Here is a 72,089-nt window from a genome sequence, read left to right on the forward strand (position 1 = left end):
ATCATCCTCATTCGGCCGCCGAACATCTCACCAAGGCACAGTTACCATCGCAGATCTGAATCATGGATGAGGTAAATAGATTTGATTTTTCTTTACTGACATCTTTTATGAAAGAATTTGCCATAGGACTAGTTCAACAGGTTCAAGCATCCCAGCCACCAAGGCCATGTAGGATCTGTGGATATGTGGGACACCCAACTGATCAATGTCCTACACTTTATCAGTATGACCAACCAGTGCATGCATTTGAAAGATTCAATAGTCAGCCTAAACATGCATATGGAGGATTCTATGAACAGATAAGACATGATCCATACTATAACACATACAATCCAGGTTGGGGAGACTATCCAGACTTCAGTTATGCAGAGGCTAACAACTACCAGGATTATCAAGGATATCAAGCCCAACCAGCACCTCCAAATTCCACCCAGCACTTTGAAAAGATGATGGAGTCCATGGTAAGTGCTTTACAAAACCTCGAACAGCGGATTGCCACCGTAGAAAATGCAAACATGTTAAGAAGGGAGGAAGAGTTTCAAGATGATGAGGAAGATGATGAAAGTTCGCAAGTTCAAGAACAAGCTACTGAAGAGAAACAACCAGAAAATTGTTTGTCCAAACAAACTGGTCAAACAAAACCTGTTGTTGATTTAGATATCATTGATTATTTGAGCAAAGATGTTTTTTATATGAATCAAGATGATATTCTGAACAATAATCTTTGTAGGGAAGAGAGCCAGAAAGAGCTAGAACTGAAAGAAACTGACTGTTGCATCCAACAGGTGGACTGCAAACATGCGTAGAACAAAGGAGAGCCAATCGCACCTCTTCAAATCAGCCTTCTACAGACTGAAACCACCACCTTTTGACCGCCGAACTCCACCACCTTTCGGCCGCCGAACCTCTCACCACAGCTTCCATCGCATGAAACCCCTTCCAGTCATCCCTTTCAGGTAAATCTTGCGCAGAAGGAGCAATCTGAAACTCCTTTCAGCCTTCCAACGCAAACAGCCCTTGCTCACAAGAAACAAGTGGAAGTTCAAGAGCCCAAACCAAAGGACCATGCAGATCAATGCTTGCCCAAACCTCTGGATAAGGTAGAGTTTGTTTTGCCATATTTTAGTACTAAATTGCAGCTAGCTATGGAGAAATATCAATTGAAGTTGGAAGTGCTCAAAAATGCAAACATAAGGGTTAGAGGCACACCTCATCTGAAAGAAGAGAAGCTAATCATGTTACTTCATGAGTACATGGAGAAAATAGGATGGGCTATGACAAAATCAAAAGGAGTGCTACACTTTTCACTCAATGCAGTTGGGACCCTTTTCCCTTCTCTAATTACTTGAGCCTTGATCAAGTGGATCGCACCATGCACACCACACCCAGGGGAGTACTCAGTTTCTTTTGCATTTTAACATTTCCTATACATTGAGGACAATGCATGATTTAGGTGTGGGGGTCCATATTTCTGAATTTTTAATTTTTGCTTTGATTTTCAGTTTGAATTTTTATTTTCATTTTCAGTGTGATTTTTTTTCAAATTTTTCATTTTGCTTTCAATAACACACACAACCACAGTCTTCTTCCTTTTTGTGTTCCGATTTGCTTCACTCAAACTGATAGACTATGTTGATGAGCTTTTCTTTCCATGACCCCATTGATGTGATAACTCTTTAAACTTATGTTGAATCAATTGCAGTGAGTTATATTCATGTTTGAGAATTGCCTTTTGAATTGAATCTTTGAGTTTGCCATGGTGAAAAATATATTGATGACACTCATTAGAGAGAATAAATTGAAAATTTTGTGAATGAACTTAACTTGACTTGATTTAGCAATTGGTGTTGATTTGCTCAAATCATTGAGAGAAAGAAAATTCAACAAAGGCAAAGACCTCATGAGCACAAATTTAAAATTGTTCCAATGGTTGAAAGACTATGAACAGAGCTAGTAGCCACTTGGACAGGTGACTAACTGAGTAACTGGGGGTGGGTATCACCAATATGTACCTTCACGTCAAAAGGTTGGTGACTTTTTCAAGCAAGATCTAAGTGCAAAAGACTGAATAAAGTACTTCAAGGTAAGGGCAAGTCAATCCGAAAGCTAAAAAGAGTCTTATCTAAACAAATAATATGTACATGTATGATCTCTCTCTTGAGTAAAACAAATCCTAGCCATGGTAAGTAAAGGGAGACAAGGAAAGAAGGTGAGTAATCTTCATGCATATATTCTTCACTGCAATGATTCAAAATAGGTGTCTTGAGTAAGAGCTTAAGTGGTCATAAGGATCTAGAGCAAAGAAGGCTTATTTGAATATGTTTATTTGCTTGAGGACAAGCAAAAGGCAAGGTGTGGGGGTATTTGATAGAGCATATTTTAGTTCACTTTCTCATTATCTTATTAATGTTTATTTACATCTTTTCCGCCTAATTTTGTGGTTTTAATCATATTTTGCAGATATTAGATGTAAAGAGACATTCTGGAGAAAATGCTCTTAAAAGTGCCAAAAAAGGAAAGTTTTTAAATATGGAAAGTGCCAAAAAGGAAAGTTTTCAAATATGGAAAGTTTTCAAATATGGAAAGTGCTAAATAAGGAAAGTTTTCTGATAAGGAAAGCGCAATCAACAGATTATTTGAAATTCAAATTGCAGATTCTTCTTTCCTTATTCAGAAGGTGAAGCCAATTATGGAAAGTGTCAAATAAGGAAAGTTTTCAGAAAAGGAAAGTCCTCAAATAAGGGAAGTACAGAAGCAAAAGCAAATAAGGAAAGCTCAGTCAGAAGATTATTTGAAATTCAAATCACAGATCTTTCTTTCCTCATTCAAAGATATGCACACACTGCAGCAGTCAAATCTTCCTATTTAGGCAGCAAAATTTCAAGGAGATGCACTTGCCTCTTCTTCATTCAGCATTCAAAATTCAAACGAAGGCCCCACCTAAAAAGGAAAACCTGGACAGATTTCTTTCCACTTCTGCACATTAATGACTGCACGCTCTCCTTCCTCTTCTGCAGTCTATGCGCACGCCACTTGCCTTCTGAAGGCCAAGGCGCGCATCCTTCCTCTTCTAAAAGCCTTGGAACGTGTCTCTTTCCTTCTGAAGTTCCAGCCACGTCTCTTTCCCTTTCTGAAGCCTTGATACACGCCACTTTCTCTCCTGAAAGCCTTAGTCGCGCCTCTTTCCTCTTCTGAAGACAAGCCGTGCGCCCATTCCTCTTCTGAAGCACCAAACGTGATTCTTTCCTTTTCAGATGCAACTTGGGCAGCAAGCACCTCTTGGGCAGCCTCTTGGGCAGTAATGGGACCTAGGGCAACACTTTCAACTATAAAAAGACACATAACGAGCCTCCCCACAACTTTTACACACCTCCTTGGAGACACCTACGGGATTCACATCTCTTCTTCTACCTTTCTTCTTTTCTTTTATTTTTTTATTTTTGTTTCAGCCATGAGAGGCTGAAACCTTTTATTCTGGTTGAAGATTAGATGATACTTTAGTTGTTATATGGATTGGGAGACTTGATCAAACATTGTTTAACTTTTGGTTGTTCAATATTTATGCAATTTCATGCTTGATTTCAATATTGCTTGGTTGTTTAGATCTACGTTGATTCTTGATTGCAAGGTAATAATATATTAGTTTGGATTATTTAAGTCCGTAATTGCTTGGATTATTCAAACATAAGAACACTTGGTGTAAAAACTAAGGAAATTATATGATCTAACGACATCTCATGCGTTTGAGTAGTTAGGATTGAATCTCTCTATCTCTTCATGCAATTAACAATTGTTTTGATGCCTAAGGTTCAAGGACGTTCATTGGCAATTTGTTAATTAGTAATTAATTAGAGGACGTTTCCTAATTGGTTTAATCATAAGGAGAGACATGGTGGTGAGAAGCGTCTTCTATCTCCATAACTAATCTATTGAATCAATCAAAAGAAACTAAGTGTCAATGATCAATCCCAACAACTGAAGTGGATCCAATTCTTTAACTAGAGTTTTCTTATTATTTATTTCTCTTTATTTTTATTATTTGCTTTATTTTTATTGCTTTCGGTTTTAGATTAATTAAATCAATCTCAAACCCCCCATTTTACTTTTACTGCAATTTATTTTTATTTTACTTTCAGTTTATCTCATTTCAGTTTTTTTGCTTTCCGTTTATTTCTCTTTCAGTTTTATCTCGTTTCAGTTTATTTTATTTTCAGTTTTATCTCATTTCAGTTTTATCTCATTTTAGTTTTATCTCGTTTCAGTTTTATCTTGTTTCAGTTTATCTCGTTTCAGTTTATCTCCGGTTTTCTTTTTTTTCAGTTTATTTTTATTTCAGTTTATTTTATTGGTCCTGATAAGGAAAATAGGTAAGTTCTTAATTTCCTGTGGATTCAATCCTTTCACCATTATCTGCAGTTGTAAATTGTTGATAACTAAAGAGGTTATTTTTTACCGGTTTTGACAACCGCGAGTCAGTAATATATAATATTTTTTTAATTCTTTACAAAAGCTAAACTAAACAGCCCATATCATTTGTTAATTAAACTTGAAAAATAAAATAGGTTCATATAAATTGTCTTATTTTATATGAAAACATATAAATTTTTTATGTAAGATATTTTTAATTGATGTTATTCTAAAATATTTTTTTTATCTTATTTCAAGTAATTTGTTAGTTATAAATTTTTTATTTTAGATTAATTTATTAATCATCAATATAAAAGCATAATTTCAAGTTATTTTAATAGTTTCTTTCTGAAAAATTATGGTATTTCAAAAAGTTGTATAAAATCATATACTAATATGGAAAAAAAAAATAATTTTAACTGATAGTGAGTGAAAAATAAAATAAAAGTATATGATTTATTATGTGAAAAATTATAATCCATATATTTACACAATAAAAATATTTTTGTATTTTTAAAAAATTTTTGATATCCATTTTATTTTCAGAAAATAAAAATATTAACAATAATATTTTATTTTTTTCAAATAAAAAACAAAAAAATAATTGGTTTTTTTAAATAAAAAATAAAAATTCATAACGAAAACGAACACCTAAAAGTTTCATAGAAAAGTGAGGAATGGCTAAATAGTGAATTCTGTTTTCTTTCGTCTGCCAATTAAAAAGATAAGGTTGGTTATAAATTATAAACCATTAAATAAAGCTTTACAATGGATTAGATACCCTATACCAAATAAACAAGATTTATTAAATAGATTATACAAAGCACAAATATTTTCTAAATTTGACATGAAGTCAGGATTTTGGCAAATACAAATAGCTGAACAAGACAAATATAAAACTGCCTTTACAGTACCATTCGGACAATATGAATGGAATATTATGCCCTTTGGCCTTAAAAATGCACCAAGCGAATTTCAAAAAATAATGAATGATATCTTCAACCCATATGAATTCATAATTACTTATATTGATGATGTTTTAATCTTTAGTCAACATATAGATCAACATATAAAACATTTAAATATTTTTTACAAAGCAGTAAAAAGAAATGGGTTAGTCTTATCCAAACCAAAAATGAAATTGTTTCAAATCAAAGTAAGATTTTTAGGTCATGAAATTCATCAAAATACTATAATACCAATTCAAAGAAGTATAGATTTTGCTGACAAATTTCCAGATGTAATTAAAGATAAAAATCAATTACAAAGATTTTTAGGCTCGTTAAATTACATTGCTGATTTCTTACCAAATTTAAGAATTTTATGTAAACCTCTATATAATAGATTAAAAAAGAATCCTAAACCATGGACAGAAGAACATACAAAATTAATACAAGAAATAAAAAAAACATGTAAAGACTTTACCATGTCTAAATATTTGTAATCCACATATTTCTAAAATTGTCGAAACAGATGCTTCCGACCAAGGTTATGGTGGAATATTAAAACAAAACATTAATAATAAAGATTATATTATTAGATACCATTCAGGAATTTGGAATTCTACCCAAGAAAAATATTCTACTATAAAAAAGGAAATCTTATCAATTGTTCTATGTGTAACAAAATTCCAAAGTGATCTTTTAAACCAAAAGTTTATTATTAGAGTTGACTGTAAAGCAGCCAAAGATGTTTTGACTAAAGATGTAAAAAATTTAGCTGCAAAACATATTTTCGCAAGATGGCAAGCGTTTCTATCCATATTCGAATTTACTATTGAGCATATAAAAGGAACTGATAATTCCATTGCTGATTTTCTAACAAGAGAATTCTTGCAGGGAAAATGACAGACAAAGGAAAGGAAGCAGAAAAGATCTCTTTGAGATCACAAAGTTCACAAACAAATTTAACAAAATTACAATTATTTACTCCAGGACATAGTTCTGTCCAAAATATCACGGGACAGTTATCTGGACCCAGACCATTGTATACAAATACTACTAGTATAATAAATAGACCCATTGGTCATATATCAAGTGCTTTGATCACACAACCACATTATGCAAGACCAAGATCTCCCAGACCTCATTTTACTTCCTTCAACAAGTTCAGCCCATTACAGCCAGTACCAATAACTCCATCCACATTTAAACAGGCCGTCACTAACACATCATCTCCAAGACACACAATACCTACAAGCCCATCTTCTTCAAGCCAAACTGATTTAGCCCAATATAAATATAAGCCCATTGAAGACCAGATTATTACCATAGAACCCGAATACTGGGCACAAAATCCTCATTTAAATGAATATCAACTTTGTGAAACCATTTTTCCCAAAACTCATTATTACATCCCTGACAATTTCCAAAAATCCCAAATCTATTATGAAGTCATTCTTACTCATACAAATTCTATCCTCATCCAAAACAATTTTGATCCTCATAACCATACCAAACTCAGATATTGCAAAGTAAGACTACTCAAGGTATGGACTCTTACTGAGTGGGGACAAGAGCCCCATAAAACAAAAGAATTTACTTATACCAATGGACAATTGAGACAAAATGCAAAATATAACTATTATGATTATCAATTTGCTTGGGAAAGAACATTTTTCAAGCAAAATGAACAATTATCCATATCTTTCTTCTTTTATATTTCTGACAATTTTACCTATCCCATCCCATTTTGGTTTCACCAATGGTGGAACAAATTTGGTATCCATGATGATATTATCCCAGATCAAATTAAACCTGCTAAAACCCAATTTTTTGATAAACAGCAATTACCAGAAACCATTATTTGCTCTCCCCAGTGGCTTATTTATTCTCATTACTTTCATATACCTTGGATTTTCATGACCGAATACCATATTAAAGACCAAATTATTGACAACTTCCAAATTCCCATGTTAGTCAGAAAATACAAAACTAAATGGTGGACTAAAACTAATCTCCAAGGTTGCGACCAAATAGCAGTAGACCAGTTCTTTGTAAACAATCCACAATATTGCAAAACACCTAGCCCAGCCGCTATTACTAAACAAGAAACCTTTTTAGCAAGAAAACAACAAATTATGGCACATATGGCTGCCTGTACCTCCGAACAAGAATATGAAAAATTACTTGAAGAAATAAAAGAAACAAGGAGTACTGCAGCATCACCATCACCAATTGACCTATCTGATGACAATGATGACTTTTTTACACAAGCAGAGATATAAGACACATTGTAACATTCATAAGTCGCTGATAAAAGCAAGTGGCGACAAAGCAAAAGCAGATACCCGACAAAGTGGCAGACAGAAGAAAGAGAAAAAGACAAAAGCATGAGGATGTCACAACACATGCAGCGAACAATTGGCCGACAAGATAAAATAATGGCCGACAAAGTTAAAAGTAAAAGTAAAAAGAAAAAGAAGAAAAAAACAAATGACTCAGCAGCAGACAAAAGAAAGTGGCGCACTCAGCAGCAGATAAAAGGAAGTGACGCACTAACCGACATTCTTCACAAATGAAGGAAAGACAACTCAGCACGCACTATCATGGACCGCTCAACCAAATTCAATAAACATTTGACATCCGCGGCTATAAAAAGGAACTCTCCAGACCAACGAAGACACACCGAAATTTGAAGCAAGAAACTTTCTCTCTTTCACATGTATTCCAGTTTATATTTCTCATGTAAGGATACCGAAGTTTATAACAACTCGGTAGTAGCAGTAGTACCAGTGATTGTATAATTAGTACAAAAGGTAGTACATTGTATTTTGTTTTTTTTAATACAATTATATTTTACCAACTGCTACTGTATAAGTCCGTGTTAACGGCAACTATTTCTCTCTCTCTCTTCGATCATCAATCTGAGTTATTTCTGGGAACCCCAGGATAACGTTGCAGGAACCCTGACCAATATAAGTATGCTCTGTGCTTGCAGTTCACACTGATCTGGCACATCAGAAACCTCATGGAATTGGAAATAGGAATATTTTATTGTACTATTTGTAACAAATTTTATATTTTGTACTACTGTTATGATTGTAAGGATTTTTATACAATAGATCTAGATGAATGTAATTGTAATGAATGTACAAATTATTACAATCTTAATATAAATTAAATTGTGTTGCTCATTTGATTACATTAAAAATCAACATGTATGTCATTATATTTTATGTAATTGAAACGGAACATGAATATATTATTCAATATTCTGTGTATGAAAGACTACCCTATTACAACAATTATTAAAATAATTATTATACCATGAGATTTATTAAGTTAGCATTAGAAAATTTAAGTTTGGTAGATTTAACAAATAAAAGAGAAGTAGAAGCATTCAAAAGGAATATAATTGAACAAGGAAGATTTATTAGCGATTACCATACTACCAACCATAATGAATATTGTGATTGTAGAGAAGTAGAACGAACATTAGAATTATTTAATTCTATGATTATGTATCTTGAAGTATTATTAAGCAATAATAATTTTTAAATGAATAATTTTATTTATTGGACATCAAGTTTTTATTCATATCTTTTTTATATATTATCTCTATTAATAATCATATTATATATTGTTATAAGTTATATTTATCGTGTCTATCAATTTATATTATCTAGAAATATTTAGTAGCATAGACAATCATAGAAAATCATAGAAAATCATACCTGGGAACGTAAAATGGTATCAGAGCCAGTGAAGGCTCTATGGATCTTAAACAATTCAAATTAAAGTTTTAGGGTTGGAACTGTGTCACGAAAACCTAAGTCAGGCAGAGAGTGATAAGACCTGCAGTGAGTAGAGAAGGAAGTGTATGTGAAGACCCTAGAAATTTAAAATGAATATGTTTAGGAGAAATCACGAAGACATTACAAATATAGAACACATAGAAACACCCCAGGCACCATCTCCTTTGCTACCAAAACCAAACACTGTATATTTATCCCAACGCTATAGTAATCCAAAACCATATGATCTAATAGATCCAGCTATAAAACCCATTAAGCAACCTTTCACAAAAAGGATACCTCCATCACAAAACCCTATAGAAATAGTAACAATAAATCCAAAAACAGAATTACAAGACATGTCAAAATTCTTACAAAACATTATAAAAGAACAAGGTACTTCCCCAAAACCTATAGGAGGCATTAAAATAAAAGAACCTACACAAAGTAAGATATCAAGTGAGAGTACTAGCAAAGATAAAAATAAAATAACAATTTTAACTGAATATAATGAAACCTCTTCATCAGAAGATGACACTATAGACAATCCATTGGAAGCATCAGACTCTGACCAAGAAGACAATATCCCTGTAAATACTATGGGAAAAAATTATGTCTGTAAAACCTCTGAAACATTTTAACATATTTTTTAAAATTAATATTTTATTAATAAAATTTACTTTATAATAAAACTAAAAAATAATTTTTTTATTTTTTTAACACTTAACAATTAAAATTAATAAAAAAATTAATTAATAAACTTAATTTTAAAAATATTTTAATATATATATTTTTTAAAATTTAAAAATCAATAGATTTTTTAATAACATAAAAACCAAATAATATTATTATTTTTTATTATAATACCATATATAATTAATTTATTAATAGAACTACCTATAAAATTATTTATATCCTCATTTTATTACTAAATATTAGTTTTTTTTAAAAGAAATTTATTATTTATTTTTATATGAAAATTTATGAATTTTATTTTTGTACAATCAGTTTTTAAAAATAATATTTAAAAAGTAAATAACGAAAATCAGAAAAAAAATTAATTATAAAAATAAAAAATAGAAATCTTACAAAGGTACCGAATACACACCGATATCCATTATGCAATTAAATTAAAAAGAAAAAAGAAAAAGGAAATCACTATTCTAACATGATATACAACAAACAACGCCTAAAGCAGATAAAATAGGGCACCATATTTAAAGAGACTTTTTTTCTTGACAGCAAACCACACATTTAAATAGGGTTCACAAGGGGGAAAAAAAAAAAAAAAACAAGTCGCGTCTAAACATGGAAAACTTAACATTGGGGAAAAAGTAAAGAAAAAAAAAAGAAAGAAAAACGAGCAGAGAAGGCATATTGCCTTGCCAGAAAAAGATAACCCCTTCATTTCATTTCCCACATCTCCCCTATACATTTGTGAACCATTGAACCCCAGTATAATGCAACCAATCCCGTCCATCCTATGATAAAGAGTATCCCATCAATTAAAAAACTAAAAGGGCATTCTACGAGCTTAATATCTACTACTGATAACCATTTCAGGAGATGTAACCACTGGCTATCTGGTTAATAACAACTTTTATCTCCTGATACTAGTTCATCCGAGCATTGGACTATCTTCTCAGACTAGAACGTAATGTAAAAGAGTTCTTGCAGAGCTTTTAACTATCTAGATGAATCTCCCTTTCTAAGAGGTGAGGTCAGAAATGATCTAACTTTTGGGAGACGTAGAAGTTAGTAAAAGTTTGAACCACCTAAGAGCTTAGACTGGAATCCATGTTAGTCATGGCAAGCAAAAACAGGCTTGCTCTTAACATTTGCAGATCAGAGAAGAGTTTGACAGGCAGTTCATTGTAAGCTAGTGGGCCTCCCAGTTGCAGGTATAGAGGCGGCTTGGGGGAAAGCATGATGGACCATCATATCTGATGCAGCAGTAGAAGATACACCGCCCTTCACAGTTTGCTCCAGAAGACGAACAAGTGACATAAATACTTCCATCCTTGTAACATCTCTGTTTGCCTGGGACAATATTTCAGACAACTTAATTGTAGACTATGAAATACAAGATAGCGAGGAAGTGCATTTTCTAATTGTTTTACTTGGAATACTTGCAGCAGAGTAGGCAAGCAACCAGCACACTATAATAAGATGAATGATATATGAGCATGAACATTAAAAAGTCACATTGAACAATAGTATGTGCAACACATATGACCTCTCGTCGTCAACAATTAGAGATAAGAGTCATAAAAAATAAGCCAAGCTGTACAACTACCATCCCACAGATGACCTATTAAGGCTCTGCAAATATATACAATTTTAGATAAAGATTGCGTTGCCTAATTTGGCCTTTCAGACAATGCAGGTCCGGAAGGAACGATTTGAAGTTGTGATGTTTAATTCATGATGCTTTTTTTTCTTAGATTGGTTAAAATTTCATTAGAATTCATTTTTTTCCTAAAAAATCAAAAGTTGGATTCATGAATAACGATTAAGAAAAAGATTCTTATCTCAATAAAGATTTAAATTGCCTACTAAAAGAAATAATTGCTCAACTGCATTGATAAATCTAATTAATTAAGGATTTGTTTAGTTTACTTATTAGATATAATTGATTGTTGTTATTGATAAATTAAAATTCATTTCAAAAAGAAAAAAAACTCATTTCAAAACTACAATATAATAATATTAATAATTAATATTATATAGATTCGGTAAATAATTAAAATAATCAAAATGCGAGTAAGAAAATAAAAGGTAAAAATTAATTGAATTACGTGCAAATAATTAGGTGATTTAAAATTCAAATAAATTAAATAAATTTTAAAATTAATTTATAAGATTAAATTCATAAAAATTTAAAGCAACTCCAACATCATTTCTTGTTTATTATATAAATCAATTAAAATGAAAAGAAAAATGACACAATTAAAAATTATTTCACTAGAAATAAAAATACATTAAAAAGATAATAATAATAATTAATTTAGATTTAATAACTAAAAAGCTAAATATTTAAAACAATTAAAAAGACAAAAAATAATTTTATAAAAAGAATAAGCTGAACTTGCCATAAAAAGCAGTTAGAAAATTTCTTGTGAAGATATTGCTTTGAGTTGTATATTGTATCACTTATTTATATACATATATAATGATAAGATAAAGTAATCAAAAGGTTTCAAAAATATAATTTATTTTAATAATCTTATAAAAATAATCTTATAATTGGCAATCTTTATATTTTTCTCTTCCCACTTTTTCCACTTTTATATATAATATAGATATAGATATTAATTATTAAGAATTAAAAAACTAATTAAAATTAAATTTAACAACACAAAAAATAACATAACAGCTTTATTCAAAATATTTTCACCGGCATCTAAAAGTGTTTTTTTTTTTTTTTTTTACAGATAAGCTTTTTGTTTTTGCACTCCAAGAAAAATACCAAACAGGCCTTAAATAGCTTTTCTGAAACGACTTTTTTCAACAGCAGATTTTTGGTCTCCCTACTACAATCCCAAATGAAGCCCTCAACATAACATAGAAAATAGTTCAAATAAAGGAATATCATTGACTGACAAAGAAAGCAAATCAAGGGAACAACATAGGAACCCTCGGCCTTTCCTCTAAGAGTGACCCTAAAAGTGAAGAGAAATTATTTATGCTCATTTAATACACCCTTACACGGCCAAGCATCAAATGTTCTATAGTAGAATAATATATATATTCTTATTATGTTATATAGTTTTAAGTTATAAACTATGAACTCTTAAATTATAAACAAGCTCAATATGCATGTGAACTCTCATTTAAAATTAATCAAATAAGTAAATAAATAAAAAAGGATAGCAAGTTATATTAAAAGGTCAAAATAATTAATATAAAATTGCAACTATAATAAGAGAAATAAAAAAGAAAAAAAATTAAAACAAAACAAAATAAAGAAAGGTATTGTGTTTGTAGAGGTGGATAGATTGGAAAGTTGATTTTCTCAATCAGGATGAGAGGAGAGAGAAAAGAATGGGTGATGGAAGAAATATAGCTAAGAAAAAGATTTTACATGCACTTTTCATAATTAAAGGGAATAAAATCTTAAATTTTGATAGTATAGTGTCTGACAATCCTTTAGAAAATAATAGACTAAATCGGTTGGAAACTCAAACGGTTCATATAGATTTAGCTAATGCACCGTCTATTATTGTGACTTAGTGTTCAAAGATAGATAAGGATGTTTCTTATTAACAAAGACCACATCTGAGTATGCCAAAGTTCACAAATCAAATTTCTTTCACGTGCAAATGGAAAACCAACACATACCCAAACTTTCATGAGTGCGTTAGTCAAAACTTCTATTAGGTGTCTTTTTCTTTTTCCGTTTATAATGGTTTTCAGAGGAGACAGAGGAAATCAAAAAGGAATATTTATTAACTGACTACTGATCCAGGTTACTTTGGCCTACGATCAAGACGACATATTTTTAAGAAAAATGAAACACCCTTCCTCACACATGCTACGGAACTTTTAAATGCATTGCTATTCGTATCAACAATATCAAATAATCAAAGAGCTCCAAAAAATGTTGGAATAAAATGCCCAATAGCAGATTGCTAGTTATTATTTCTATCATCTAATAGAGATCAAGAAAGATGAGAACTCAAAGTAATCCTTTGAAAAATCTTAATGATATAGATTTATGATATAGAAAATAAATATGGTTAACTAGACTGACGTAATCCTTGGATACTTGCTAGTGAATTCAAGGAATAGAATGTTTAACTTTGTATACTTCATTATACCCATTGTACGCTTAAATTCATTCCTTAGATAGCCGTAACACTAGCGAAAAGCTTAACCACCTCAGGTTTCAATGACAACATATAGTAGCATGTAGTTTCATTTAATTAATGAGCTAATTGATCAACTTAAGCTGCAGCTGGGAACAACAATCCAAAAGGATGACCAGCACGCCTGATATTCCAGTCATGAAGATTTCTGAGGATTAAAGTTTATAATTAATTGAAATATTTGAATTTAGAATATTACCTCTACTGTAAAACGTGCCCAGATCTTATCATTCCAAGCTTCCATCACGCCCTTCAAGATTGTCAACCCCAATCCCCTAATTAAGTCGGCTATTTCTAGAAAGAAACCCCTTTCTTCACATAGCATCTGTCAAAATGAACAATATTATTGAATAAAAATATGACAGAAAATTATTAAATTGAAGCTCCAACATCCAATTAAAATGGCTCTCGCTACCTCCACAAGCATCTGGCGAGGTGGGTTCAGATCCTCAACTATTATAGGACAGACCATTGATTGCGACCCAACTTCAAACGCCCAAGTTGCCCCTCCATCAAAATTTTCCTTTAAAAGGAGTCCACCTTCCTTGTTAATAATCTGCATATTCAGAAAATAAAAGAATTTCTTTAAAAAAAAAACTAAAAAATATTTTTCCTAATTGCACCAAGCACAAATATGCCAAAAACCAAGACACAAGATAAAATACTTGAATAACTTCCATAAAAAGACCAGTTCATATCAATAAATTTTATACGTAAATTCACAAGTCCCACATGCAATCCCCATGCGCCACCATTCCAAGTAAATTACCAAAACAGGAAAGCAGGTTTGCTCTGCCAACTGTAACAGATGTCAAGCAAATTTAGAGGACATACAGATTACTACATACTGCAAACATACCTTAGAATCCCCAGTTTGTTTTAGCTTGTCTGCATGCTTTGTCACACTTTGCAAGAATTGCATATGTTTGATGGTACGTTCAAGCAACGCATCTATGCTACACTGTTAAACCAAATAAACAAATTAAAAATTACATCGGAGCGAAATAAAGCAAAGTAATTCTAATATATATATATATATATATATATATATATATATATATATCCTACTTTTCCGCCATTTGGTACAATTTCCCGCAACTCTTTCACCCTATCTTGGATCATCTGACGATCTTTTGGCCTGGGCCTGGGATTCTCTCCAGGTTTAAGCCTTTTGCGATTTGGTTTGCTCGATTCGTCATTTTTCTTGGAATATGCAGTTGAAACACTATTATCTCGCCTATTATTGGGGCCAACCCATGAACTCAGTTGGGATCCATAAACAGAAGAAGTTTGAGAACAACTTCCAACATCATCCTTGCTACATCCAGATCTGAAAGAGCCAGATGCTATAGTCCCTGATTTTTCCAGAGACTTAGGCAGGTCAAATAACTCCTTTTGAATCTTTTCAGACATGTGAACAAGGCCATAGGTCAGAGAACCACTGGGAACAGAGGAGCTACTGATCTTTGTCAATGTTGTCTTGCAAGAGATATTTTCATCTGACCTCTGCTTGGCAGCAGAATGAGCCCTTGATACCACAGCATCTAAAAGATTATCAGTACCCATGCCAGAGAAAATACAACTATCTGATATTCCTTGATTAACTGAGAGAAGGCTAGAACTGGCTTCTCGCATGTTAATAAAAGTGGAAGCATCTTTGCCCAGATGTGAATTTGCACACTGCCCATCAGTCAGCAAATTGTCCCACTTGCTTTTTAGCAATCTGTTCTTAAAATCCACACCCAGAATATCATACAAGTCATCCCCAGATGCAGGTTGAGCACATGGATCCTCATACTTAATATCTGTACTATTTGTAATCTGACTTTCACTTGCATGCCTGAGGCAATCAGGAACAGAATTTGGCTGGGATGATGGGAGATAAAATGCTTGAAACAAATCATCTTCCATCTTTTCTTTCTTTGCAATTGATACATTTTTAGCATACTTCACATTTGAGGAAATGTACCTACGATGAGGACCTCCTGAAAGCATGCCCCTACCACTTAATTGATCTACCAGATGGGATGAAGGAATTTCCTCAGCTCTCGATGTATTAGAATTCTGAATCCCAATCCCTGCCAGCTGTGTGGAAGAATGATTAAAACCAGCTGATTTTTGTGGATTAGAAAGAACACGTTTGATTGAAGTGGTTGTTGTGTGGCTACTCACTCCATTGCGTAACTCTGTCCCATGTGCCAAGGAATCTCCATGAGAATCGAAGACTAGGGCTTCATTTGACCTCATATTAGGTGTGGCAAAGCTATCTAATGCATTTCTATTGTTACTAATAAGATTTTGAGGAATAGCATCTGACAAAACCTGATGTTCCAATAATGTCATAATGCTGCTATCGGTATGTGATTGACTGATAACAGATTGGGGACTGAATGCAGGCTTTGAATTAAGTGAAGCAACATGCTGGTTCAGCCATACATCAGGATTTGATCGAATCACTTCAGCTCCAACTCCATTCTCTAGTTGGCCTCTCAATGGATCATCTTGCTTAATAGTTGTCATTTTTTGTTCACAGGAGCCACCTCCAGATTTAGATGAATTACTGGTCAGATTCAGGGCACGAAATGTTGAGGCAGTAGATTGTAGATTATCTTGAACCTGTCTAATTTGCAAATGAGAAGGTTGAGCAATTATTGAGGATCGGGATGAGATATTTTGTTGATTGCAACTTCCAGTCAATAATGGAGTGGAGTTCTGCATCTTATTTCCAGACAAATGCATGGAATGTGAATCAGACATTCCAATAGAAACAGGCACCCCAATTCTTTCCGTAAATTCATTTATCATAAGGTTTTCAGACAGAAGAGCTCCAGGGACACATCCTATTTGCAGGATCAAACTCTTCACATTATTCACAAATCCCATATTCTCCATTATCTGAATCAACAAGGATGAATATAAATATATGGAACTTGGAAGTGCAAGAAAATTTGTTCCAGCTTCATGAACAAAGTAATCAGGCAAAAGAATATTGGAGATCAGGGCATTGCTATTTTACTAGCATTCGTTAAATAATAATAATAATAATTTGAAATCCTACTCAATAAAGAATCCTTGTCTAGATTTATAGCCAAGACTGATTGCACTGGCACACAGGTTTCAGGCCTTCTGCATGCTGAAATTATTGGAACCCTTGTCAACATTTATCTACATGGTATTGTATACAATCCATGAAATTAATTGGACAGCTCTGAAAGGTTCATGACCGCATGCAAGATTGTATAATAACTACAGATATACAACTCTTAGATCAGAAAATAAATTATTCGAGCATTCTCTTCAACAAATTGCAACATTAGTAACAATATGACACTTATTGGTTTAGCTAGCCCAAGAGATGAGTGCAATAACCCACTTAAAGATAAAATCGCCGATATTTGGGATGAAAAATGTGTTAGATTTCACTCTGCTTCTTATTCACATCTTGTTGGAAATGAAAACCAAACTCAATTAGGATTATAATTTATATTAGCATATAAATTAGAATTCATAATGGTTTTAATATTTGGTTTTCTACATATCTTAGATTCTACATTGGTGCGTTATACAGTTCCCATGCTTTCTGAGTGAGTGCATGATGAAATTTGAAGAAAAAAAGGGGAAAAAGAGAGGGAATAAGCTGATTTTAGTGCTGTACTATGTTAAGCTCCAGCAAGCTTGTTCAAAATCAAATTGAGGACAAGTTGAAAGAGGCAAAGAGCTGCAATAATAGTTGTGTGCGAGTTCTCAAACAAGAACCGTTTGATACAGAGTGCACGTGCGCTTACAAAGCCCTCAAAGATGACATCTTTATTGACTTTGGCTTTTGTGCCAAATTAGGCAAATGCTTGGCCAACTTCTTTGAATGTCCACTGTCCAAAATATTTAGGTAGTGCAATGTTTTATTTCTCACACGTGGCATCAGTGCAATTTTTGTTGCATACACATTTGTATCCAATATTATGTTATATTTGATTTTTTTTTCTTTTTTGCATGGGGAAAATGAACAAAAAATTCCACATGTCAGACTAATTGAATGAAAAGCACTTACAGTCAAGGAAGAACCAAATTGAACCACACCAAGAGGAGAAACAGGAATAACTGCAACTGTCTGCAAACCAAGTAAAAGTACTTCTTGAAAAAGCTAGTTAATCATAAAGGACAATGTAGAACACAATGGAAGCTATCAAACCTGCATGCCAGCTGAGAATTGGTGATGTATCTCAGTTAAAACCTAAAATCCACAAAAGTATAAGTTATACCATAGGCGACTATAAATCACAGAAAAACAAAAAGAATCATCGAGTATTCCATTAAGGCATCTGTATAATTCTACTGCCCATTTAGACCATTAGTAACCAATTCAAATTTATAGAGCAGCTCGGTACTTGTAACATTAAAAAAGGAGGAGAGGAGGCCCGAAAACAGAACAACCTTAGGGCTCCAAAGAATGATGCCACACGAAGCAGAAAAAGAAAAAGATTGGTTTATCTCCAATTATAACAATTTACAGTGGGCAAAACTGAGGGAAAATATACTAAAATGATCATAAAGTACACGATTGTGCACTATGTATAATGGACATTGAGCATACTATTGTGGAACTCTCTGATATTGGCACCCAAAGAAGGCAGTAGTCATTAATTATCATACCTCTGGTGGATAGGCATCTCCAATGTAATTATTTGCAAGGATCCACTCATGATTGCCAGTAAATGCAGCTCGCCCAACCATTCTGTTAATTTAAAAAAATCAGAGAAATTCATAGTTTTGAGTTCTAGAAGGGAGAAATTAAAATGTAAAATTAACAAGTGTAAAAGGAAAATATGTTAAGGAAGCATACCCTTGGCCTACTATATTAATCTGATTATTGATCATCATTTTGTTCATAAGCAGATGGATTGTTTCCCCAGATTGAACCCTGAGCTGTGGGGAGTTGAAATCAGAAGCCCAGCATCCTTCAGAATCTCCTAAAGGCAACTCAGGGTTCCCCGTCCCAGAAGTACATGGAAGAACAGAACATGACTTGGATTCATAGTAACATTCTTCCCAAATTAGCAACCTGTGAATTAAAAGCTAATTGTCAGACAGGCTACTCCAAATAAATTCAGCTTAAACATTTTTTTAGAACTATAGTAAAAAATAAAAATAAGAACATAAGTCCACGTCACTTCTTTGGTTGCGGACGATTAATAAAGAAAAAATACAAGAGCAGTTTCGACTCTCATGTTCTGTACAAGTTCTTTTCCCTTTTTTTTTTCATCGCCACGTGTATTCAGAATCAAGCAGGAAAAAGAACTCGTAAGCAGAATCATCAATTGCATGTAGAAAGGGAAAATTTTCTTATTTAAAAACAAGAAAATGAGACGGAACAGAAACAAACCAATTCGGACAAAGTCTGAAACAGTAGATTTAAGAACAGCAAATGGATTCAATGCAAAGAGGGTGTAGTCAAAACCAATACAAATAAACATTACTGAGATTCTCAAAGACAAAACAGAATAAACCAAAACACAAGGTTCCAAAAACGGAGTGGGAAAGAGAGTATATTAGATTACGAATCGTGTAATAGACAATAGTAGCCCCTAACCAATCAGGCTCTAACACATCAATCAAAAATACCAAGACAAAAGGAGAAAAGGACAAACAAATATATTTAAATTGACGTTTTGTTACTAAAAAAAATAATAGTAACAGTCATAATAATAGATCCTCTTTGTTTGGTCTCCGAGAAAATATGAGAAATACATTTCTCACTAGGAAAGGAAAAGGAGAAAAGGGCAAAAAAAAAAAAAAAAAACACTCAATGCATACGGAAAAGGAAATAATTGGCAATTATTAATATCCCGTCATATTAGTTTGGTTGCTGAGAAAATAGAGGGAATAATACAAGATGTCAAAATCTTCAAAGAACTAGCCGGAGTTGGCTAACTGAGTTATATTTTTTCTGCAGCTACTCCATTTACCCCTCTTTTCTTGCTAATAACAGAAATCTAACATAATAAGACTCAGAATCTCACTTCCTATCTTTCATTTTTCTTCCACTTAACCAGAAACCAAACAAAGAACACGAAACAGAGAAAGCTCGGACTTACTTAGGATTCTGGCAGCCGATCTTCCAGAACACAGCATAGCACCACTGATTGACACCACATAGTGACCTCAAAACATCTCTCAATAAATGACCCATAGCTATCAGTATCACTTCTCACGCTCTCCTTTCAACTGATCGAGCCTTCAAAATATCAATTAAACAAGTAGAGGAACGAAAAACAACAATAACAACTCCAGCTACTAACATGAACCAAAATGATCTAATAAAAAGATCAGCCAGTAGAAGAGGCGCGGCGGAGAAGGCGAAAGATGAACTGCAAATAAAAACAACTCCAGCTTCTTTCGGCTTCTTACTTGCTCATCCACGGCCTAACTTCCCCGACAGGATCCTCTTCCCGCCTGCTTCGTCCTAAGTCCACCACTCCTCTTCCTTTCCGGATCCAAGTTCCCCGCCACCATCCTCCGGCAAACCATCCTCGAAATCAAAAGCTTAAAATCTCCTTGGAAGGCAGAGAAAAATTTTTTTTAAAAAAAATTCAAATTATACCACAAGCTTCTAGCTTAAAAGTGGCCTTGATTTGCTCCATTTGGAGGCAGAAGTTGAAATATTTTGAAAAAAAAAATAGAGAATGGTGGGTTTCCTTTTCCTTTTCAAGGCTTCGCCTTCTTTGATTCGCTGGGTAGTGCAGTGAAGCAGTAGAATTCAGTTTCTGGATTCTTCAGCTTTTGCTCCCTCACTCTCTCTCTCTCTCTCTCTCTCTCTGTCTGTGCTAATATTCTCTTTCTTTCTCTTTGATGGTGAGTGGTAAATGTTAATGTGTGTGTGTATGAACTATGAAGTGCGCCATGTTAAGCAGTTGAGCGAGGGTAACGTTAGGAATTAGGTCTTCACTTTGAAAAAAATTACTGAGAAATGCCACTACATGTCGTTTTGTGACTGTAGGCCTTTTTCCATTTAAAAACACAAAAGTTTCTGCTCGCTGTATAGTGTAGTGCAGGTTGATGCGTGCTGACGTTGGATAATGATTTTGAGGTATTTAAAAAATAGAGGATTTGAACTAAATAAGGTGTATTAATGGACATACCTAATACGAATGAAATTAGTAGTGTTGATTTAAATACCTAATAATTTATTTAAAAAAATCAATTATATATTTAAATTACCAACTCTTCAATTTGTAAGGTTTAGTAAATATTAATAAGAAACGGTTGTAAATATTTTAAATTTCAATAAAGGTTTAAAAGATAAGATAGTTATCAATCATTTAATGGATAATAACAATTCAACTAAGATAGATTGTAACTTCCATTTTATCTTTTCTTGGTTGAAATTACGGAAATGGGCTTTAGGGAGAAGGGGTTGAGATGATGAAGACGTGGAGCAAAACCATATGATTAAAGCTTTTCATGTTTTTTTTTTTTTTAAATCTTTATGAGAGGAATGTTCATCATAATTGATTAAAGTGAGAAAAGGTGTAAAAGGAAAAGGTGTAATTAATGAAAGAGATTTGACTCTTTACCATTCGCAATCATCCTTTCGTCCATTGCTTTTCACACTCCTAAATTTTTTGCTAGTTTAAGATTCGATAATTTGTAATATTGTCCCAAAATGCGATGAAAATTACTTTTTTTTCCACTTTATTTATCGGTGTTTAAAAATTATTTTATCCAAAGTTAATTATTATTTTGAAAATATTAAAGGATTTTAAGTATTTTTAAATTTATTATTATCTTTATTAAAACTATAATTATTTCTATAATTTTCTAATATATGTGTTATTATTTTTTTTCACTTATAAGTGACAAATTAATGGCATGAAACTTATTGAGATTTGAGTAGTAAATAAGACAAATTAATCCTAGGATTTTAATTATGTTAATAAAATAGTAATTTTATTAAATATTATTAGTCAATTATAATAAAAATATTCACTCAAATTTAAGGATTAAATTATAAAAGACTAATTAGACTCCGTAAAGAGTTTTAACTAATATCATTTGGTTAAGATAATATAAGATAAAAAATAGGCTAAAAATACGAACAATCTTATTAAAATTATTTAAAAATTGAAAAAGTGAGTTTCTAATAGTTATGGGTAGGGCTGAGCAGAATCCGGTTCAAACCGAAAAAACCGACCGAACCGAACCAATTTAAAAATTTGGTTCGGTTTTTTATACATTTCGGTTCGGTTCGGTTTTAAATTTCAGAAATTCCGGTTATTTCGGTTCGGTTCGATTTTGATCAGAAAAAAACCGAAAAAACCGAACCGAACCGATTAGGGATAATAATATATTTTTTCAATAATATAGAGAAATTAAATTATATTAAAATTAAAATATTTTAATTAAATTTTAAAATACTAAAAATAAAGAGTAAAAAATTAAAAAAATATTAAAAATCGAAACCGATCAAACCGAACCGAACCGAACCGAATCAGACCGGTTCGGTTCGATTCGGTTTCTGACCAAAATCGGTTCGGTTCGGTTTTCATAAAAATTAAAATTTCGGTTTTTGGTTTATTCGGTTCGGTTCGGTTTTGAACCGAACCGACCGAATGCTCACCCCTGGTTATGGGATACTATTTATAATAGAAATAAAACCCTAATATGCAAAATTATTAAAATATCTAAAAAAATAATTAAAATACAAAATTGACCCTCTAAACGATAAAATTTTTATATCAAACTTTGTGATAAGCCTACAACTTTTATCACACTTTTAAAAATTGTGCGTCTCGAAATTCACTTTCCGAAAAGCTATCGTGTATCGTGGGTCCGTGACAGTAGGCACAAAAGATAAGAACTGAACATGAGAATTCATGAACAGGCTACTTATTTTATTCTAAGGGCAAAATAATAATTATATATTATCATCGACACCATCGTTATAATAATTCTCACCTCCCTTGTAGACAAGGGGGACGGTCTACAAGAAATGAAGGTACAGCTCAAGATCTCCGTAGACCTTCGGTAGCAAACTGGGCCCAACTCCTACTGGTGGCCAACTAGTCACTCCCCCCCTAAAGAGCCTTAGGAACAACTTGGTTTGTGGTAGGAGGAGATATCAATATGTCTCAGATGACACACCCCCTAAATAAATAATCTAAAGGGAATTTCAGATATCTGACACGGCTCTTTACTTACTAATATTTTACACTAATTTATCACAATATTATTTTCCAAACACTCTACTGTTAGAAAATTACAGTTTTGGTCCCTGAAATTCTAGGACCCTAACATATCGGACGTCGGCAGCAAAAGTTAGGTCCGGTTCAAGTCTACCGTAAAGTTTAAGACTAGTTGCTCCATATAACTAAATTATACAAAAGTAAAATGTGATAGATTAAATTATCATAATGCAACATAATGACTTTTTTATTAATAAAAGAAAATTTAAAGGGAATTAAATGGTTTCTTATTAAAAAGGTATTAAATTGTAATTTTAATTAAGTACTTCAAGTTATATTATAAACTATCCATCAACAATTATGGAATTATGGTTGAAAGATTATAAAGTTTTTTGTTGTAACATTTTAATATTTATTGCACTTATTAATCTAACTTAAGTTTAAGTTTTTAAAGTTTTTATTAATATAATTTAAGTTATTTAAGTTAGATTTAATTAACTTATTTAATTAAGTGTAAATTAATTTAAGTTAAGGGTTAAAGGTTTCTATATAAATAGGTGAGCTTCAATCTATCATATATAATATTTTCTAAAAACTAATAAATTAAGAGAGTTTATAGTAAAAAAAAAAAAAGAAGATATTTTTGGGTGGAGCTTTGGATTCATCCACTAGTATAGAGTTGGATTGAATCACATTGTAAAATTGTTGAGTTATTGTATTCTGAGGGAGACAAGTCAATAAAAAAGGTCTCTTACATCGGTAGGGGTGTAAATGAACTAAATCGTTCGTGAGCTACTCGAGATTCGATTCGATAAAAGCTCAATCGGACTCGACTTGATTTTTAAACGAGCCAAACTCGAGCTTAATTTTTAGGCTCGTTTATCCTGAGCTCCATAGTATTCCGCTCGTTAAGACTCGTGAGCTCAGCTCATTTCTAAGTTCATGACCAGGTTCGCAAATAGGCTCATGAACAGTCTCCTTAAGTAGGCTGATATTATTATCATAAGAGATCATAAGAGAAATAAACTCAAATCCTGCATGAATGATTTTTTCTAGGGGACTTATATTCTTAAATATGAGCAACTAAATTCTTTTCCTAGGAGACTTGATATAGTTTAGATTATTGATTTTCTTTAATTTATTTGAGTTGATTTTCTTTATTTATCTATTATTCAATTCTTGAGATTATTGTTTTTGAGTACCTATGGGATGCATGAATGATTTTATCCTGAGATTAATACTGGGAGAGAATATTTTGAGATTGAATTGTGAGTTGAATACCACAACAATATTAATTGAATTGGGAATAAAGATTTGACCTATGGAGGCTTAGATAAAATAATCATAATGTTTGAAAAATTAATTAAAGTGTTATCATATTATTGGGAGATAGACTATAACTTTTAGTTAATTAATTTGATCTTACTTGAGAGAGATGATCAATTATCTTAGGTTTATTTGCTCTAGATTTAGTAATTAAAATTGAATTGTTAACCAAATGAATTAATTAAATAGTAAAATCAAGATACCCTAGTACTTAATATTAATATTGTTGCTCTGATACTACTTGTACTTGCTCGATACTACTTGTAGTTACTCAAGGCTTAAACTCCAATCTCCAATGAGCAACGTAACAGAAACAATATAAAATAAAGAAAAGAAAGATCGAGAAAAAATAGAGAAGAAGAAGACATAGAGAGATTTACGAGTTCGGATCGATCTTTGAAGATCGTCCTACGTCTCAGAAGAAGGAGTCCTTTATTTATGATGGGTTACAAAGAAGAGAACAACTACATGAGTACAAGCTCGATTACAGATCAACAAATGGCCGAAAAACAATCTCTGCACTTTTTTGCTTCGCGCTCACTTTTTTCTCACACAAAACAAAGGAATGTTTGTTCCTTAAATAACAGACTTGATGACCTTGGCCCCATGAAAAAGACTGAAAAGCTCCTCAATTCTTTAATGAGATCGAAAAAAAAAACATCGTCGTTCCTTTCCTCCTAATCTTCTTAGACATTCCTAGAACTTTAAAGAATCCGTGTATTCTAAGCTTCGGGGAACTCTAAGCCTTCTTTCATCAGGCCTGCCTTACTCAGCCCTGCTTCCATCAGGCAGGTCGGCCCTTCAGCAAATCATGGTCATCACACCTCATCACCTCGTTTGATCATCTGCCAGGTCGTCTACTGTTCGTCTGATCTCTCTCTATTTTTGTCCAGAAGTTTCGAGCACTTTTAAAGAATTCGAGTATCAGTCCTTCAATTAGTTTAGACATTTTTTTTGTTCTTTTTTTCTTCTTTAATTGTATAGATGTTATATTTACTTTTTTAAAATTATTTTTATATTAAATTTCCTTGTTCTATTGTGGGGTATTTATGTCTCGTCAATATATCTTCACAAGTTTTATTCAATAACACTTGCAACTATTTTAAGCTACTTTGGGAAAGATTTAATGAATTAGTTAGAAACAAGGCTAGAAGAGTTATAGAAACAAGGCTAGAAGAGTTAGTTGCATCGATATCTAAGATCACTGTAGAATTCATAGAAGAAACAAAAATTAATTTTCAGAGTCAACAAGAAGCTATAAAAAATTTAGAGGTACAATTTGAGAAGTTGGTTAATGTAGTGACCAATATGGAGTCAGTGCTTTCTTGAAGGTGAGCCAACAACAACAATGATAGGTGAAGAAATATATGCAATAAACAATATGGAGAAAGAATGCTTACATGAAGAGGATGTAATAATAGCACTGAATTAGAAGAATATTTTGAGCAACTCCTCAATATAGTAACCAATATGGAGAGAAAAAGTGCTTATTTAAAGAGGATGTGATAATACCATTAGTGGACGAAGAAACATGTAAGACCATCAATTTGAGCTCATTGATGGTCGTACCATATGTACCACTTGAAGATCCTTATTTTTCAATAGCATCATCTTCATTTTATAATATTCTCGAAAAGCTGAAACAGAAATTAAAGTTCCTTTTCCTAGCTTATTTTTTAAAACCAAGTGTTATTTATACTATGAACAGAATTGTTACAAATCTTGTCAATCTTGAAGACATCATAAATGAATATTCACATGTAGTGTCATTTGACACTTGCTGTAGATGGAAGCCGCTCTTTGACGAGTACTTGTATACTGTAGCTAAAAACTATAAATTAAGTGCTTTTTGAAAGGCAATCTAAGTTTTAATTTTGTTTTATTTTTTATTCTTATTTCTTTATTTCTATTTTTATTTAATCTCCTAAACTATTTTGACAATTATTATTTTATGAAATTGACTTTTAATAATATTTATAGTAGAAAAAACTCTTTTGTGACATGCAAACCCATAAAAAAAATAATACCTCAAAATAAGTGATGAGTTGTCACTACAGAATATGTCCACATGATAAGGATATGATAAGTGAGTAATGCGATCCCATCCGAGAAAAAGAAGATTTGGACACCTTAACACCTAGTTCATCATTAAGACTCGTCCTCTCCCGGAGAAGACGAGTCTTGGCACAAAGTCACTATTATCAGGCATAATCCATCGTATCCAGTGATAGGGCTGAGCAGAATCCGGTTCAAACCGAAAAAATCGACCGAACCGAACCAATTTGAAAATTTGGTTCGGTTTTTTATACATTTCGGTTCGGTTCGGTTCGGTTTTAAATTTCAGAAATTCCAGTTATTTCGGTTCGGTTCGGTTTTGATCAGAAAAAAACCGAAAAAACCGAACCGAACCGATTAGGGATAATAATATATTTTTTCAATAATATAGAGAAATTAAATTATATTAAAATTAAAATATTTTAATTAAATTTTAAAATACTAAAAATAAAGAGTAAAAAATTAAAAAAATATTAAAAATCGAAACCGATCAAACCGAACCGAACTGAATCAGACCGGTTCGGTTCGATTCGGTTTCTGATCAAAATCGATTCGGTTCGGTTTTCATAAAAACTAAAATTTCGATTTTCGGTTTATTCAGTTCGGTTCGATTTTGAACCGAACCGACCGAATGCTCACCCCTATCCAGTGAGGACGAGTCTTGTCACAAAGTCACCGTTATCAGGTATAATTCATTGTATCCCCATTACGCCGATAATTGTGGGATCACCAACTTATTAACCGACAACCTCACTTATCAAGTAGCAGGCCATAACACCATCGGATTACCGAAAAATGCTATATTTATCTCCACTTTCTTACAGTATAAAAGAAGAAGAATCACAAAGAAAAAGAATCACAGAGGAAAATGTACGTTATTCTCTTATACTTCTTAAATTCTAAGCAATACATTGCATTCACCCCTTTTTCAGGATATTGACCGAGCCTCAGAACAACTTCTGTGAGCATCCACCACCATCTCACATACTCTCTCTTGCAGGTCTAGCCAATTATAGCACAAATATGATTACATTAAGTAACATAATGATTTAATATAATATTTACTATAAAATTTATTTTTTAAATTAAATTATCTAACCCATCAACTATAAAAACAATATTTCCATTTCACTTTTCATAAATTTAAATAATCTAATCTATTATCCATAAAAATAATATTTGATTTATATTTAAATATTTTTAAATTTAAATTATCTAACCTATTACCCATTAAATTTATATTTTTTAAAATTAAATTATTTTTTAAATTTAAATAGTTCATGAAACTCATTAATTGATAAAACATTACTTATAAAATACTTTTATTTATAAAAATTTAAAATTTATTTCACTAAGTTTAACAAATAATTTCAATTATATAAATAGATTAGAAACTAATTAAGTGAGATAATTATTTCTTAATAATAAAAGTAGTGTATAAAATTAAATTACACAATAAATAAATATTTTAAAAAATACGTGTTCGAGTTGAAATTTTAAAGATGAAAAATAAATATTTTAGATTAAGAGGTAGAAAATGGATGGAATAAAATAAAATAAATAATTAAAATTAAATAAATTAAATAGTATCGAAGGTGGATAAAGATTTATTTGATAAAAAAATTATAAAATTTAATTTTATTAAATACAAAATATTTTAATAGAATAATTTTGAAATAAAAATTAATTAATAAATTTTTTAAATATATATGGATTTAATAATAATTTTTTATGCTATATGTAAAATTACCTAAACACTCCTACATAATTTAAAATTTTTTAAGATGGCCATAGCCCCCTTGTCCATGCTGGCTCCATTCTTGTACGAGACCCAATAAGTTTAAACCGCTACCATATGTTAGTCATATATTCCGGAGCATACCATAGTGTTTTATCTTGTGAATATTAATTTCCATAATGAAAATATTTCTTAATAATTTAATAGGTTTAAATTGCAGAAAATAGCCCATTAGTGGTTTTCTAGAATGTTTATTCTTAATATCGCATATAAAACACTATAAAATTCTACTGGAATAGTAATTGATTTTAGAAATGAATTAAAATTCGTTATTAATTAATAATGGAATTAAAAATCTGTATTAAATTTATAAGGTATTATGAAATCTGTAACTAAATCTATTATTGAAACATAAAAAATAAATATATTTATAAATTTAGTAATAAATTTTAAAATTTATAAATCTTCATATTTTTTTATTTAGTAACAGATTTAACCCATCATAAAATTTACTATTAATTTAAAATTTTAGTAGTGAGTTCTAAAATTTATTAAATTTTAGAAAATAATATCCACTTTTTATTTTTAAAATCTTGCATTTTCTTTATAATTTAATAATAAATTTTATCCGTTATTAAATTTATTGCTAAACAGATTCCAAAATCCATTATAAAATTTTAAAGTAAAATACCTTTTTATTTTTAAACCCTGCATCTTTTTAAAATTAATTAATAGAATAAATTTTATATTAATTCACATATTTATATACCTATTTACCTCATCTTATAATTCTTTTTCATCTTCTCATTTTCTTCCTAAATTTTTTCATTTTATTTTCTGTTCCCCAGATTATTTACTCATTCTCTATTTTTTTTCTCATTCATCTTCTCTCATTTCCTCATATTTTCTTTCATTTTATTCCATTTTCTATTCATGTCCCTTCCTTTTTCTCTTTCTCTTTTTTTTTTTTTTAATTTTCTTCCTTTTCTATGTATCTCTTCTTTTTTCTTTTTCCATTTTCTCTTCCATTCTATATCATTTTCTCATTTTTTTTGTTTTTTTTCTCATATTTCCTTCATTTTTCTTTTGTTTTCTTCCATTTTCTCTCAATTTCTCTTTTTTTATTTTCTCTTCATAATTCTCACATTTTCTTCCTTTTCTTTCATTTTTTTTCATTTTCTCTCCATTTTTTTTCTTATTTTTAATTTCCTTTTTTCTCACTTTGTCTTTATATGTCTATTATAATTTTCTTCTATTTCCTTTCTTTTTCTTTATTTTCTCTCATTTTCTTTTACTTTTTTTAATAAGTGTTAGAATCCATTACTAAATTAATAACTAATTTATTACTAGATTTTGAATAATAATACTGCCATTTTAATATTGGAATCTTATATTGTTCTTTTTAATTTAGTAACAATTTAAATCTATTATCATATCTATTATTAATTCAAAAATTAATAACGGATTAAATTCGTTGCTAAATTTTAGATAAAAATGCTGCCATTTTATTTTTAGAATTCTACATTTTTCTTTTTTATTTAATAACAGTTATAAAATCTATTATTAATTTGAAAGTTAGTAACGGTTTCATAATCTATAAACAAATTTATTTTTTTTTATTTTTAAACTCTTGCCTTTTATTTTAATTTAGTAATAATAATAAATTTAATATATTACTAAATTCATTATCAAATCTAAAAAATTCATAATGGATTCTAAAGTTCATTATTAAATTTTATACTAAAATATCATCTTTTATTTTTAAAAACTCTTATTTTTCTTTTAAATTTAGTAATAAATTCAATCACCTACTAAATCTGTTACTTATATACCTACACATCCCATCTTATTTTTGTTGTAAAAAAATATATATTTTAAAAAGATATTTCTTTACCTATAAATACTATTTTTGACCTTTCAAATATTTTAGATCTCAAATATAATTATTTTATTCGATAAAATTTTACGGTCGTTGAAAATTTTATCTGTGAGATTTTTTGGCTATTACAAATTTGATATTTAAATTTACTATTAAATCTAATCGTTATAATTTTATGCAGATTTAATTATATTATCTCAAGATTTTTATATCAGCTTACAACAGTAGTTTTTTATTATAAATAGCATATACTCTCACAAAGGAAATCACTCACATCTCTACTTTATTTATTCACTTTTATATATTTTTTACTGAATTATAAATTAAAAATAAATTATTATTGTTCTGATCTTGAAAAATTAAAATTTCAAAAAAATATGTTTTATACTGGAATTACAAAATAAAATTTTGATAACAGTGTCCTAACACGACTCAAATCTTATCATTCTGTCCTATTTATTCAACAATTTTATCATTTCATTTATCTAATTTTTCATCCTCTCCTTATTTTCCTCCTACCTTATTATTTATTTTCCAAATTATTTTTCTCTTCTCTATTTTCTTTTTCATTTTTCTTTGCTTTTCTCTCATTTTATTCTAATTTTCTTTCATCTTCTTCCATTTTCTCTCATTTTTTCTTCAATTTCTATCATTGTTTCCTTTTCCTCTCTTTTTTTGTTCATTTTCTTCCTTTTCTCTTATAATCTTTTTCTTTCATTTTCTTCAATTTCTTTTCCATTTTTCTCATTTTTTTCTTCCCTTATCTATTATTTTCTCTTCCTTTTTCTCTTATTTTCTTTCATTTTCTTTCCTTTTCTTTCATATTCGCTTCCTTTTTTCTAAAATTTTCTCTCGATTTCTCTTCTTGATTCTTCATTTTCTCTCCATCTTTCTCTCATTTTCTTTCATTTTCTTTTTTCCCTTATTTTCTCTTTTTTTTTCATTTTCTGTAATTTTTCCCCTTTTTTCTCATTTTCTTTTCATTGTTCTTCTATTTTCTTTCCTTTTTTTTTTCTTCATTTTCTCTTCTTTTTTCTCATTTTCTTTATTCTTTCATTTTTTAATTTCCTTATTTATTTTATAATGAATTTTCTCATAAAATTAATATAATTTAAAATACTGAAAATAATATTTTTACATATATATATATATATATATATATACTCAAAATTAGTATTATATTCAAATTTTTATATTTTTTTATTTTATTAAATTAGTAATTAATAATCCATTACTAAATTCATTAACAAATTTAATTTCATGATATTTTTATTTTTTAAAATTTTTTATCAAATTAGTATGAAATACATTAATAAATTTCAGTACTAATCTATTGTAAAATGAGTAATGTATAGTTAAATCTATTAATATTGAATTAATAACGAGATTTATAGTAACAGAAGCAAATCCACTACTAATCCATTACTAAAAGCATTAGTAACCGATTTTTTATGGATTAATTAATAATGGAAAAATATGGTACTAATAAGGAAAATATTGTAGTAAAATGCCATTAATTTATCCATAGTCGAGGATGCCTTACTAGATAAAATTTATCCGATCAAAATGTCATATATTTCTATCTCCATAGATTAGTATGAGATAGTAATAGGTGTGGAATAGTGAGTTTCATGACATAGAACATGAAGTATGCTTAGATACTAGATCGCTACAGCCCTTATGCGAAGTATGACTTATTAGGTAGGTGTTGACTCAAGTCAGTTATATATAGATGTAAGTCTTTAGTAAAGACGAGATTTGTTATTTTTAATAAATAAAAATGAAATTCTAATAATAATAAAGTCTTTAATTAAAGCAAATAAACTTAATAAGAAACCAATTTCTGATAACAAGTATTTGTTATCAAGAATTAGAACTAAATTAGCCACATGATTTAAAGCACATGGAATTGACATTTGCCATGATTCTAGCTTATATTGGAATTTAATATCAAGGGGATTTTAGTGCATGTTGATTATGATCATGGTACTATAAAAATGGATAAAAATTTATTCATTACTAATTAGGTAGTTATGGTATATTATGCTAGGCGACAATCATAACTTATGAAGACCAAAAATAGTGTTAGGAAATTTCTTGCTCTACTTATAATAGAAAAGAATTTTTATAAATATCAAATAATGGATATTCACATTGCCAATTAGTATTAAATCTAGAAAGTCACCCACAATAGATTAATGCATTTTATTTACAACTATATTTGCAAGGTTCCGAAAATAAGTTGAAATCAAATTCAAAGATGGTTATAAAATTAATAGAAATTGATATATGTCTAAAATATATAGATTATAAATAGGTTTACGAAGGAAGAATTGATTTTCATAATATTAAAATTATTTCTAAAATTTAAAGAGTTAAATGAAGGCCTTATTTTATGTTAGACATAAAATAAAAGTTGCGGTCCTACTTATTACCTTTGAAAGATAATGGATTTCTCTACACCTTATAGGCTTGATACTGAAAGAAGTTGTTGGGCTTAAAGAATTTGACCCATTATGTTGACTTTTGAATAGTGGACTTAATAGGAGGCTTATGTGGCTTGGGATGTGTCTTCATATGATAAGGACACGTGTCTCTTACCTAAGTTTAATGATAAGTGTCATTAACCATTGCCATGTGTCAAAAAAGTTGAGTAAATGATTTCTATCATTTTCTACTAAATGACTTAAGAAGAAAACTTTATGGATTTAAAAATCTAGGTGGAAGGACACATGGAAAAAGCTTGCTATGTATTGCCTTAAGATGAGGTGAGAGAATGAGCGGAAGTTCTCTAACCCTTGAAGTTATTAGGGTAGGGGTTAGAATAATCCTTAAATATATATTCTCATCTTCCACCCTATTGCATGTGGGTTAGATATTAAGAGAGAAGTTTTTTCTTCCTTCCAAGCTCTTCTTCAATAGTTTCTCCAAGTATTTTGATGTAGAGAGAGTGAAGCCATTACTAAGATAATTCTTTCTTTTCCATTTTTTTCTAAAGTTATTACCCTCAAGTCCTAGCTTAGAAGAATTGTTACTCAAGATTTACTACATCCAACCTAGTGAAAGAAGCCCAACTTTATGTGTTGTTAATGTTTGTAAAAGGAGCATAGGGAGAGGTCATCTAAAACTTGATTACATTGATTGTGTTTTATGAAGCTGCCAAATCACCAAATGGATTTGATCCTCTTAAAGAAATAATTATTATGGCATGTTGGATTATTTTATGCATGTGTTGAATGTATGTTTATGTTTCTTTACTTAATTATATATTTTTGTTTATAGTAGGAGAATTTTAATGTTTTGTGATACAATAGTTGTATTGCCACAACTATGGGATGATTATGTTAGTGTAAATGCTTGTATTTTGAAAATTTTAAAATTTTCCCTCAGCCCATGCTCTCACTGCATTTCTCTCTTAATTGGTATCAAGATACCACTTTATTTCGTATTTGACAACTTCTTTTGCAACTTTTAAGTTTGAAAGATTTTTGTTTGTTAAATTGAAGGAAATATTAGAAAAAAGAGGATTAGATGGTTTTATTGGGAATTACACGAGTTGGCCTTCAACCCATATAAGCCATTCTTTGTACACCATTTTATTCTAAAGGAGAAAATGGGTAGAATATGTGTTTTCTTAGTTATACAAGTCTAACTCGAGTAACATTTTATCAAGAAAATTTTTAGGCTAAAGATGTTTGCACTATGTGTTGGTAGAAAGGAGCATAGATTAGACTTGTGTTTTATTTTAAAAACATGGATCTAATTAATATTTGATACTAAAATATGCAAATGTTAAATTTTAAGATCAACTCTTTCTCCATAATATTGAATTAAAGTATTTAATTTATTTCATAATGGTTTTATTCAAATGAATGTGATTTCAAGTTGAATAAACAATAATATTTGATGTTTATTGAATGGAAATGTTCCATTATTATTTAAGTTTATTATGTTTTTTTTTTTTTGATATCGATGAATGCATGGATTGCATGATGGATGATCTTAAACTCTAGAAAACCAATATGATTGTGTATCCTTGTTTGCTTTAGGAAATATAATAGCAAATATTCATTATTCTATTTTTTTTGGTTTCTATGATAAAGTAGTTATAATTATTTTTCTAGGTTGTAAAAAAATTCTATTCGTATAAGGGCTTTTGAGCTCTTTAATTTGTAATCTCACTTTGGTATACTAAGGAATCAAATGTAATGATATTGAGGAGATACAAAGGAAAAGAAGGTCAAGTAGCATGATCATCAAGTGAAAAAGGAAAAGCTCTCAATTTAACAAGTTCTTCAGTTATGCCTTGCGGCCTCATGGATGAACAAATAATGTTAAATTCTTTTAAGTGCTTGTGTGGATTTGCATTCTCTAAACCTCTAAATTTAGGGAGTAGATGAATCAAACCTGTTTTGAGTTCAACAGGAACTGTCAGAGGTGGGTAAGTGATGCAAAGAGGTGTTTGATCACCTATAGGGGCTGCTAACTCTCTCATGGTCCTTTCTCTTAGCATTGGTGGCCTTATTGCTGGATTTCCTTGTATTAGTTCATCATGGACAACATGTTCAGTATGAGCAGCAGGTTGTGCCACGTTTTTAGCCATTTCTGTGGCTTGGTGGTGCGATTAAGAGGATTCAGAAGGATGGTCTGCGATGGGGTGCTCTTCCTGCACAGATTCGAGTTGTGTGGTTTCCCAAAGTGTGGCAGCTTGCTTACCAAGTCGCCTGATGGTGCGCTCAATTTTCGGATCGTAAGGCAGAGTTTTCTTGTGTCCAAATCTGGTTATGAAAGAAAAATAAATCAGTTAAATCAAGTCCCCGACAACGATGCCAATTTTTGACTCGCGGTTGTCAAAGCCGGTCAAAAATAACCTTTTTGGTTATCAACAATTTTACAACTGTAGATAGTGGTAAAAGGATCGAATCCACAGAGAATTGATACTTACCTATCTTTCTTATCAAGACCAAGAAAACAAACTGAAAGCAAAATAAAAGTAAAATGCAAGTAAAGTAAAAAAGGGGGGTTTGAGATTGATTCAATTAAACTAATGATGAAAGCAATAAAGTAAGCGAATAATAAAAATAAAGAGATTCAATTATGAGAAAAGCTTTAGTTGAAGAATTGGATCCACTTCAGTTGTTGGGATTGATCATTGATACTTAGGTTCCTTTGTTTGATTCAATAAATTAGTTATGGAGATGGAAGACGCTTCTCACCACCATATCTCTCCTTAAGCATAAATTAATTAGGGAACGTCCTCTAACCAATCATTAATCAACAAGTTGCCAAGGAACGTCCTTGGGCCTTAGGCATCTAACAATTGTCAATTGTATTAAGAAATAGAGAGACCTAATTCTAGCTACCCAAACGCATGGTGATATCACTAGATCATGTAATTTCCTTAGTTTTTACACCAAGAGTTACTTATGTTTGAACAATCCAAGCAATTACGGACTTAAAACTATCCAAACTAATAATTTATTACCTAGCAATCAAGAATCAATTGGCCATATTGATCAAAATAACAAAGCAACAACGGAATTAAGCATGAGATTGCATGAATATTGAAAAACAAAAGATAAACAATGTGTGTTCAGATCTCCCAATCCATAAAAAAACTAAAGTATCAACCAATCTTCAATTAGAAATAAAGGTTTCAGCCACTCATGGCTGAAACAAAACCAAAAAATAAGAAAAGAAGATGAGAAGAAGAGGAACTGAAGGGCTTGAAGGCTTGGAGAGGCTCGACCTTGTGCAATCCGAAGAGAAGAAGAAGAAGAGGGCGTGCGGCAGCCCCTTAAGGTGTCCTTTTATAATGTTTAAGTGCTGCCCTAGGTGATACTTGCTGTCCAAGTTGATGTCCTTGCTGCCCAAGGTGCTGCCCATACCGCCCAACCTTGCATTGATGAGGTGGAGCCTCTCTTTGAATTTTGAATTTTGAATGTGCAAGACTTGAGGTGGCATGTATATCTTCTTTGGCTTCCTTAACAAGTTGAATTTGAATTTCAAATTTGAATGTGCATCTTCTAGATATTTAGCTTCTTTAATAATAAAATGATTATTAAAGATTTGAATTTCAAATTGTTCTGCTGACTGCACTTTCCTTATTTGCCATTTTCCTTATTTGGCACTTTTCTTATTTAGCTGAATCTTGAATTTTGAATGCTCTTGGAGATTTGAAATTTGAATTTCAAATTACTTTCCTCATTTGTCTCCTCTTCAGTTGCAACTTGGCATGCTTGCTCTCCTTTGTTTCATTTTATGCAGTTTTAAGGGCATTTTATCCAAATTACCTCCTTACACCATTTTCTGTAAAATAAGATCAAAATCACAAAATTAGGCAGAAAAAGTGTAAATTAACATCAATAACATCATAATAAAATGGTCTAAATTTGGACTGATCATATGCTTACAGATTTAATGGGTCTAACTTAATAAATGTAAGACAAACTAAGAATAATATTAAGTACTTAAGGTTTTGAGCATTGGCGACGGAAAATGATTAAGCTTCATATGAGATCTGAATAGTAAGATTTGCTCACTAATAAGTTATTATTAGTCCAAGAATAACATTAAGTACTTAAGAACTAATAATGGTTTATAAAAATTAAATCACCCAGTAGAAATCCATTCTGACTAGAATTTCTATTTCCTACTATGGAAGTATAGAATCTGAAAGGATAATGGGAGACCAAATGATCAAAAGACTATGATATTTTTGGCATACTGACCATTCATAAACATACTAACTAATCTTGCTTTTATCCTCATATTCTAATAAGTAATATAAAACAATATCAACTATCATCCTTGTTCAATTATTTTTGTTATAAAATTACATTAGGCCTAATTCAAAAATTGGTTATAAGATTAAAAGGTATTTGAATTATTCTTATGAGATATAATTTTGAAAAATAAACTTCCTAGTTCGTTAGTTGAAGGATTATGAATAGGATAGCTATGACATTTTGAGAGAGAATCATAATTTGCATGAGATATGTTACATGCTTACTGAAGATGAAATGAGTTGCATAGGAAGCTCGTAAACATATAGTAGACTTCATATAAAGTTAACACTTGCAAGGTTGTTTAAGATTTTATATATAGTCCAAAAGGCCAATTTAATGAAAAGAATGATTGAAGTTAAGGAAAATGAAGTTATTTCAATTGCTAAAGGTTAAGGGTATTAATTAAAGAGTTGCATAAGGGACTTTGATTTTGACTAACAAGATATCTTTTGAAGATGTGTGTCTGTAACTTGTTATTGAAATTGTGATAGTATATATAGTTCATTATTTACTAGTTATCACAAATATTGTGATGTGCATAATTTTACAAACAGAATATATTAGGCATGTATGAAGATGGATGCTAATCGGCTAAGAGCAAAGGTTGATACCAAGGCTAAAGAAATGTTTATTTTTGGAAACTATAAAGCCAAGCAATTTATTGCATAGGATGTTGCAAATAAGCTATTTTGGATACATAAGTTCTCTTAGGAACTTATCGATATCCTTGACTGCACTAGCAATTTTCAAAGATTAATATGAGATACTAATGGGTATGAAATAGTGAGTCTTATGCTATAAAACATGTGGTATTTAGTGAGGTTTAAATGAGCACTTATAAGATAAGTATATCGAACATGTGGTACTTAAATGATTCACACATAGATTTTTCTCTTATTAATGTGATATCATCTAGAACATAGATTCATTGACATGATATGATACAATTATCTCATATGTAGGTGGTTTGAGTTGGATACTACTATAATTCTTATACAACATATGAGTTATTAAGCGTGTATTAGCTCAGGTTAATTATGCTTGGACTTAGGTGTTCAATCAAGATGGAATTCATTACTTTGAGTAAGCATAGATGAAATTCGATGCTACATTTATTATTCTTGATAAACAATGTCTTTGCCTAGAGCAGATAAATTTAATCATAAATAAGTTTCATATGTAAGCCATTTTTATCAAAAACTGAAACTAAAGCAATTATATAATCCAAAGCAAAGGGATTTGACATTTGCAATGACTCTACTATAGATTAAAACTTAATCATAAAGATGTTTTAGTACACGATTATTATATTCATAATTCTATAAAGTGGTTGAAAATTTATTCTTTACTAATGAAGAAGTTATGGCATCTTATACCAGGTGTCATCTATAATTTATGAGGATCAAGAGTAGTTTTAAGGACATATACAAAATAATTAAAAATAAAATTTATTATAAAATGTTCATAATTATTGCTATAAAATAAAATTCATATATTGTTGAAATGGAGTACTGCATATTTAACATTTAGATTATTATTGTCTTTAGAATTAATTATATTAGTTAACTATAATTAATTATAAGTTGATATTATTTTCATATGGAATTAGTTTATATTTAAAAAATAATAAGATATTACATTTCGCATGTCATCTCAACTCTTAAATTTTAATTTTTGAACATTGTCAATGTAATACCCGGCTAGCTCAGACATCAGAATTTCCTACAGTCTGGTGGAAGTCGAGGATGTCAGAGGTATCTAGAAGGGTAAGAGAATGTTTTCTTAAATATTGTAAGTGTTTGACGGTTTTAAATGAGATAGGAATGAGTTTTGAAGAGAAAAGACCAAGGAGGCAAAATGCGGGTTCGGCGGCCGAAGGTAAAGTTCGGCCGCCGAAAGTGCCCTAGATTCGGCCCCCGAAAGTTTGAGTTCGGCCGCCGAACGTTGCATGGTTTTGCATGCGATTCGGCTGCCGAAGCTGAGGCGGTTGTTCATCTATAAAGAGCACCGAGTCCAGAAAAAAGGAAGAGGATTCTTCTCTCTTTCTGGCCTAGGTGAGTTCTTGATCTCCTTGGATTGTTTTCATGGTCTTTCATCACATCTTGCAAAGTTAAACAAGTTTTAAGTAAGTTTTATGTGTTTTTGAAGAGTTTGAAAGCTTGGAGGAGTTTGGAGCTTGGATCTCCATATCTTCGAGTTTGGATCACACCAGCCTTTGTTCTTCAAGAGGTAAGTGGAGATCCTTGGTTTTTATACTGTTTTCTATGAGTTTTATGAAGGGAAGGGGAGTTAATGCTTGAGTTGGCATGAGTTGTGCATATTAGGGTTTATGTACCCTTTATGCTTTATGTTTGCTTGTTGAGCTTGTTGTTGGAGTTTAAGTTGTCTTAAGCTCCTTTATGCTTGTTGTTTTGAGATATGGATGAGTTAGAGAGGTTGGATGCATGTGGGGAAGGATTGGAAGGTGTGGGAGGCATCCTTGTGCACGAAGCTGAGTTCTGGATGAACTCAGGTTCGGCAGCCGAAGGAGGATTCAGCCGCCGAACATGCCAGACTTTCGTCTCTGGAGGAGACATTCGGCCGCAGAAGGTGCTGCCGAAGGTGCCCTGTCCAGCCTTCCTTTGCTTGTTTTGCATGCATGTTTTGAGGTGTTCTAGAGGGGTTTTGGGAAGTTGTTTTATCAGTTGCATAGAGTATGTTTGGTGCCTCATTGGCGTCCTCCATTGTAGGATTGGACCCGAGGAACCGAGGTGGTTAGCAGTAGTAGCTGCTTCAGAGTTAGAGTTGGTCCAGAGCTAGCCACTGCGTGGCTACAGGTGAGTGGAACTAAACGTAATCTTTTATCTTGAGAAATGACACGATTCTAGCATGATCCATGCATCATAAACTGCCATGTTATGTATTAGATTGTGTTGCATTAGAATTCACGAATATGATGCATTGCATATGTTGTTGTTCCTGTGGATGAATGTTGGATGATCCTTAGTGTAATACCCGGCTAGACTCCGGTATCGGAATTCCTACCGTCCGGTGGAATCTCGGATGTCGGAGATCTCTAGAAGGGGTAGAATCATGTTTTACAAAATGTTTTCATGTTTTTAATAATTTTAAGTATGTTTTTAAATGAGTTTTTGCATGAAAAGTCTTTGGAGGAAGACCCAGGTTCGGCCGCCGAAAGTCAAGTTCGGCCGCCGAACATGCATGCGTTTTGGAGGCACGTTAGGCCCCCGAAAGCATGAGTGAGGGAAGTTCAGGTTCGGCCGCCGAAAGTCAAGTTCGGCCGCCGAACATGGCATGCATGCGGAGGCAAGTTCGGCCCCCGAACGTGGCCTGGCCAGCCACCTATAAAAGGGTCCCTTAGGTCCACACGGGCGAGCTTTTTCTCCCCCGTCGTCGGCCAAGGTGAGTCTCCGCCACCCCTCCCTCGATCTTGAGTGTTTTCCTTAGATCTTCCATGGTTTTCACGGGTTTTAACTTCTGTTTTGAAGATCTGTGAGTAAAGAGCAAGTTTTGGGTACTTGGAGGTTCAAAGAGCTCAATCTCTCCATCTCCAAGCTAGGGTCGCCTTTCCTCTCGTTTCTTCAAGAGGTAAGCTCGGATCCACCCTTGTCATGTGTTTTAAACAAGCTTTAAGTTGTTTTATGGGTAGAGATGCATGTTTAGGCTTGTTGATGAGTTTATGGGTTTTGATGTTTTGATGAACAATGTATGTTGATTTTTGTGTGTTTGAAGTGTTGTAGTTGGGGTATTTGGTTGTTTGAGACCCCTAGGAGCTTGTATGCATGTTTTGGTTGGAGTATATGCTTGATTTGTGGTTTTGGGAGGCAGGAGGTTCATGTGAACCAAGTTTCTGCCCGTTTGGCAGAAACCAGGTTCGGCAGCCGAAGGAAGTTTCGGCCGCCGAACCCCCCTTTGTGGAGGCAGCATTCGGCTGCCGAAGGTGCCCCCGAAAAGAGACTTTCGTCTCTGTCTGGGACTTTCGGCCGCCGAAGGTGCCGCCGAACCTGCCCGAGTTTCGTCTCTGTCCAGGACTTTCGGCCGCCGAAGGTGCCGCCGAAAGTGCCCTGTTCAGCCATTTCTTGCATGTTTTCATGGGATGATTTCATGATGTTTTAGGGGGTTTTTGGGGAGTATATTAGAGTTATGTTTATGCATGTTTGGTCCCTCATTGGAGTCCACCTGTGTAGGTTCGGACCCGAGGAACCGAGGACCCCAGCAGTGAGCCAGCTGCTACAGAGTTTGTCAGAGCTAGCCAGAGGTGAGTGGAATAAACCTTAAGTTTTAAAATGAATGAAATATGAAATTTGAGCATGATCCATGCATCATGAATGCCATGAGATATAGTAGGTTGTTTGCATTAGTATTCACGAATATGTTGCATTGCATTTATGATGTTGATGTGGATTGGTCATTGGATGATCCTTAGTCCTCCTATGATATGATGATGCTACGGCATGAGATATGGTATGGAAGTCCAGGTTGTACCCATTCTACGTCCCTGGCACAATGTAAGAGGAAGTCCAGGTTGTACCCATTCTACGTCCCTGGCACAGTTGGACTGTATGATATGTTATGTTAAGGGAAAGACCGGTTGTACCCATTCTACGTCCCGGCACAGTTGGACTATGTAGAGGACTATTGGTGACAACACCATCCGAGATGTGATTTGTTGTGATGTGTTGCATTACATAATGGCATGAAATTTTAATATATGTTTTTCTCTATTCTGCTCACTGGGCTTTGTAGCTCACCCCTCTCCCCTAACCCCAGATGTGCAGGTACAGGGTAGACCAGGAGGTTAGCCAGAGATATGAAGTATGTTCATGTAATAGTTAGATTGTGGACATGACAATTGTACTATGATGTAATGTAAAAGATTTCAGTATGTTGTAATGAGGTATATTGAGGTTATAGATGTGCTTGACCCTATGAGTATTGATATCCCTTGTTGATACATGATCCTGATGTCTATTGATGTTTATGTTTGAGCCAACTCATCTCTTGTTGTATCGCCCGTTGGGGCATTGAGGAGATCCCACAGAGGGATCATGACTATGTTCATGTATGTTCAGGTTGAGTTGGATGAATGAAAGAAAAGTTTTAATTTTTATGTATGATTGTCGATCATGTATGGGATTATACAGGTTTGCAGGTTATGTGTTTGGCTTGCTACGGGTCCCGGCGGCCTTAAGTCGACCCGGATCCTAGCGCCGGTAGCGGTCCGATTTTCGGGTCGTTACAGAATGGTATCAAAGCCCTAGGTTCATAGGATCGGACCTAGAGTGTCGGGCTCATAGAGGTTATAGAAGGTCAAGCACAATAGGAAAGGTCATGTCCACTAGGATAGGATGTGGAGTCCTGTCTTACATGATGATGTGAAATGCCATGATTATATACATGTGCATTGATGCTATGATATGCTATGATATGTTTATGTGATGAGGGTTCATGTGTGCCCACATGAACCATATGATGCTAATGCTTGTATGATGTGTACTGTTTTTCAGAAAACAGGATGAGAGGAACTCGTCGATCTGCACGATTGACTGGAGTGCCACCTGAGGATGAGGGCACGAGCGCCCGTCCTCCCACATTGCCTAGGGCAATGTCTTGTAGAGCCAACAGAGAAAGAGTGTCAAGGGACCCTAGAAGGTCTTTTGATGCTAGCAGAAGGGGGACAGATAGAGGAGGAAGTTCTTCAGATGTGAGGGAGGTTATGGAAGAAGATCAGAGGAGGGATGGGAACCTGGATGTGAGCATGCAGGAAGAAGGGACAGGGGAGTCACAGGGAGGCGTTCAGGCCTCGGGGTATGGTTTTCCACCCCATTATCCACCCTTTCCACAGGGTTCAGGGTATCCGATGGGAGGTACATCGGATTACTCCAGCTTTAATCCCTACCCTACCTACATGCCTTATCCACCTTTCTATCCACCCTATACACAGTACCCAGCTTATCCACCCTCACCCTTCTATCCAAACCCGGCAAACCCCACCTCGGGGAATGCTGCACCTCCACCTCCACCACCTACAGAACCAGCAGCCCCAGTTACTCAACCTCCTAGACCTAGCTCAGTCGATGGGAGCAAGGTAAAGATGACAGACTACCTCAAGCTAGATGCTCCCAAATACAAGTCAGGGGATGACCCCTTTGAGTATTTGAGAGTAGTGAAGACAATAACTGATGAGCTAGGGGCAAGTGACAGCAGGGCCATTCAGATGGCAGGGTTCACTTTAAAGTGCAAGAAGGCACGGGAATGGTTCAAGTGTTATGTGGACCCGAGATTAGACGGTATGACATGGGAAGAATTTGCGAATGAGTTCGCTGGATGGGCTTTTCCAGACAGTTCTAGAGAACTGAAGATGATTGAGTTTGAACAACTGAGGCAGTCAGAGCACATGAGTGTAGAGGAGTTCACGGATAAATTCTTGGAGCTATTGCCTTTTTCAGGGCAAGCTCTAGATTCAGATACGAAGAAAGCCAAGAAATATGTTATGAAGCTGCATTCCAGGTACTCCTCGTTAGTTCAGTCAGCTGAGAGAGAAAGTTTCCACACTGTGGTGGATATGGCTCGAAGAATGGAGGCAAGTGCTATAGTTGAGGGGTCAGTGAAGCAGTCAGTGACCCAGTCTTCAGGGGTTAAGACCCCAGGTAGAGGAGGACCAGGGTTCTCTTCTCAGAGTTCAGGTAAGAAGAGGTGGGATAACACCACCAGGAAGTCGAAGAAGAATAAGTTTTGGAACAAGCTGAAATCCGGTCTGGGATTTGGCGGTGGCTCGAGCTCAGGCTCAGATGGTACAGAATGCCAGAGATGTGGAAGACCACACAGGGGAGTGTGTCGAGCTGGGACTAACACATGTTTCAGATGTGGACAGGAGGGACACATGGCTCGGGATTGTCCTAGAGCGCCTTTCATGGGCCAGCCCCAGCAGACAGCTTCTGGTAGTGTGGCACAGCCAGCAGTTCCAGCCACGACTCAGGGCAGTGGCAGAGGTAGAGGGAGAGGGGCAGCCTCTTCTTCTGGTTCCCGAGGTGAAGGTCCATCAGCTCCAGCCAGGATCTTCACCATGACACAGCAGGAGGCTAACACATCCAACACCGTGGTGTCAGGTAATCTCGTCATTGGGTGTTCTGATGTGTATGCATTAATGGACCCAGGTGCATCTCATTCATTTATTGCTCCGAGAGCCGTTGAGAGGTTAGGTCTGATAGTCTCTGGGTTAGAGTGTCCCCTATGGGTCAGTGGACCCAAGTGTGACCTGTCGGTGGCAGTGTCAGTCTGCCAGTACAGTCCAGTTTTTATTGAGGGAAGATGCCTCTCCGCCGACCTTGTGGTTCTAGATTTGACAGACTTTGACGTCATTCTAGGGATGGATTGGCTATCTACCCATGGTGCTACCTTGGACTGCAGGGACAAGGTAGTCAGGTTCAGAGAGCAGAACGGGTCAGAGGTCGTCTTCAGAGGAGACAAGAGGGGCACACCTAGAGGTCTGATATCAGCTCTTCAGGCTCGTAGGTTGCTTAGGAAGGGATGTCAGGGGTACTTAGCTCATGTGAGAGAGCTAGACAGTCAGGTCAGGGAGCCGGCCTCGGTGCCAGTTGTCAGAGAGTTTCAGGATGTCTTTCCTGATGAGCTTCCAGGTTTACCACCTGCTAGGGAGATAGAGTTCGAGATAGAGTTGATGACTGGAACTAGACCGATCTCTATCCCTCCCTACAGGATGGCTCCAGCCGAGTTAAAGGAGTTGAAAGAGCAATTGCAAGAGCTGGTAGAAAAGGGTTTCATCCGACAGAGTACCTCGCCTTGGGGTGCTCCAGTCTTGTTTGTGAGAAAGAAGGATGGATCCCTTAGACTTTGCATCGACTATAGGCAGTTGAGCAAAGTCACTACCAAGAATAGGTACCCATTGCCAAGGATCGATGATCTATTCGACCAGCTAGCCGGAGCGGGTTGTTTCTCCAAAATAGATCTAAGATCGGGGTACCATCAGCTAAGGATAAGGGATGAGGATGTGCCGAAGACAGCCTTCAGGACCAGATATGGGCATTTTGAATTCCTTGTAATGCCGTTCGGGTTAACTAACGCCCCTGCCGCATTCATGGATCTCATGAACCGAGTGTTTAGCCAGTACCTGGATCACTTCGTTATTGTCTTCATAGATGATATCTTAGTGTATTCCAGGAATGCAGAGGAGCATGCCCATCATCTGCGGTTGGTCTTGCAGACTTTGAGGGAACATGGCTTGTATGCCAAGTTCTCCAAATGTGAGTTCTGGCTGAGGAGCATTTCGTTCTTGGGGCATGTAGTGTCAGAGAATGGTATTGAGGTAGATCCCAAGAAGACAGAGACTGTGGCTAACTGGCCTAGACCCACTTCAGTGACAGAGATTAGAAGTTTCTTGGGTTTGGCAGGTTACTACAGGAGGTTCGTTCAGGACTTCTCAAAGATAGCAGCTCCTCTGACCAGGTTAACCAGGAAGAATCAAAAGTTTGTGTGGACCGACCAGTGCGAAGAGAGTTTTGAAGAGCTTAAGAAGAGGTTGACTTCAGCACCAGTTTTAGCTCTGCCATCTAGTGAGGAGGACTTTACAGTCTTTTGTGATGCGTCCCGTGTGGGACTGGGTTGTGTACTGATGCAGAATGAGAGGGTGATTGCTTATGCTTCTAGGCAGCTAAAGAAGCATGAGTTGAATTACCCCACACATGACCTTGAGATGGCAGCAGTAATCTTTGCACTCAAGATGTGGAGGCACTACCTCTATGGGGTAAAATGTGAGATCTTCACAGATCATAAAAGCCTGCAGTACATCCTGAGTCAAAGAGATTTGAACTTGAGACAGAGGAGATGGGTAGAGCTGCTAAGTGACTATGATTGCAAGATTCAGTATCATCCGGGTAAGGCGAATGTTGTGGTAGACGCCCTAAGCCGGAAGTCACTAGGCAGTCTATCCCACATCACGGCAGAAAGAAGACCAGTAGTGAAGGAGTTTTTCAAGCTCATTGAGGAAGGTCTACAGTTGGAGTTGTCTGGTACAGGTGCCTTGGTCGCTCAGATGAAAGTGACACCCGTGTTTCTGGAGCAGGTGGCTCAGAAACAGCATGAGGACCCAGAGTTAGTGAAGATTGCCAGGACTGTTCAGTCAGGCAAGGACAGTGAGTTCAGATTCGACAATAAGGGGATCCTCCGCTATGGGAGTCGACTATGTGTACCAGATGACATTGGGCTAAAAGGAGACATTATGAGAGAGGCTCATAATGCAAGATACAACATTCACCCCGGAGCCACCAAGATGTATCAAGATCTAAAGAAGGTTTTTTGGTGGCCAGCGATGAAGAAAGAAGTGGCACAGTTTGTGTCCGCCTGCGAAGTATGTCAGAGGGTGAAGCTGGAACATCAGAAGCCGGCTGGAATGCTTAACCCGCTACCTATTCCAGAGTGGAAATGGGAAAATATAGCTATGGACTTCGTAGTGGGGTTACCGGCGGCATCCAACAGATTGGACTCCATATGGGTGATTGTGGACAGACTCACCAAATCTGCTCACTTCATCCCTGTCAGGAGTGGTTATTCTGTGGACAAGTTGGCGCAGGTGTATGTAGACGAGATCGTCAGACTGCATGGGGTTCCTGTTTCCATAGTGTCAGATAGAGGGCCCCAGTTCACCTCCAGGTTTTGGCGGAGTCTGCAGAATGCCATGGGTACTAGGTTGGATTTCAGCACTGCCTTCCACCCCCAGACTGATGGACAGTCAGAAAGGACCATCCAGACTATCGAGGATATGCTCAGAATGTGTGTGCTGGACTTTGGCGGTTCTTGGAGGCAGCATCTACCTTTGGTGGAGTTTGCCTACAACAACAGCCATCATGCTAGCATCGGGATGGCTCCATATGATGCTTTGTATGGAAGGAAGTGCAGATCACCTGTTTGCTGGGAGGAAGTTGGAGAAAAGGCCTTGGCAGGGCCTGAGCTAGTAGAGATTACCAGCAGGGTGGTACCCATAATCAGAGAAAGAATCAAGACTGCTGCAAGCAGACAGAAGAGCTATGCAGACGTCCGCAGAAGACAGTTAGAGTTTCAGGAGGGGGATCTGGTATTGCTCAAGGTGTCTCCAATGAAGGGAGTGGTTCGCTTCGAAAAGAAAGGTAAACTAGCCCCACGATACATCGGACCCTTTGAAATCTTGCAAAAGATTGGGAATGTGTCGTACAAGCTGGAATTACCTGCTTCGATGGAAAGAATCCATCCGGTTTTCCATGTTTCAATGTTGAGGAAATTTGTGTCAGATCCGAGCAAGGTTCTTAGTGAGCCTGATGTGGAGGTCCAAGAGGATCTCACGTACGTTGAACAGCCAGTGCGGATCATGGACACCCAGATCAGAAAGTTAAGAAACAAGGAAATCCCGATGGTGAAAGTCCTGTGGAACCACCACAACTTGGAAGAATGCACTTGGGAGACACGGGAGTCTATGCTCCAGCAGTACCCTCATCTCTTTTAAGGTTAGATCCCTATGTGTTGATGTGTTTATGTGTTATGTTCTTTGCCATGCTATGTGTGCTAGTGAGGAACATTCGGGGACGAATGTTCTTAAGGGGGGGAGAATGTAATACCCGGCTAGACTCCGGTATCGGAATTCCTACCGTCCGGTGGAATCTCGGATGTCGGAGATCTCTAGAAGGGGTAGAATCATGTTTTACAAAATGTTTTCATGTTTTTAATAATTTTAAGTATGTTTTTAAATGAGTTTTTGCATGAAAAGTCTTTGGAGGAAGACCCAGGTTCGGCCGCCGAAAGTCAAGTTCGGCCGCCGAACATGCATGCGTTTTGGAGGCACGTTAGGCCCCCGAAAGCATGAGTGAGGAAAGTTCAGGTTCGGCCGCCGAAAGTCAAGTTCGGCCGCCGAACATGGCATGCATGCGGAGGCAAGTTCGGCCCCCGAACGTGGCCTGGCCAGCCACCTATAAAAGGGTCCCTTAGGTCCGCACGGGCGAGCTTTTTCTCCCCCGTCATCGGCCAAGGTGAGTCTCCGCCACCCCTCCCTCGATCTTGAGTGTTTTCCTTAGATCTTCCATGGTTTTCACGGGTTTTAACTTCTGTTTTGAAGATCTGTGAGTAAAGAGCAAGTTTTGGGTACTTGGAGGTTCAAAGAGCTCAATCTCTCCATCTCCAAGCTAGGGTCGCCTTTCCTCTCGTTTCTTCAAGAGGTAAGCTCGGATCCACCCTTGTCATGTGTTTTAAACAAGCTTTAAGTTGTTTTATGGGTAGAGATGCATGTTTAGGCTTGTTGATGAGTTTATGGGTTTTGATGTTTTGATGAACAATGTATGTTGATTTTTGTGTGTTTGAAGTGTTGTAGTTGGGGTATTTGGTTGTTTGAGGCCCCTAGGAGCTTGTATGCATGTTTTGGTTGGAGTATATACTTGATTTGTGGTTTTGGGAGGCAGGAGGTTCATGTGAACCAAGTTTCTGCCCGTTTGGCAGAAACCAGGTTCGGCAGCCGAAGGAAGTTTCGGCCGCCGAACCCCCCTTTGTGGAGGCAGCATTCGGCTGCTGAAGGTGCCCCCGAAAAGAGACTTTCGTCTCTGTCTGGGACTTTCGGCCGCCGAAGGTGCCGCCGAACCTGCCCGAGTTTCGTCTCTGTCCAGGACTTTCGGCCGCCGAAGGTGCCGCCGAAAGTGCCCTGTTCAGCCATTTCTTGCATGTTTTCATGGGATGATTTCATGATGTTTTAGGGGGTTTTTGGGGAGTATATTAGAGTTATGTTTATGCATGTTTGGTCCCTCATTGGAGTCCACCTGTGTAGGTTCGGACCCGAGGAACCGAGGACCCCAGCAGTGAGCCAGCTGCTACAGAGTTTGTCAGAGCTAGCCAGAGGTGAGTGGAATAAACCTTAAGTTTTAAAATGAATGAAATATGAAATTTGAGCATGATCCATGCATCATGAATGCCATGAGATATAGTAGGTTGTTTGCATTAGTATTCACGAATATGTTGCATTGCATTTATGATGTTGATGTGGATTGGTCATTGGATGATCCTTAGTCCTCCTATGATATGATGATGCTACGGCATGAGATATGGTATGGAAGTCCAGGTTGTACCCATTCTACGTCCCTGGCACGATGTAAGAGGAAGTCCAGGTTGTACCCATTCTACGTCCCTGGCACAGTTGGACTGTATGATATGTTATGTTAAGGGAAAGACCGGTTGTACCCATTCTACGTCCCGGCACAGTTGGACTATGTAGAGGACTATTGGTGACAACACCATCCGAGATGTGATTTGTTGTGATGTGTTGCATTACATAATGGCATGAAATTTTAATATATGTTTTTCTCTATTCTGCTCACTGGGCTTTGTAGCTCACCCCTCTCCCCTAACCCCAGATGTGCAGGTACAGGGTAGACCAGGAGGTTAGCCAGAGATATGAAGTATGTTCATGTAATAGTTAGATTGTGGACATGACAATTGTACTATGATGTAATGTAAAAGATTTCAGTATGTTGTAATGAGGTATATTGAGGTTATAGATGTGCTTGACCCTATGAGTATTGATATCCCTTGTTGATACATGATCCTGATGTCTATTGATGTTTATGTTTGAGCCAACTCATCTCTTGTTGTATCGCCCGTTGGGGCATTGAGGAGATCCCACAGAGGGATCATGACTATGTTCATGTATGTTCAGGTTGAGTTGGATGAATGAAAGAAAAGTTTTAATTTTTATGTATGATTGTCGATCATGTATGGGATTATACAGGTTTGCAGGTTATGTGTTTGGCTTGCTACGGGTCCCGGCGGCCTTAAGTCGACCCGGATCCTAGCGCCGGTAGCGGTCCGATTTTCGGGTCGTTACACTTAGCCCTTGATAGAGATCAGATACAGAGTTATGGCATGAGATAGCCATACCAGGTCGCCCCTGGATAGGCCAGGTCGCTCCTGGTATTATGGTCAGAGCAGAGTTAAGAGTAGACCAGGTGATGACATAGTCTCCTTGGCACAGTTGGTCATGTTATGATATCAGAGCAGAGATAAGAGTAGACCAGGTGATGACATAGTCTCCTTGGCACAGTTGGTCATAGTACAACGTGTAGTTGAGGGCTATTGGTGACAAATTCATCTGTGAGATGATATGTTTGTGATATGATGCATTTCATGAAAACATGTAATTAATGAACTGTTTTACTGTTCCTCCTCACTGGGCTCTAGAGCTCATCCCACTCCCTTAACCCCAGTTTTGCAGGTCCTGAGATAGCTATGGGAAGTCAAAATCAGCAAGAGTACAGAGGAACGTTATGCATGAATGTATGTTGTAATAGCATAGTGGACATGATTAAAAGAATACTTGTGATGTAATATATAGATATGTACTGGCATGTACTGGATAGACTTGTGCTTTCCCTAGTGTCTTTGCTGTCGTGTGGTGTATGATTAATCCCTTGGTACATGACTCCTGTTTTACGTTTCTTGATGAGAAATGTGTGTATTAGGCTTAATGTATGGCTTTAATGTGATACCAGATGGACGTGTTACAGATTCAAAGGGTTTCAATCCCTTGACCCACAGCAGATAGTGGTCCCTAGTATAGGCCCTGAGGGCCATTTCAGATTGGCATATCTGAGTAGCAGTAGTTAAGCCTACAGAGTTTTACAGGATTGTTGAGTATTGTTTTGTTTCATGTATGGGATTTATCAGGTACACAGAGAATATAGTCGGCTTGCTACGGGTCCCGGCGGCCTTAAGCTGATCTGGATCCTAGTGCCAGTGATGGTTCGGACCGTTACAAAGGGGTACCGATTTCTGGGTCGTTACAGATTGGTATCAGAGCTTAGGGCCTCAAGAGTACGATGTGTTGAGCAAAGATGCTCCAGGACTAGAGATATCCCACATCGAAAAGAGGTGTTGTTTTGTATAGGAGGGTAAGCACAATAGGTAAAATCATGTCCACTAGGATAGGATGTGGAGTCCTGTCTTGCATGCTGATGTGAAATGCCATGATGAGTTGCATGTGCATTATTGATATAGTTGACATGTGCTGAGGAGTCATGTGTTCTCACATGGATCATTTGCTGATTTTTGTGTGATGTTGTGCTTTTCAGGCAGGATGAGAGGAACTCGTCGATCTGCTAGATTGACTGGAGCTCCGCCGGAGGATGAGGACATGGATGCTCATCTCCCCGTTCTGCAAAGGGCAACATCAGATAGCTTAAGTAGAGAAGGTACATCAAGGGACCCTAGAAGGTCTGTTGATGAGAGTAGAAGGGGAGTCGTTCAGAGTGGTATGTCCGGGTTTATGAGAGAACTAGAGGAGGATGAGCAGACAGAGATGGTAGCTTTGGCAGGAGTAGGTTAGGAGGAGATATGGGTGAGTCTCAAGGCGGCACTCAAGCCTCGAGATTTGTTCCACCTCAGTATCCACCCTACCCGTGGGGGGTAGAGTACTTGATGAGAGGTACATCAGAGTTTCCTAGGTATAACCCATATCCCACCTTTATGCCCTATCCTTCCTTTGACCCGTCATATCCATAGTATCCCATGTTCCCACCCTTCTTTTGTTACCCAGGGTCAGTAATCCCTAACCCAGGGCAAGTTGCACCTCCTCCACCATCAGTAGAACCAGTAGCCCCAGTTGTCCAAACACCTAAGCCTAGTTCACCTGGAGGAAGTAAGGGAAAGATGACAGACTATTTGAGGTTGGATGTTCCCAAATTTGAGACTGGTGATGACCCTGTTGAGTATCTTAGAACGGTCAAGATGATAACTGACGAGTTGGGAGCCAGTGAGAGTAGAGCCATTCAGATGGCAGGAGTCACAGTGAAATGTGAGAAGGCAAGGGAATGGTTCACCCAGTATGTGGACCCGAGGGTAGAAAGTTTATCCTGGGAGCAGTTTGCTACAGAGTTTGCAGGATGGGCTTGTCCAGATAGCTCAAGGGAGCGTAAAGAGAGTGAATGTGAGCAGTTAGAGCAAACAGAAAACATGAGTGTAGAAAATGACCCAGAGAATAGTGACCGTTTCCCTTTGGATGAGGCTGCTGCAAAGAATAAAAAGAAAGTGAGAGGCCTGAAAGGGTCAAAGAAAATAGAGTTCTGGAACAGGGTAAAGTTTGGAATGGGTTTTTGCGAGGGTTCGAGTACTGGTTGGGATAGTTCTAGCTGTGCGAGGTGCGGTAGGAGGCACAAAGGAGTCTGTCGGGCTGGGACAACAGCATGTTTCAGGTGTGGACAGGAGGGGCACATGGTACGAGAGTGTCCCACTACGATCATGTCAGCACAGTTCCCACAGACATCCTCAGATAATCTAATTCCACCAGAAGCTCCAGCCTCAGTGCAGGGCAGAGGTAGAGAAAGAGGGGTAGTCCCTTCTTCAGGAGGTTCCTTCAGTGGAAGTCCGTTAGTTCCGGCTCGGATTTTCACCCAGGTTCAGCCAGAGACAGACACACCGAACACAGTGGTGCCAGGTACGCTCACTTTTGAGTGTTCTGATGTGTATGGTTTTCTGGACACTAGTAGAATATCAGTTGATGTAAGAATAGTAAAGTGTAGTAGAGTTAAATGTTCAGAGATAAAGGTTCAGAGATGAGTGAGTCGTGAAAGGTTAGTGAGCCAGGAAAGAACTCGAGAGCTATAGCCGTGGATGTTATACATCCAGATAGAGAGCCAGATAGAGAGAGAGTGAGCTCTTAGCTCTGAGTGTAGACCTTAAGTAAAGAAATAAGGCAGAGAATAGTGTAAGAAAGGGAAAAGTAAGAACAAGAAATAAAAGTAAGTAAAAGAAAAGGAAGCAAAGAGAAGAGTAAATGAGGTAGAATAGAGCAGAGAAAGAACAGAAAGAAAGTTGAGAAAGAGATGTCAGGTTAGTCTGGGATTAGATGGCGATTGAGCTCTAGTTCAGATTAGTCTGGATTACGTGAGGCGTAGAGTGTACACAAAAGTAGTCTGTTGGTATGGGACTACGGCATGTATCGATGCGAGCAGGAAGGACTCATCTTGTGTGAGTGTCCTACTGCGGCCCTGATTGGCACAGTCCCAGCAGCTGACTTCTAGTAGTGTAGCTCAGCCTGTAGCTCTAGCCATGTTTTAGGACAGTGGTTGAGGCAGGAGGAGAGAGTTCTCCTTTTCTTTGGTCGGTTCCCGAGGGAAGAGTCGTTAGCTTTAGCTTGGATCTTCATCCTGACTCAGTAGGAGACTAACACATCAAACACGGTGACGTCAGATACGTTCACTTGAGGGTGTTCAGATGTGTCGGGTATAGTGGACCCTGATGTTTCTTTCCCTGTTATTTTGAGAGCCGTAGATAGAGGGGGCTTGATACCTTCTGAGTTTAGAGTGTTCTCTTTGGGTCATGGGCCCAAGAGTGATCCATCTGTGGCAGAGTCAGTCTGTCGGTTCAGGTTAGAGTTTGTTGTGAGTAGTAGATGCCTTCCAGCTGACCTTATGGTTCTGGGGGTGACTGATGATGTCAACCTAGGGCGGATTGGCTAGCTACTCGAGGTACTACCTAAGTCTGCAAAGACAAGGTAGGAAAGTTCAGAGTTCAGAGGCTCGGATGGGTCAGAGTTAGTCCTTTGAGGGGACAGTCCTACCCAGAAGTTTGATATCAGCTCTACAGGCTCGTGAATTCTTGAGGAACGGTAGTCAGGGGTTTTCTTGCTCTTGTTTGCGAGCATAATAGCCAGGTCAGGGAACCAGCCTCAGTACCCATAATCAGAAAGAGAGAAAGAGTTATATGTGTTATCCCAGACAAGCTAACAGGGTTACCATTGGTAAAACAATATAGAGTCTGAAAGTGAAGTGAGGATGGAGATTAGACTCATCTTCACCTCTTACTGTAGAGTGTAAGAGTGGTAAAAGTTGTCTAGCAAAGCAGTTGTAGGATGGAGAGAGCTATTAGAACAGTTGGGACCTTGGTGGATGAGGCTTCTATCCGACTTAGTACTACACCCTGGAGTGTTCCAGTGTCGTTGTGAGAAACGAAGGATGAAACCTCCAAGGACAGGTGTTCCCATGCAGACTGGAGGATCTATAAGAACAGCTAATAGACGCTGGTTGTTTTTCATAATAGATCTTAGAGTTGGGAACTATATGTCGAAAGTTAGAGAAAAGTCAGTTAGCAGTTGAGTAGAGATGAGATCTTTAATATAGTGAAGAGTCTAAACCAGAGGTAAGGGGTAAAACTGCTCAGCGACTCAGAGTATACAAGACAGTCTCTACTGGGTGAGGCAGATGAGATGTTAGCTGCCCTCAGTCAGTAATCGCTTATCAGTTTATCCTATAGAAACAGAGAGCTAGAGAGCTAGAGAGCTAGAGAGCTAGAGATAGTCCAGTAAAAGAGAAGAAGCCAGTATAGTAAAGAAGAAGAAAGGCGGGCAAGGATCAGAGTACGTAGCGGAAGGGTACAGTGTTGTTTGTGGTGTCTCCAGTACATGGTGATCCATGGGAGGGTGAGAGATAAAAGGTGCAATCCATGGAATCCTGTAAAGGATTAACGAGATAGGATTTATCTAGTTCTAAGAAGAGAACCAGTTGGTTTCCTTCTTTCTTTTGTTCTAGAATGGTGTTGGATCCGATAGAGGTTCTGTATGAACCAGAGGTGGAGATCTTAGGAAATCTCACCTGTATAGCATAGTTAGAGCGGATCATACACACTCAGCGCGCAGAATAGAAACATAGAAAGATCTGAGAAGAGAAGTCTCTTAGAATCACCCCAAGAGTATAGTATGGATCGGAGACCCGGGAGTTCTTACTCCAGCGAGATCTGTATTTCTATTTGAAGAGTAGATTTTCGCTTCGTTGCTTATTTGTTTGTTGTTTGAACATTCGAGGACGAATGTTTTTAAAGGGGGGAAGAATGTAATACCCGGCTAGCTCAGACATCAGAATTTCCTACAGTCTGGTGGAAGTCGAGGATGTCAGAGGTATCTAGAAGGGTAAGAGAATGTTTTCTTAAATATTGTAAGTGTTTGACGATTTTAAATGAGATAGGAATGAGTTTTGAAGAGAAAAGACCAAGGAGGCAAAATGCGGGTTCGGCCGCCGAAAGTGCCCTAGATTCGGCCCCCGAAAGTCTGAGTTCGGCCGCCGAACATTGCATGGTTTTGCATGCGATTCGGCTGCCGAAGCTGAGGCGGTTGTTCATCTATAAAGAGCACCGAGTCCAGAAAAAAGGGGGAGGATTCTTCTCTCTTTCTGGCCTAGGTGAGTTTTTGATCTCCTTGGATTGTTTTCATGGTCTTTCATCACATCTTGCAAAGTTAAACAAGTTTTAAGTAAGTTTTATGTGTTTTTGAAGAGTTTGAAAGCTTGGAGGAGTTTGGAGCTTGGATCTCCATATCTTCGAGTTTGGATCACACCAGCCTTTGTTCTTCAAGAGGTAAGTGGAGATCCTTGGTTTTTATACTGTTTTCTATGAGTTTTATGAAGGGAAGGGGAGTTAATGCTTGAGTTTGCATGAGTTGTGCATATTAGGGTTTATGGACCCTTTATGCTTTATGTTTGCTTGTTGAGCTTGTTGTTGGAGTTTAAGTTGTCTTAAGCTCCTTTATGCTTGTTGTTTTGAGATATGGATGAGTTAGAGAGGTTGGATGCATGTGGGGAAGGATTGGAAGGTGTGGGAGGCATCCTTGTGCACGAAGCTGAGTTCTGGATGAACTCAGGTTCGGCAGCCGAAGGAGGATTCGGCCGCCGAACATGCCAGACTTTCGTCTTTGGAGGAGACATTCGGCCGCAGAAGGTGCTGCCGAAGGTGCCCTGTCCAGCCTTCCTTTGCTTGTTTTGCATGCATGTTTTGAGGTGTTCTAGAGGGGTTTTGGGAATTTGTTTTATCAGTTGCATAGAGTATGTTTGGTGCCTCATTGGCGTCCTCCATTGTAGGATTGGACCCGAGGAACCGAGGTGGTTAGCAGTAGTAGCTGCTTCAGAGTTAGAGTTGGTCCAGAGCTAGCCACTGCGTGGCTACAGGTGAGTGGAACTAAACGTAATCTTTTATCTTGAGAAATGACACGATTCTAGCATGATCCATGCATCATAAACTGCCATGTTATGTATTAGGTTGTGTTGCATTAGAATTCACGAATATGATGCATTGCATATGTTGTTGTTCCTGTGGATGAATGTTGGATGATCCTTAGCCCTTGATAGAGATCAGATACAGAGTTATGGCATGAGATAGCCATACCAGGTCGCCCCTGGATAGGCCAGGTCGCTCCTGGTATTATGGTCATAGCAGAGTTAAGAGTAGACCAGGTGATGACATAGTCTCCTTGGCACAGTTGGTCATGTTATGATATCAGAGCAGAGATAAGAGTAGACCAGGTGATGACATAGTCTTCTTGGCACAATTGGTCATAGGATAACGTGTAGTTGAGGGCTATTGGTGACAAATTCATCTGTGAGATGATATGTTTGTGATGTGATGCATTTCATGAAAACATGTAATTAATGAACTGTTTTACTGTTCCTCCTCACTGGGCTCTAGAGCTCATCCCACTCCCTTAACCCCAGTTTTGCAGGTCCTGAGATAGCTATGGGAAGTCAAAATCAGCAAGAGTACAGAGGAACGTTATGCATGAATGTATGTTGTAATAGCATAGTGGACATGATTAAAAGAATAGTTGTGATGTAATAAATAGATATGTACTGGCATGTACTGGATAGACTTGTGCTTTCCCTAGTGTCTTTGCTGTTGTGTGGTGTATGATTAATCCCTTGGTACATGTAATACCCGGCTAGATTCCGGCATCGGAATCCCTACCTTCCAGCGGAATCTCCGTTGGAATATGGAATTTTGATGATGCCAGAGTCTTCTAGAGGGGTAAAATGTGATTTCTAAAATGATTTTTACTGATTTCATGATTTTAAATGAAAAAGATTTGAGTTTTAAAAAGGAAAAGACTAAGGAGGTTTTTGCCAGGTTCGGCCGCCGAAAGTAAAGTTCGGCCGCCGAACATGAGTTGGTTTTGGGAGCGCTTTTGGCCTCCGAAAGCTATGTTTGAACAAACCAGGTTCGGTCGCCGAACCTCAAGTTCGGCCGCCGAACATGGGGGTGTTTTGCATGCACGTTAGGCCGCCGAAGGAGGTTTGGCTGGCCACCTATAAAAGCCCCTCAGACCGAAAATGGGCGAGATTTCTCCCCATTCTCGAGCTCAGGTGTGTTCATGTCCTCCTTTGGTCATTTTCATGTTTTCTCTTCATCTCCTTCATATTTTTATGAGTTCCATGGTTGTTTTGAAGAGTTTTCAAGCTTAGATCATGGTTTTGGAAGCTTGGAGACCTAAGGAGTAGTTTCCTCCCATCTCCAAGTTAGAGCTCGCACAAACCCTCGATCTTCAAGAGGTAAGTGTAGATCTATGCTTTCCCTTACGTTTCATGAAGTTTTAAGTGAGTTTTAAGAGGTTTTGATGGTTGAGTATGGGTAGATATGCATGTTAGGATTTATGTGGGTTTTATGCCCAATGTATGATAATGTATGTTCATGTGATGTTGTGTTGGGGTTTAAGTTAGTTTCAAGCCCCTTGAGCATATGGGAGAGAGTATGCATGATTGGGAAAGAGTATGTGAGGTTTGGTTTGTTTTGATGGTTTTGGCCTATGTGGGTCATAAACTATCTATGTATGCTTTAGATGTTGTTTTTGGGGAGTTTAAGCTTGTTTGAGCTCCTTTGTGCATGGTTAAGGATGTATGCATGTGTTTGAGGAGTTGGATGCTTGTTTTGGGGTGTACGGAAGGTTTGGGAGGCTTGAAATGCACAAAGGCTGAGTTCTGGATGAACTCAGGTTCGGCCGCCGAAGGTGGTTTCGGCCGCCGAACCTGCCTGAGGATGCATGGTTTGGCCGCCTAACCTTGCCCCCGGAAGTTGAGTTTTGGCTTGAAAGCAGACTTTCGGCCGCCGAAGGTAATGTTCGGCCGCCGAAAGTGCCTGACTTTCATCTCTGGAGAGAGAGTTCGGCCGCCGAAGGTGCCGCCGAACCTGCCTGACTTTCGTCTCTGTCTGGGACTTTCGGCCGCCGAAGGTGCCGCCGAAAGTGCCCTGTCCAGCCTTTTCATGAGTATTTTCTATGCATGTTTAAGTGATGCTTTAGGGGGTTTTTGGGTAGTTGTTTATGAGTTGTTTAGAGTATGTTTGGCACCTCACTGGAGTCCACCTGTGTAGGATCGGACCCGAGGAACTGAGGTGTTTAGCAGTGTTAGCTGCTTCAGAGTTAGTCCAGAGCTAGCCAGAGGTGAGTGGAACTAACCCTTATGTTTTAAATCAAATGTTTTCAGCATGTTCAAGCATGTTCATGCATCATGAATACCATGTTATGCAATAGGTTGTTTGCATTAGAATTCACGAATATGATGCATTGCATAATACGATGACAATGATGTGGATGGATACTGGATGATCCTCTAGCCCTCAGTATGTTATGACATGATATGAAATGATATGATATGGCATGTACGATATGATATGAGACGAGAAGCCCAGGCGTGGCCGTATCGCCCCTGGCATATAGTATGAGAAGTCCAGGTGTGGCCGTATCGCCCCTGGCATAAAGTATGTGAAGTCCAGGCGTGGCCGTATCGCCCCTGGCATAAAGCATTGTTGACTTGTTATGGTACGAGATTGATATGTAGAGGGCTATTGGTGACAGATTCATCCTTGAGGTGATTTATTTGTGATGTGACGCATTCCATGATAGCATACGTTAAAATGAACTGTTTTCTTTTATGGTTTCTACTCACTGGGCTTTTTAGCTCACCCCTCTCCCCTAACCCCAGGTTTGCAGGGTCAGAGGTAGTTCAGGAAGATGACGAGATATGGTTATGGTCAGGACATGTAATAGAATAGTAGTGGACATGATGTAATGTAAGGTTATGTATTGATGTAAAAAGAGATGTATTGCATAATGATATTATGTTATATGTTCAGAGTTATAGTATTGTGCTTGGCCCGAGTTGGATAATCCCCTTGTACATGAGTTTTATTTTATGTTGTTTCATGTGATGGACCGAGTTTGACATAGGGTATGCTGACCCTAGGGGTTCTATGAGTTCAGTCATAGTGCATACACAGGTCAAACGGGTTAAAGAAAAAGTTTACAGTTTTTATGTTTAAAGTTTATGCTTATGTTTGATCATGTTTGGGATTATACCAGCTGTACAGGATGTATGTTAGGCTTGCTACGGGTCCCGGCGACCTTAAGTCGATCTGGATCCTAGCGCCGGTAGCGGTCCAATTTCCGGGTCGTTACAGAATGGTATCAAAGCCCTAGGTTCACATGGTCGGACCTATAGTGTGTCGGGCTCATAGAGGTTATAGTAGGGCAAGCACAATAGGAGAGATCATGTCCACTAGGATAGGATGTGGAGTCCTGTCTTGTATAATGATGTGAAATGCCATGATGATGAGCATGTGCATTAATGCTATGTTATGTATGTGATGCAGGTTCATGTGTTTCCACATGAACCATAAGATGCTAATATTTATGTGCTATGTTATGCTTTCAGAAGTCAAGATGAGAGGAACTCGTCGATCTGCGAGATTGACTGGAGCTCCGCCAGAGAATGAGGGCATGGATGCCCATCCCCCTGCTCTGCAGAGGGCAAGATCTTGTAGGGCGATCAGGGAAAGTACATCAAGGGACCCTAGAAGGTCTTTTGATGCAGGTCGGAGGAAATCAATTCATGAAGGTATGTCAGTGGATGTGATGGAAACAGAGGAGGATAACCAGAGAAGAGATAGTAGTTTGGGCATGAGTATGTCAGTAGAGGATATGGGAGAGTCCCAAGGAGGCACTCAGGCCTCGGGCTTTGTTCCACCACAGTGTCCACCCTACCCGCAAGGGCCAGGGTATCCGATGGGAGGTACATCGGATTTCTTTAGCCATAATCCATATCCCACCTTTATGCCCTATCCTCCCTTTTACCCACAGTACCCCATGTTTCCATCCTCACCCTTTTTCCCAGGTCCAGCAAACCCTAACCCAGGGGATGCTGCACCTCCTCCTCCACCAGCAGAACCAATAGTCCCTGATGTCCGGATACCCAAACCTGGTTCATCAGTTGGGGGTAAAGTAAAGATGACAGATTACCTCAAGTTGGATGCCCCCAAGTTCGAAGCAGGCGATGACCCTTTTGAGTACCTCAGAACGATAAAGATGATAACAGATGAGCTAGGAGCAAGTGACAGTAGAGCCATTCAAATGGCAGGGTTCACATTGAAATGCAAGAAGGCAAGGGAATGGTTCAAAAACTATGTGGACCCAAGGTTGGAGAGCTTATCCTGGGAGCAGTTTGCCAATGAGTTTGCAGGATGGGCTTTTCCAGATAGTTCCAGAGAATTGAAGATGATTGAGTTTGAGCAGCTAAGGCAGACGGAAGAGATGAGCGTAGAGGAGTTTACAGATAGGTTCCTGGAGCTGTTGCCGTTTGCAGGACAGGGTCTTGACACAGACCTGAAGAAGTCTAGGAGATATGTTATGAAGCTTCACTCCAGGTATTCCTCGTTGGTTCAATCAGCAGAAAGGGAGAGCTTCCATGCTATAGTGGATATGGCGCGAAGAATGGAGGCTAGTGCCATTGTCCAAGGGACAGTTAAACAGTACGTGGCACAGTCTTCGGGTTCCAAACTCCCGAGGACAAGTGATGTTAATCTCTCCCCTCTAAGTGAGGCTGTCACAAAAAGTAAGAAGGGAGACAGAGGTCTCAGAAGATCAAAGAAGAACAAGTTCTGGAATCGGATAAAGTCTGGTCTGGGATTAGGAGGTGGCTCGAGCTCAGGCACAGAGGTTGCAGAGTGTGCAAGGTGCGGTAGGCCGCACAAGGGAGTCTGTCGGTTTGGGACTACAGCATGTTACAGATGCGGCCAGGAGGGGCACATAGCTCGAGAGTGCCCTAAGGCAGCTTTTATGACACCGTCCCATCAGACAACTCCAGGCAGTATGGCTCAGCCATCAGCTCCAGTCATGTTTCAGGGCAGTGGTAGAGGCGGAGACAGGGGGACAGCCCCTTCTTCAGCAGGTTCCCGTGGGGAAGGTCCATCAGCTCCAGCACGGATCTTCGCCATGACCCAACAGGAGGCTAACACATCGAACCCGATGGGATCAGGTAATCTCACTCTGGTATGTTCTGATGTGTCTGTTTTATGAACCCTGATGTTTCTCTTTTATTTGTTTGCTTGTGAGCCCTCGTGAGATTGGGTTGATAGCTTATGGGTTAGAGTATCCCCTTGGGGTCAGTGCACCCAAGTGTGATCCATCTGTGGCAGAGTCAGTCTACCGGTTTAGTCAGAGTATGTGTTGTGAGTAGATGCCTACCAGCTGACCTAGCGGTTCTAGATTTGACTGTTTGACGTCATTCTAGGGTTGGATTGGTTCTTCTACTAGTGGTACTACCTAGTCTGTAGAGACAAGGTAGTCAGGTACAGAGGTCAGGATGGATCAAAGGTAGTCCTTAGAGGGGACAGAATAGGGATACCTAGAGGTTCAGTATCAACCCTATAGGCTCGTAGGTTGTTCAGGAAAAGTTGTCAGGGATTCCAGCTCTTCAGAGAGAGTATAGCAGTCGGGTCAGGGAGCCCGCCTCAGTGCCCTTTGTTAGAGAGTTTAGATGTTTCCCCAGATGAGTTCCCAGGACTACCACCTGTCAGGGAGATAGAGTTTAAAAATAGAAGTAATGCATGGAATTGGACCAATCTCTATTCCTCCCCACAGGATGGTATCAACAAAGTTTAAAGAGATGTAAGAGCAATGGTATAAGTTGGTAGTTAAGGGTTCCCATCTGACTGAGCACTTCGCCTTGGGGTGTTCCAGTGTTGTTATGAGGATGAAGGATGGATCCCTAGGACTTTGTGGCGACCACCAGTCGTTGAACAAAGTCACTACCCAGAACAAGTATTTGTTACCTTGGATCGACGGTCTATTTTAAGCCAGCTAGCAGGAGCTAGTTGCCTTTCCAAGATAGATCTGAAGTCTAGGTACCATCAGTTAAGATCAAGGAAGAAGATGTACTGAGAACAGTGTTTAGAACTAGATATGGGCACTACGAGTTCCTAGGAATGTCGTTCGGGTTAATGAATGCCCCTACATCATTCATGGATCTCATAAGCAGAGTTTTAATCGGTTTCTGGATCACTCCGTTATTGTCTTCATTGACGGTATCTCGGCGAGTTCCAGAAATGCAGAAGAGTATGCCCATCATCTGAAATCAGGATTGCAGATCCTGAGAGAACATGGCTTGGATGCCTAGTTCTCCAATGTGAGTTCTGGTCGAGGAGCATATCCTTTTTGGGTCATGTGTGTCGGAGAAAAGAAAAGTGAAGTAGACCTGAGAAAGTTGAAGTTGTAGCTAACTAGCCCAGGCCCCTTGTAGTGACTAAGATCGAGAGCTTTTTGGGTTGGGCAGGTTACCTAATGGAGGTTCATCTAGAACTTCTCTAGAGTTGCCGCTCCTATGGCCAGATGGATCAAGAAGAACCAGAGGGTGTGTGGTCTACTCAGAGTGAAGAGGGCTTTGAAAAGCCAAAGAAAATGTTGATGTCAGCACCAGTGGTGGCTCTGTCCGCCAGTGATGGAGATTTCACAGTGTCCTGTGATGCGTCCCGTGAGGGACTAGGTTGTGTGTTAATGTAAAGTGGTAGAATGATTGCTTATGCTTCTAGGTAGCTGAAGAAGCATGAGTTGAATCATCTTACACACGATCCAGAGATGGCAATGGTAATACTTGCACTCAAGATGTGGAGGCGATACCTGTATAAGGTATGTGGACAGATCCTTACAGATCGAAAGAGCTTGCAATACATCTTGAGTCAAGGGAGAAGAACATGAGGTATAGGAGATGGGTAAAAAAAAAAAAAAAAACTGCGTGGTATTCGCGACTTCAAGGTTCGGTATATTCGGCTGAGGCAAATATTTCGATAGATGCCCTCAATCGGAAACCACTTGGCAGCTTACCCCATCCCTTAGTACAGTAAGAAGAAAGCCAATAGTCAGAAGATGAGAAGAATCAGAACTGCTGTGAGTGAGCAGGAGAGTATGAAGTCGTCCGCAAGAGGCATGTAGAGTTTCAGAAGAGAAGAAGAGTTTTGTCAGAGTGCACGGCGGAAGCGTGTTGAGGTTCTCGAGGAAGTCGAGGTTTGCTGGAGGTGTCTCCTAAAGAGAGGGTGATTCACTATGGGCGGAAAGGTAAATTAGCTCTCAGATACATGGGACTCTTTGAAATCCTGCAAAGGATTTGGGAATGCATCCCACGAGTTAGGTTTACCCACTTCAATGGAAGAGATCCATTCGTTTTTTTCCATGTTTCCACGATATATGAGTTCGTGTCGGGTCCGAGTGAGGTTCTTAAAGGAACCAGAGGTGGAGACCGTAGAGGATCTCACCTATGTTGAGCAGCTAGTACGGACCACAGACACACAAGTCAGAAAGTGTGGAAACAAGGAAATCCCGATGGTGAAAGCCCCTTAGAATCACCTTCAGATGAAAAGTGCACCAGGGAGACCGAGAGTTTATACTCCAGCAATGACCGTGTCTCTCTTTTAGAAGAGAGGTTTTTAGGTTTTGCTTGCTTGTTGCTTGCTTGCTGATGTATGCTTGATGCATGTTTGATGTTTGAACATTCGAGGACGAATGTTCTTAAAGGGGGGAAGAATGTAATACCCGGCTAGATTCCGGCATCAGAATCCCTACCTTCCGGCGGAATCTCCGTTGGAATATGGAATTTTGATGATGCCAGAGTCTTCTAGAGGGGTAAAATGTGATTTCTAAAATGATTTTTACTGATTTCATGGTTTTAAATGAAAAAGATTTGAGTTTTAAAAAGGAAAAGACCAAGGAGGTTTTTGCCAAGTTCGGCCGCCGAAAGTAAAGTTCGGCCGCCGAACATGAGTTGGTTTTGGGAGCGCTTTTGGCCTCCGAAAGCTATGTTTGAACAAACCAGGTTCGGCCGCCGAACCTCAAGTTTGGCCGCCGAACATGGGGGTGTTTTGCATGCACGTTAGGCCGCCGAAGGAGGTTTGGCTGGCCACCTATAAAAGCCCCTCAGACCGAAAATGGGCGAGATTTCTCCCCATTCTCGAGCTCAGGTGTGTTCATGTCCTCCTTTGGTCATTTTCATGTTTTCTCTTCATCTCCTTCATATTTTTATGAGTTCCATGGTTGTTTTGAAGAATTTTCAAGCTTAGATCAAGGTTTTGGAAGCTTGGAGACCCAAGGAGTAGTTTCCTCCCATCTCCAAGTTAGAGCTCGCACAAACCCTCGATCTTCAAGAGGTAAGTGTAGATCTATGCTTTCCCTTACGTTTCATGAAGTTTTAAGTGAGTTTTAAGAGGTTTTGATGGTTGAGTATGGGTAGATATGCATGTTAGGGTTTATGTGGGTTTTATGCCCAATGTATGATAATGTATGTTCATGTGATGTTGTGTTGGGGTTTAAGTTAGTTTCAAGCCCCTTGAGCATATGGGAGAGAGTATGCATGATTGGGAAAGAGTATGTGAGGTTTGGTTTGTTTTGATGGTTTTGGCCTATGTGGGTCATAAACTATCTATGTATGCTTTAGATGTTGTTTTTGGGGAGTTTAAGCTTGTTTGAGCTCCTTTGTGCATGGTTAAGGATGTATGCATGTGTTTGAGGAGTTGGATGCTTGTTTTGGGGTGTATGGAAGGTTTGGGAGGCTTGAAATGCACAAAGGCTGAGTTCTGGATGAACTCAGGTTCGGCCGCCGAAGGTGGTTTCGGCCGCCGAATCTGCCTGAGGATGCATGGTTTGGCCGCCTAACCTTGCCCCCGAAAGTTGAGTTTTGGCTTGAAAGCAGACTTTTGGCCGCCGAAGGTAATGTTCGGCCGCCGAAAGTGCCTGACTTTCGTCTCTGGAGAGAGAGTTCGGCCGCCGAAGGTGCCGCCGAACCTGCCTGACTTTCGTCTCTGTCTGGGACTTTCGGCCGCCGAAGGTGCCGCCGAAAGTGCCCTGTCCAGCCTTTTCATGAGTATTTTCTATGCATGTTTAAGTGATGCTTTAGGGGGTTTTTGGGTAGTTGTTTATGAGTTGTTTAGAGTATGTTTGGCACCTCACTAGAGTCCACCTGTGTAGGATCGGACCCGAGGAACCGAGGTGTTTAGCAGTGTTAGCTGCTTCAGAGTTAGTCCAGAGCTAGCCAGAGGTGAGTGGAACTAACCCTTATGTTTTAAATCAAATGTTTTCAGCATGTTCAAGCATGTTCATGCATCATGAATACCATGTTATGCAATAGGTTGTTTGCATTAGAATTCACGAATATGATGCATTGCATAATACGATGACAATGATGTGGATGGATACTGGATGATCCTCTAGCCCTCAGTATGTTATGACATGATATGAAATGATATGATATGGCATGTACGATATGATATGAGACGAGAAGCCCAAGCGTGGCCGTATCGCCCCTGGCATATAGTATGAGAAGTCCAGGTGTGGCCGTATCGCCCCTGGCATAAAGTATGTGAAGTCCAGGCGTGGCCGTATCGCCCCTGGCATAAAGCATTGTTGACTTGTTATGGTACGAGATTGATATGTAGAGGGCTATTGGTGACAGATTCATCCTTGAGGTGATTTATTTGTGATGTGACGCATTCCATGATAGCATACGTTAAAATGAACTGTTTTCTATTATGGTTTCTGCTCACTGGGCTTTTTAGCTCACCCCTCTCCCCTAACCCCAGGTTTGCAGGGTCAGAGGTAGTTCAGGAAGATGACGAGATATGGTTATGGTCAGGACATGTAATAGAATAGTAGTGGACATGATGTAATGTAAGGTTATGTATTGATGTAAAAAGAGATGTATTGCATAATGATATTATGTTATATGTTCAGAGTTATAGTATTGTGCTTGGCCCGAGTTGGATAATCCCCTTGTACATGAGTTTTATTTTATGTTGTTTCATGTGATGGACCGAGTTTGACATAGGGTATGCTGACCCTAGGGGTTCTATGAGTTCAGTCATAGTGCATACACAGGTCAAACGGGTTAAAGAAAAAGTTTACAATTTTTATGTTTAAAGTTTATGCTTATGTTTGATCATGTTTGGGATTATACCAGCTGTACAGGATGTATGTTAGGCTTGCTACGGGTCCCGGCGACCTTAAGTCGATCTGGATCCTAGCGCCGGTAGCGGTCCGATTTCCGGGTCGTTACAGTACATGAATCCTGTTTTACGTTTCTTGATGAGAAATGTGTGTATTAGGCTTAATGTATGGCTTTAATGTGATACTAGTGGGACGTGTTACAGATTCAAAGGGTTTCAATCCCTTGACCCACAGCAGATAGTGGTCCCTGGTATAGGCCCTGAGGGCCATTTCAGATTGGCATATCTGAGTAGCAGTAGTTAAGCCTACAGAGTTTTACAGGATTGTTGAGTATTGTTTTGTTTCATGTATGGGATTTATCAGGTACACAGAGAATATAGTCGGCTTGCTACGGGTCCCGGCGGCCTTAAGCCGATCTGGATCCTAGTGCCAGTGATGGTTCGGACCGTTACAAAGGGGTACCAGTTTCCGGGTCGTTACAGTCAAATTATACATACAAGCATTAAGCCAATTTATTCAAAATTTAAATGTTTGAATTAAAATGCAAAATAACATAAATGTTGAACCTTTTTCATTTAATTGGGTAATTTATTATTCATTTACTATCATATTAGGTTTTTCTTTCTAAACATCATGAAAGTTTAAAAGAAAAAACAATATTTAATGTTTAGTTAAAGTTTTTATAGAAATTTATAAATAATAAATATCCAAACTTTTGTTTATAAATTAACATTAATTTTGTAAAACCAACATATGCTTTTATGAGTGACTTTGAAATTTTCGCTACCACTTAATTTTTTTTCATAAAATTTGTTTAAAATTCTAATAGTAAGCGATTGACCTTTTCACATCCCTTTATTACATCAATTCAGAAAAAAAAAAGGATCTATTTCAGTTGATTGTATAGAGGTATTAAACAAGTTGGAAACAACTTGCTCTTCCTCCATTTATAATGCCAACTTTCTATTCTTCACATCTCTAATGGCTCTAGATGTAGCCAAGAATAAATGGTGTCCCTCCACTTACAATGCCAACTTTCTATTCTTCACATCTCTAGTGGCTTTAGATGTAGTCAAGAATGGTCTTTCAAGAATGAATGATGTCCTTATGCCTTCCTCCATATCAGATATAACAAGATCCACAGGAACTTACCAACTTTAAGCGAAATATTTTCGAAAACTTCTTTTGGATATTTTATTGATCAATCCATCAATTGAAGAGAGATAGTGGTTGGCTTCATTTCATCAAATTTCAGCTTCTTACAAATGGATAAGGGCATCAAGCTTATACTAGCACTAAGGGCACAAAGAGCTCCATCAATATATAAATTACTAATGTCACAAGGGATAGAGAAACTATAAGGATTTTTAAGCTTGGAGAGATATTATGCTAAAGGATTGCACTACACTGTTTAGTCAGTGCTATTATTTTGAACTCTTCAAGTTTTCTCTTTTTAGATAGTATCTCCTATAGAAACTTCGCATATGAAAGTATTTGAAAAAGAGATTTAGTAAAAAGAATAGTATGTAGAATGACTTAAGCACCTCTAAGAAATTTTCAAATTGAGCATCCAACTATACTTTTTAAAATCTTTAAGAAAAAGGTATTGGAGGCATATATGGGCTTTTGGCATAATGTATTTGGATTCTTCTTCTCCAATTTCCTTTTTCCTGCATAAATCCTTCTTAACTGAAATTTTTTCATTGACTACTTCATTCCCATTTTTAAATTTCTTTTTCTACCCCTCATCCTTGCTTTCAAGATTGTCCTCAATTTTCAAAGTGATTGCATTACAGTGCTTCCTTGGTTATTTAGGCTAACTTAGTAACTTTTCCACGACTTTACTTAATGAAATAGCCTACTAAGCTATATAATTCTCAAACATCTTATTATGCGTAGTTAGCTAGTCCACCTTTGTGTTCAATAATCTAATGGCCTCATCTTGCTTTTTATTGAATAATGAAGAAATTCTCCGTCAATGACTCAAGATTTAATTTTTTATTCTAGATTGGGCTACTGATGATATGGTTGAGTAGAGTTCTTTTACTAGAATCCAAGTGGAGTTTTTTCATTCTATTGTTCTCCTTAAGAGTTAACATCTGATTTTGTTGACTAGACAAGCTAAAATTAGAATGATTCATTCACCCATGATTGTAGGTGTTGAAATAAGAATTCCTCGCAGGCTTCTAATAGTTTGAATTTTTTACATGCACTACTTCTTCTATAAGAGAGCCTTACAAAAAAAAAAAAGTCAACAATTAGAATTGATATAGCCTCCTCCATAGAACTCGCAGTAAACATTATTGCTTCTTATTGCATTGACTTTGTTGTTCCCTAATGTATTCAGGCTCATATTATTTTAACTCTTCTGATAAAGGATCAAACTTAGCATTTATCTTTTTAGAATCATTACCACACTGATAGTGTTGACTAGCAATCTTATCTAATTGAGCTTAAGCTTCATTTGGTGACAGCTCAAAGAAATCTCCTCTAGCTGATACTTCAACAACACTCCAAAAAGCAGGTGATACCTCATTGTAGTATTATTGAATGATAAACTACTTGGAAATACTATGTTGTGGGGACCTCCTTTGAATAGAATTCTTCCTCTCCTATGCCTTATATAAAGATTTATCTGGACATCGGTGAAAGTAATGATCTTTCTCTCTCAACTTGGCTAGCTTTATTGGTAGAAAGAACTAATTGAAAAAGGCTTGAGAGAGTTGCTCCCATATAGTGATAGAGCCTAGTGGCATAGAGTTTAACCACTCCCTAGCTTTGTCCCTTAGAGAGAATGAAAATAGTCCAAGTCGAATAGCATCCTCTATGACCTATTCATCTTTACAGAATTATTGATCTTTAGAAAATGGTTTAGATGAGCATATGGGTTCTCTAAAGGTGTTCCCCCAAATTGATTCTACTAAACCATTTCCATAAAGGATGCCTTTAACTCAAAGTTGTTGGCAACTATGGCTAGTCTTTATTTCTTCTAGCAATCTTTTATATTTCAAAATCAAATAATAGCACTAAGTTCTCCTGACTTTTAGCCTTTCTCATAAACCAAATAAATTATCTAATAATAGAAAAGAAAAAATATTAAATATGAAATAAATAAATAAATAAAAAGTGTCTAAACTAATCAAAATAGTCAATTGTTTGATATCATCTCTTATTCTCCAATAACAATGCCAAAAACTTATTGGGTGATTTCTGCAAGTGCACAAATAGTTAACAAGTAATACAATAATGAGAAAAGTATCGTTCCAGTGAGAAATATGTTGAGTATCAAATATTTGATTATTTTAATTATTTAAACTATCAAAAGATGGTTATGAATCCAAAATATTAAAGAAAAAAAATAAATAATTAAATTGGATTAACATTTATAAGATGAATTTTTCAAGATTAGGGTTCACACTTTAATTGAAGATGGATGAAAATTAAATATTCAATAATAGGAAATCATTATTCGAAGGAGATTAATCCTAAGATATTCTAAGTCCTCTCTCAAGATATTAAGATTATATCCTAATTAAGTTAACACCTATTCTCATGATACAAAATTAACTAGAACTCATAAAGGTTCATGATTAGCTATTAAAATACTCTCAAAGAATTAAAATCTACCTCTAGAAATGAATTTTAGGTTCAATTTATATTTTTTTGAATATTAATTTTTTATTTTTTTTAATTAACATATCAAATAATTATAAAATGGGTACCAATACAATGCAAACACTAAGTCTACATAAAATTGAATCAAAGATTAAAGCTCTAAATTTATTGAAAGGAAAATAATTAATAATTTATACAATCAAAGTAATACGTACCTAATTCTGGAATAAAAAGAATTTACTCGATCATGTTCAAGATAATAAAAATAATCAAATTGTGAAAATAAAACATAAAGAAAAAAAGACTTAATAGATTCATAATGGAATTAATAGCTTGATCTTCTTAGATTTTTAATATTAAATCTCCTTCGTGAATCAAAGCCCCCTATATATTTCCAAACTCCTGAAAATTGAATTTTAACAAAATGAATTAAATAACAAATAAAATAATAAAAAGAAAAGACAATTAATCCTCAAAACACTTAAAATAATGGTCTTAAATTCTACTAAATATAATTTTATTAAATTTTTACAATTTAAATTTTTGTTCTCAAGTAAAAATAAATAAATTAAAGTACCAAAATAAATGCTAAAGATTTTAAATTTCAATATGTACTATTATAAAAATATTTAAAGTAATATTCATAAATTGTTGTGTTATATATACTGCAGTAATGAATTAATCGCAACTTTGAGAATAGCTGTATTTGCCTTCACTGCTATAATATAAGGTTTTTACTTACTTTTTTACTGCAAATGAAAAAATATAATTAAAATTTTAATTTTATTAAAATTGTATTTGTATTTTGTATAGAAATTATTTGTATTATATATAATAATTTAATATAAATAATATATTTGAATTAAAATTAAATGATAATATGTTAACAATTTAATAATTACTAATTATGGTTATTTTTAAATTTAGTTGCTTTGTGTTATTTGCTAAAATTATTTATTTTTATTTGCTTTATGTTGTCGCAATTTATGTTCTCTTTTAATTTTCTTGTGATACAATGTGAACTATTATTTTTCATTAATAACTCATGTAGATGAAAATTTATCGTAAAGTAGTTTAATTTAATTCCAAATGAAGTTCGGGTTAAGCTCTACTTATCGAGTTTAAGCTCGAATTTGAGCTTTTTAACGAATTTATTTACACATTCAATCGAGTTTCTAATAAGCCGAACTTAAATTGAACTCACACATTAAAATTTAGAGAAAATTACTAATTAACTTTTGTAATAGAAAAAAACTCATTAATTGATCACTTAGTTTTAAAAAATTATTAAAACATCTCTGATGTTTTAAAAATTCTACTTGTTAATTTTTTCGTTAATTTTAGTCATTAAATATTTTATTATATAGTCTCTATAGTTTGGTAATACTTATTAATTAATCTCTCAAGTTCATAAAAAGTCTATTAATTAGCTCATCCATAATAATACATATCGTTATATAATTTAATATTACATAATCTTTTAAGGTTTAAAAAATAAAAGAATGAGAAAAATCATATAAATATATATTAAAATTAAGTGAATGTTTAAAATAATATTACTTATTAAGAGAGTTTTTTTTTTGAAAGCAATTAAGAGAGTATTTATAACTTTTTCTTTTAAATAATATTTATCATGTTATTTAATATTACTATTTACTATTTATTATTTTATATTAAGAATGTATTTGTTATCTAATATAATAAATTTATTTATTTATCTTATAATCATAGCATTAACTTAATTTTTTATTATAAATATTTTGTTATAATTATACTATAATTTTAAATAGTTGTGCTCTTAGAAAATTATAATTAAAATGAATATGATTTTAAATTTATAAAATACATAACTAATATAAATATTTGAATGAATTATAAATGATCTAACTCATGAACTAAGTTTATAAACGAGTCTATTAAAACTGAGTCTATTATTGAACCCGCTTATGGGTCTACTCACAAATTGACTCATGATTTTAAATTAAATTATAAATAATTATATTTTCTAATGATTATATTATAATTCTAAATAGTAATATATTTAAAAAATTATAATTAAAATAAATATGTTCAAATTTATAAAAATGTAAAACTAATCCAGTGATATAGATCAACTAGTATTAGACTTTACAATAGACTTGGACTGTATCTAACGTTTGCTGTCGACGTCCGATAAAAATCCACGATAACTTTTCAAAAAGAAAGTTTGGAAATGCACGACTTTCAAAAATTCGATATGAAAATTCTATCGTCTAGGAAATTAATTTTATATTTAATTATTTTTTTAGATATTTTCATAATTTTGCATATTAATTTTTTTTTTATTATAAATAGTCTTTTTTAACTATTAGAAATTCACTTTTCAATTTTTAAAAAATTTCAATAAGAGTTTTCGTTTTTTAACATATTCTTCTCTTATACCGTTTTAACAAAGCGATATTGATTAAAATTTCGGACAGAA

General features: G+C 36.2%; 1 protein-coding gene across 1 annotated transcript; it reads right to left on the minus strand.

The window, feature by feature from the left end:
* Positions 1–10,524: 10,524 nt before the first annotated feature.
* LOC110612873 (transcription factor LHW) lies at positions 10,525–20,881 on the minus strand. Its single transcript, XM_021753706.2, has 10 exons — positions 20,103–20,881; positions 18,851–19,069; positions 18,661–18,742; positions 18,200–18,241; positions 18,059–18,118; positions 15,079–16,905; positions 14,870–14,971; positions 14,426–14,566; positions 14,210–14,335; positions 10,525–11,182 (listed from the first exon to the last, which is right to left on the minus strand). The coding sequence occupies exons 1-10, from the start codon at positions 20,195–20,197 to the stop codon at positions 11,012–11,014; spliced, it is 2,865 nt and encodes a 954-aa protein (XP_021609398.1). The 5' UTR covers positions 20,198–20,881; the 3' UTR covers positions 10,525–11,011.
* Positions 20,882–72,089: the final 51,208 nt, after the last annotated feature.

The sequence above is a fragment of the Manihot esculenta genome, chromosome 4, assembly GCF_001659605.2.
Source record: "Manihot esculenta cultivar AM560-2 chromosome 4, M.esculenta_v8, whole genome shotgun sequence".
NCBI lineage: Eukaryota > Viridiplantae > Streptophyta > Magnoliopsida > Malpighiales > Euphorbiaceae > Manihot > Manihot esculenta.

What these genes read in the sequence shown, in the direction of transcription:
- LOC110612873 (XM_021753706.2), bottom strand. Translation starts at nt 20,197, where the DNA reads ATGGGTCATTTATTGAGAGATGTTTTGAGGTCACTATGTGGTGTCAAT. An exon ending in ATCGGCTGCCAGAATCCTAA is followed by an intron (nt 19,070 to 20,102) that starts GTAAGTCCGAGC and finishes TTTAATTCACAG; the next exon opens with GTTGCTAATTTGGGAAGAAT. An exon ending in TTGTACCAAATGGCGGAAAA is followed by an intron (nt 14,972 to 15,078) that starts GTAGGATATATA and finishes TTGGTTTAACAG; the next exon opens with TGTAGCATAGATGCGTTGCT.